This window comes from Balaenoptera musculus, chromosome 17 (assembly GCF_009873245.2).
Source record: "Balaenoptera musculus isolate JJ_BM4_2016_0621 chromosome 17, mBalMus1.pri.v3, whole genome shotgun sequence".
Lineage (NCBI taxonomy): Eukaryota > Metazoa > Chordata > Mammalia > Artiodactyla > Balaenopteridae > Balaenoptera > Balaenoptera musculus.
Window position 1 is genome coordinate 51,499,729 of NC_045801.1, and position 72,089 is coordinate 51,571,817.

General features: G+C 39.2%; 1 protein-coding gene across 2 annotated transcripts; it reads right to left on the reverse strand.

Annotated features, from left to right (window-relative positions):
- Positions 1-6,812: 6,812 nt before the first annotated feature.
- On the reverse strand, positions 6,813-53,472 carry ATP6V0D2 (ATPase H+ transporting V0 subunit d2). 2 transcript variants are annotated; one of them, XM_036829802.1, is made up of 8 exons: positions 52,897-53,472; positions 40,892-41,063; positions 19,350-19,528; positions 18,072-18,151; positions 16,530-16,607; positions 10,488-10,664; positions 9,210-9,287; positions 6,813-7,586 (listed from the first exon to the last, which is right to left on the reverse strand). In XM_036829802.1, the coding sequence occupies exons 1-8, from the start codon at positions 53,024-53,026 to the stop codon at positions 7,425-7,427; spliced, it is 1,056 nt and encodes a 351-aa protein (XP_036685697.1). In that variant the 5' UTR covers positions 53,027-53,472; the 3' UTR covers positions 6,813-7,424. The 2 variants fall into 2 exon arrangements, with proteins under 2 accessions (XP_036685697.1, XP_036685698.1); XM_036829803.1 differs by lacking the exon at positions 16,530-16,607 and having other exon boundaries at positions 6,816-7,586; positions 52,897-53,184.
- Positions 53,473-72,089: the final 18,617 nt, after the last annotated feature.

Genomic DNA, 72,089 nt, shown 5'->3' on the forward strand with positions numbered 1-72,089 from the left:
AGTAGAATAACAAAAATTATAATTTCAAACGTTTATGTGAAATGCCTTGGCAGGTCAGTTGCTGTCAAATCCAGAACATTTGTTGCTATTGGACTAGAGGAACAGTTTCCGCTAGGCTGGGTAGCTGGTGCAATGTGACCCAGGGCTGCTGCTGGTCACCTCTGACCCCACATGGGGAAGAGAGAGAAACAATTTTTAATGAAGTCTTTGAAGCCCTGGGTCCAGTTCCATGAGCTCTTCAAATTCCCAAAGGCATGAGATGGTAAGTTTCCTTTTTGTATTTTAAGCTAGTTTGACAGGATTTCTGTCATTTTTCACAGAACATATTTGGACCAAACAGGAACCTCAGTCTTAAACTGGAGGCTGTAACTTAAAGAGAAAATAAAAAATGAAACCACCATGAAGAAATACATATATATTTATATTAAAAATATATTTATAAGATGGAAGAGACAGGACACTTGAGACCTAGTTTTGGCTCCTCTACTCTTAGCTCTTCTGACTACAGTTTCCTTACCTGGAAAACTAGTGTCCATTCTAGTTCAGTTGACTATACTTATAGGTCAGTAATTATTTTCAACCAACCTGCAGAGTTTTCACCTACTTTACTTGCAAAAACCCCAGTAGCATTATTTAATGTATTTGATGGATATGAACATCAATAGTTTTAAGTAGGGTTAGATGCTTTAGCCTATAATGAGAGCAAACTGACTGTGACCCCTGTCCCTCCGTCATCTCCACGATTGCCTTGACTGAACTTGCTGGCCAAGAGGGGAGCCCTTTCCACCACAGCACCAGTTTCCATCCCAAAGTTACTTGCTCAGCTGAACAAGATGCCCTTCTAAGAGATGAGAGGTGTACATGAGTATCTATATTTTATTCATCTAATTAAAATCCTTTCCCATCTATTACTTTCTAACCTGTCATTTTCATTCCTCAGCCTATGCAATGGAGGTTTCTAATCTGAGTTTATAGACTTCTAGGTTGCTCATGAGTGAATTTTACAGGATCCATAGTCTTTTCATATACTATGCAAATTTTTAGGTGAATGTGTAATGTCTATTATTCTAATGGAAGGTATCCACAGTGTTCATCAGATTCTTAAAGGGTTATTTGAACCCAAATGATTAAAGCCACTGTTAACAACTCATGTTAAATTCAGTGGCTCAGATAATCCTGGTGTTTCACAGAATTACCTCCAGCACAGGGAACAGCTGAACTGTGAACTGCTAATTCCTTATGATATGATTTATGTTTATTTATTTGTATGTGTGGATCTTGCATGACTTTCCTCTGATCTTTCTACTGAAAAGCCTTTCAGGCTCTGAAAGATTTATTCAATATAAACCACTTATCACACCACCAGGGTGAATCCTTGCACACAACAATGTGATCTGGACCCTGGGAGCTGGAATTGATGGTCACCCACCCTTCCATGCCTCCACACATCTTAAGAAATATATTATTTTTTAATAGATCTTTATTGGAGTATAATTGCTTCACAATACTGTGTTAGTTTCTGTTGTACACCAAAGTGAATCAGCCATATGCATACATATGTCCCCATATCCCCTTCCTCTTGAGCCTCCTTCCCATCCTCCCTATCCCACCCCTCTAGGTGGTCACAAAGCACCGAGCTGATCTCCCTGTGCTATGCTGCTGCTTCCCACTAGCTAACTATTTTACATTCAGTAGTGTATATGTCGATGCTACTCTCACTTCGCCCTAGCTTCCCCCTGCCACCCCTTGTCTTCAAGTCCATTCTCTATGTCTATGTCTTTATTCCTGCCCTGCAACTAGGTTCATCAGTACCATTTTTTAAAATATCTAATCATGAAGATCACTAAAATATTAGCCATACATTTCCTTTTAATTTTCACTTACATTTGGAATCTAAAGAAAAAAAAAGTCAATCTCATTAGAAGCAGAGAGTAGAAAGTGATTACCAAGTGCAGGGAGTGGTACAAATAGGGAGAGGTTGGTAAAAAGATACAAACCGTCAGCTGTAAGATGAATAAGGTCTTAGAATCTAATGCATTACATGGTGGATATAGTTGATAACACTGTATTGTATAACTGAAGTTTGCTAAGAGAGTAAAACTTAAATGTTCTCGCACACACAAGAAAAATGGTGTTAACCTGATGGGGGAGAATCCTTTCACAATGTCTATGTCTATGTATGTCAAATCATCATATTGTACACTTTAAATATCTTATAATTTTATTTGTTATTTATACCTAAAGGAAGCTGAAAAAATAAAAATTCCTGATGTTGCAGAAATAAACTGTAATATATTACTATTTCACTCATATTTAAATAAAAACCAGAAAATTAAAAATAAAGCCCAAACTGAAACAAAGCAAAAATTTTAAAATGGTGAACATCTTACACAATGAAATATGCATCTCAGCATTAAGAGTTAAACAGAGAATGAACTGCTTTAATTTAAAAAAATCCTACAAAAGAAGAATGTATAAACGATTTAAAATCTAAAACTGCTGTTTGTTCAAAAAACGACAAATGTTATAATGGTGTCACCTCTGAAGAGCTAGATTCAGTGTCAGTGAACCTATTGCTGCCAAATCTTATTGGAAAACAAGATGCCACATTGTCACCTGGAGTTGCCTTTTCATATCTGGCCCTGAGGATGTCATTTCTGTCTCCGAATGGCATAGAGGTAGTCCCTCCAGGCCAGAGTCAAGACTCATTTGTAAGTGATATGTGCAGAAAACCACACCTGCCCTGACCACCTGCAAAGATGGCTGGAGAGTGGATGACTTAGGCAGGCCTTAGAAAGGACTTCAGAGAGGCCACAAAACCCTGTAGGACACATGCAATGGATGACCGCTGAGCACCATTGTTCCATTTGTACTACTGCATGAAAGTATCCCAAACTCAGTGGTTCAAAACAACTCTTTTATCAAGCTCAAGGATTCCATGGGTCAGTAATTAAGAAGGACTTGTCTAGATAGTTCTCACCTGGGATTTCTCATGCAGTTGTGGTCAGGTATTGGGCTTGGGCTTTAGTATCTGAAGGATTGACTGGGCCAGACATGGCTGCTAGTTGATACTATTGGTTGGAGCTCTCCTGGGACTGTCATATTTGTCTATACCTGGCCTCTCCATGTGGTTTGAGTGTCTAAACTTGGCCTCTCTATGTGGCTTGGCTTCCTCACAGAATGGGAGCCTCAGGGAAGCTGGACTACTTACGTTGTAGCTCAGGACTCCAAAATCCAGTAAGCAAAGGAAACTGCATTGCCTTGGAAGTCATACAGCACTGCTTTTCTGGATTTGGTTGGTTGTGAGTTAAGTCACTAAGGCCAGTTCACATTCAAGGAGGAGGGACAAAGACCCCATCTCTTGGTGGGGGAGTTTTAAAGAATGTGTAGACGTGTAAAGCCACTGCAACCAGTCTCAATGATAGCCCTCTCTATTGATTGGGAGCCTAGTTCTTGCTACCTGAAATGGAGACCTAATACTTTCTTATTTCTTTATTTAGTTATTTATTTTAAAAACTTGTTTCCAACTTTGTCAATAAAGGAGCCACACTGGCTGGAATGTTAACAAAATTCCCAGGGATATCAGAAGTCTGCAGAGAGCTACTGATATACTTTTACAGCCTGTCAATGATCCTAGTCTTTAAATGACATTTTGTGGATCTGGTCAGAGTGATAATTCTCTGGGGACAATTCCTTTCTAATACATTGATTGACACTAGTTTCAATGTGCATCTTCTTAACGTATCTCTTTTCTTTCCAAAGAGAATTCCAACTTGACCAGCTGGATTTCAATTAGTGATCAAGCTGGTGGTGGAAGCAGAAAATTGCAGCACAAAGTGACTGAGGAGAAAGTGGGAGGAGGGTGGAAAAGTAATTGATGGGAGGCTAGATAGAATAATGAAGATGTAAAAGAGGAAAAACAGGATGGGAAATTGCTCAGGGCAGGTGGTTTGGCCTTTATGATAGTTTCTGCATCCTATTTTCATATTTATAAAGCTTATAGATTTTGTGACTATGCAGCAATCCAAAATGTCATCAAAACTCCTAACATCAGCTCTTGTGAGACATAAGGGATGAAATCACTAAGAATGATATGGTCTGCGGAACCAGCACCTCAGGATGAGTAAGGGAGCAAACTGCAGAGCCCATGTCTGCACTGGCCTAGGCCTGGGGTTTCAAGAGGGTATTTGGGTCCATTAACAGCAGATTCAGGCAAACTAAAAGAGAGAAACTCAACACTACTACAGCCAACGCTTTCCTCCCCAAGTTCCCCACTACATCCGCTGGTGTGAGTACCAGTGAAATTTTTAATTTGCACCATTTAGCAAGATGTGGACTTCGCAGGAATGAAGCCCCTTCTCTTGTTTACCTAGGAACGATGGGCAGGAGAGGAATATTATCTTGTCAGAGTTATTTTTAGGGATTTTGAATGACCTATCAATGATGTATGAAATTTCATATTTTTAATGAGGACTTCATGGGGCAAAGGAGAGGAAGGAAATATAACAAATGAGAGAATTTCATCAGGACATTGAGGATATGTCGGTCTCTGATTTTCTATGAAATTTTATTTCACGTTGATACACTGTTCTGATTTTGACATGGAATAAGATATCAATATTAATTTTGTACTTATTATTCTTATCTATCAAAATATTAATAAAGTTAGGAATTGGTTAATTTAAAAAAAAAAGAATGATATGGTCTGATAATGTCACATATATTCCTCAGCAATTCTATTCCCCACATATTAGTATTAATGCCTCCATTTGTGGAAGGGAAGAGAAAATGACCCAAAATGACTGAAATGAATCAAACAATAAGGAGAATTTTGTCTGCTGCTGAAACTAAGACAAAACAAGGTGAAACTGCAGTCGTATCCTTCTCATATAGCTACGTCTTACCTGTGAGATCTGACATTGACAGCATTTTTCAAGTGGTAGGCTAAAAGTTACTACTAATGAAACCCCTCAAATCTGATCATCACCAAGTCTTTCTTCACTCCAAAGATGTATTTCCCTTTCTCAATGTCTTATTACATTGCTGCCATGCCAATGGTTAACTCAACTCCTCCACTATCCAGCAAGTTAGGCTTAGTCCAAACTCACCCAGATTCAAAATGGTCATTTCCACTTACTCTCAGCGTTCCTAAAGCATTGCAACAAATAAAAGGACGGCATTTTTTTTTCTCAGATATTCGCCAAATATCCTGAGAACTGCAATTGCTAATTTTGAATCCCCTAGCACAGCAAATTCTCCCGACTGCAAAACTTTCTTAGAGATTTAACGGGTTCCTGCCCACGGAGAGACTGATAAAGTACTTTCGAACCTTTGAGAATGAAGCTAAAGGGAGCTGGGTGAAGGGGAGGGCGTGGCCGGAAGTCGGCACCAGCGCACAGGCAGGATTGGCTGCAGACTGACAGCAATTTTGGGTATAGAATTCACTGGAATACAATGTTCCAAGACCAACTGCAGAAAATTATACAGGTGGAAATAGGACAGATTGATGAAATACTGCTGGGAGGAGGGTGGGAAAGGGATGGTAAGGAGCCTCAACTTCGATCACTTAGAAAAAGAAATACATTTTTGTCTCATTGTTTTCTATGTTGCTTTATGTACCTGATTTGTTGGCCTCGTTTTCTAGCATATGTAATGTTTTTCAAATGTCCATATTCTCCAGTGTGGACCAGTTGCCTGAGGTAAGACAGAGAAGTCAGATCTCAGCAACACTTAAAAGCTGTAAGTTCAAGGCAAGTTCTTCAAATTGCAGAGCGTGTATCCCCTTCTCTAATAGGGGCACATTCTACAGTATTTGCCTCATGAGGTTATAGGAAATTCGTCTCTATTCACACAATGGTTAGACTTGGTGGCTAGGGAAAGGGTTTGGGGGATTGGCAGCTTCATTACGTATATGGAGGGAACAAGAGAAGTATCATCAGCCTGTGGCCTTGTGGCACATGAAGAGCCCCCACGCATGTCATGCAGAGGTGGGTGGGAAGGGCTTAGTCTGAGAATCAACTTTCTCTAAGCTGCCTCTTTCCTGTCAACATCTTTGCTCTCAGCCCTTAAAGAAGCCCAGGATTTTACCCCCATACTCACCCACCCCCACTGTAGACACCATGGGTGAAAATGTAAAATGTAGATGTCTCCCGGCATCCAGGCCTCAGAGTGGAAGACAGCAGCTGCATGCAGGGGCAGGAACAAGTTAGGGAGGATGCTTTCCAGACCAGAGGCTGTACATGGGAAGCAGGCTCCCTGGGTCCAGCTGATGGATCTGCACCGGAGCCCTGCGCCAGCTGTGGCCTCCCCGCCATCAGAACTGGGGTGTGGCCTAGGCTTCTCGCACAGCTGAGAGGCTAGGCACTTGGCTTTCTGGCGGTATGAGCCGCTGTTTTTCCTTATGCTTAAACATTCTTATCACTAAAATTATGAAAATGTTCTACAAAAAAATTTCTGAAATTTTTCAGAAAAATTGATTTACTTCTTGGTCTTTGTGCCTCATTCTAGTTACCAGTATATGTATATTCTCTGTAAATATTCTCACTTGAAGAACTTTCAAATATGTATATATGTTTAATTTTTAAACTATAGCAAATACAGATTTTTCTCTTTAGGAATTTTTTATTTTTGAAGAAAGCACTAGAGCAGTGTTTGTCACTTTTTCTTTTTCTGGGTTGCTCTCTGCACCAGTTCTACTGAAGTTTTATAGAGAATCCATATCCTGTAAACCGAACCTGTGATTTATGCTTCTGAATGAATAAAATACAACTAATGGAGTTACTTTCTTCTCAGGCAAAGTATGAAGAAACTGCAAGAAAGAGAGGTATACCTTTTATTTAAAGAAAGTTGTGAGAAAATTAGTTGTAAGTGGTAGCCTTAATAACAAATTTAACACTACCTGCATCTATGGAATATGATTTGGAATTATGTAGCTTTCCCAAGCCTACCAGGTCAAAGTGTATTAGAAAAAAATAAGGTATTTTCCACCATATGTGGTCCATGTTGGCTACGTACAGCTTTGGATTTTTGTGGACCTAGGGAAGGGATGGACAGTTAAAAAATAAAGCAGACACTCAGTATTTGGGCCTGTGGAGAATCATGGGAAAGCAAAACACTTTTAAAAGATCTGATTTTTAAAAGAACAAAAATAAGAATAGGAAAAGTACCATAGGGTTAATTAAAATTAATGTCTAAGGCAAGGTGAAGAATGAGACATAAATGTGGAAGCAAGATTTAAGGCTTCTGGAAGAAAAAGAAATGCTTTGTTTCAGGGTTGGCTTGCTGCATTTCCGGTCGGTCTGCAATTCATGAAGTGCAGTGTGGCTTAGTTTTGTGTGATCTAGATAATATAACACGACTCCTATTTCCCTCAGTAACTTCCTCTTAGCATTTATGATTTTCTGCATTTCAGGCCCCTCACCGGGTTATAAGATTGGAATGTAACTGTTAATTTTAGTTCGATGTCTTTGTGAAATGCATTCGGCTATCCACACGACATTTCTCATTTCTTGTTCCTTCAGCTTGGTGTACGCATAAAACACACCATAGTGGAATTGCCGGTTGAATGCCAGCACGTTCATCTGTACCTGGGGAAGGAAAAAAAAAACATGGACCATCAACTCTTCTGGAACATACTACTTTAATGAAATAATATTAAGCTACAGACTGATTTGTGCTTGTGTAGTGCTTATCTGTATTTAAATAGACAATTTCTAAATTGTGTCAAAGAAAGGAAAACAGTAGGAAATTCAGCAAGTCTAAAGGGAGAGCGTCACTCTGCAGAGAAAGGCAGACAACAGTAGTTTAAAAAGTAAGTTTGTAAAATCATAAGACAAGCTCCAAATCTCAGCAGCACTGCTAGCACCAAGATTCCTAGGAGGACTTTGGAGTGTGTGTGTGTGTGTGTGTGTGTGTGTGTGAACTTTGTAGTGATATTTATTTGGCTTCTAGCTAGTAGGCTTGTCTCATGTAGATGAAATATTTTTCCTTGGCCACAATTTTTAAAATTTTAAGGTGGTTTTTAGGCTATTGAACTGCCTTTCAGGGTAATGTCACAGGCCTCTGGAATTTGGACCAGGTGATATTATGAGTTTCCTTAGGATGCTCTGCAGCAACTTGACATACAGTTGAATAGTTTTTTTCTGCAGAAGGCAGATCAGTAAAAGAAAATTTTCAAAAACATTTTTTTAACTGGGGTGCAGTCTGAAATGGAACAATTCCTTTATTCTTTTCCATTTAGAAGAAAGGAGAAGAGGTACTGAGTCCCACATGTAATTCTGAAAACCTCAAGCAAAGCAGTCAGGAAGGGGAGGCCCCTGGCTCTTAGAAACAGGCACACATTTTTCCTGCCAAGGGCAGCTCCTTTAACAGCCATCTTTGCAGCAGAAGGGCAATAGTGTGGAATTTTAAAACATCCCTAATATATGGGAATACTTGCATTGTTTTTACTTCTTTCTAGAGAATCGTTGGAAAATGTCTAGAGTAGGACTTACAGGAAGACCCCCCATACTGCTTTCCCAAGCCAGTCTAATCCTAAAGTGTGGGTGAATTTCAGGGTTCTCTGTTAGTTCCAATCAGACTGACATGGAAGGACCAGTGGTTTTAGGGAAATGAATAAAGTACACTAGAAAAAAGTCTCCAGATTTGGGGGACTTTACCTGGCTACCCTCCCACAAAGTCCTCTTGTTGCACACTTCAGTAGCTCAGGAATTGGCTATAAATGGATCAAGTATTCTTCTGCCTTTTCAGGGAAAGAGAATAATCTAGATGGGATGGATTTCCATGCAAATAATTCCTAAATGTTCTAATTGTGCACAGGAGTGATAAATCCTTCTTGAAAAAGGGATGGATTTGAGTGGGATGCACTTAACAGGGTGTGCCCCCTGGGGACAGTCAATATGTGATCATGAGAACATCCTAGCTTTGTTTCTCTAGATACTTACAGAATGGCTGCCTTACTTCCAGAGCTTTGCTATGTGCACATCTGTCTGGATATGACAATCCCACAAGAAGCCATCATATGTGAACCACAGTGCCTTGACTCTCCAAGGCAGAGATACTAACTAATACACATTCAAACTATGAATGTACATGATCAATTGGCCTGATCAACTGTAAAAAGAAAGCCCAAGTAAAAAAAAGGAAATACTAAGACCCAGAGTATGTGAAAAAGAGCATATAAGCTAGCAGCATTTCCATTTACATCATACCTCACGCTCATAAAATACATCCTCCAATGTCTTTCCCCCACTGCCATCACCTACAGCCTCAAACAAAGGCTTGTATACCTGAAAAACAAAGACAAGAAATTTTTTAAACAAATTTTCACTTTTTATAAATATAAAAACTATATTTTTCCAGCAATATAGAAACTGTGTACCCATCTTAGAAAATCTATCCAGAAGGCCTGGATTTTTTTTGTAGGATCTTTGGCTTCTTGAGGAAATACCAAAAAATCCAAACAACAAGAGTATAGATGGCATTCCATCCTATTGGCTTGTTCAGGCCTACAAGGTAAGAGGCAAAAGCAGTTCTACTTTCAGTGTACACTGAGCTGATTTCCACATTTGATTCTTAGGGCTAGTTAGACACATTATAGAAGCTAAATGAGTGCTTGTGGTTTAATTAGTATGGCTTCATGGGTTCTTTGAGATGACAACTGATTAAAATTCATTATGGAATTTTAAATGAGGAAGGGGTGGAAATTGGGGAGAAACTCAAATTTTAATATTATGCTAAAGAACCTGTTGCAGTGACACAAGAGATGTCACAAATGTTCACGCATTGTTTGCTGGCATATCTTTCCTGGAGGGTTTCGGAAATCCATAGGCAAAGATAAGAGGAGTGTCATTCCAGTTCTGGAAAAGCTACCTGGAGGGTCTGTATGTTACTGTCTGCAGGTCAGAAGGAACGGTACCAGGGGATGAGGTTATAACCTTGAGCTGAGAAGCTTCAGGCTCTCTAAGAGCAGTTGGGTGCTGGAGTGGGAGAGGACAGAGCAGTCCTCTTTCCTTTCCCGAATCCTGGCCACTGAGCAAAGGGAGTGGTATAAACAGTATGTCCATATTTTCCCCTGTCCTTCAAGTAGACAGTCTTTACCTAACACTGTTTGCCCAATGGGCACTTGAAAGGATGGCTGGATCAGGCTCTTTTACATAACTGTGGCATGAGCTCACATTTCCAGAACACTGCACCAGTCCCTTGGGGAACTTGCTTTATCAAGCACTTCAAAAAAAAGGGCTCAAATGACCGTTCCTTGGAGATTTAAACAAGTAGTTGCTTGGCAGGAACCTTAAAAAACACCAATAGCTTGGGTTAGAAACTCAGCGTATTTCTTTGGGAGAGACATTACAGCAAGAGATACTGCTTTCTATCGCACAAACATTATAAATGTTTTAGATAAGAAGTGTAAATGTGATGTGCGGACTTCTAAAATACATGTGATGAAATCACACAAGACTTTTCAGGAACCTGGGATAAACACATACTCCATAATGGTCTGCTACTCTCTTCATTTGCTCGAAGTCCTCTGCTTGGGCCAGCAGGCGCAGTCCCTCGGGATAGAGCTTGCCACAGGTCGGGTAGAGGGTCTCGCGGTCCTCTTTGCTCAACTCGGTGCCAAAGGAGTTAAGAGTGATGATAAAAGCACGTCTGTCTGCCTCAAACTGAATTTGCAAGACATAAAATCAGTAAAACTGAACCATCTATTAAATGCTCTAGACAAATTCATTTCCAAAATGATTTGCTTTCCTTTCCTGATCTATGTCTAATTATAATACAGACATGTGTTATTAATGTTCCCATAATCTCTTCCTGTAACAGAGTAACTCTGCTTGCCAGAGAAGGATCACACAGCAGTGACAACAGCCCAGGAGCCCAGGACCTCCCACTAAACTTCAGTTCCCAGGCTCTCTGTTATTAGTTACTCATGTGTCTCTCTCATGTAGGCCACTAGAGTCTCAAATGTGTCTTCCATAATAATTGGAATAATACCTACTTGCTGGGGTCGATTCAGAGATAGAACAAGGTAATGTAAATAGAAGGGCCTAGCAGAGTGTTTAGCACAAAATGTGCGTGTCATACATGTTAAACATCCCTTTCTGCTTGATGTCAGTAGGATTTTTTACATAATGAAACTGTGCTACTTACCATTTGTTTGTACTTCCCTGGTTTTGTTTTTCTTCTTTAAAGTTCTAGGTTAGATATCAATAAATTTAAGTCTGTAGCTAAGGATTACAGGGCTCGGGACAAGTGATCTTCCTCTCAGGGCCTCAGTTTCCTTATTTGTAAATGGTGGGGTTTGGCTACACGATCTCTCAAGTGGGTCACATGTGCTCCCGGCTTGTCTTCTCTGTGTTGAGCACCACTAGGCACCTGACCTCCCAGTCCCACGTCAGGCCTCTCTGTCTTATCTAACCACGGAGTCCTTCTTGAAATTGCCTTCTCTTCCTTTGGACTTCTCTTAGTTTTCCTTCTACCTACTCTGACCATTTCATCTCAGTCTGTCCTCCATGGGCACCTCCTCTGCCCACCATGGGAGTTTGCCATGATGTCCTTGGGCTAAGAAAGCCTTCTCCATCCACCCAAAGCAACCTGCACTTACCACATTATTTTAAAATCTGTGCATGTGTCTTTCACCCCACCACACTCTAAAATCTTTGAGAGATCATGTCTCTCTTGTTGATTGTTCATTTTTGAATATCCAGTGCCTGACACAGGAAGATCTTAACTGTTTACTAAATCCAATGGAATGGTCCACGGTGCTACTATGTTTCTACTATTTAAAAAATTCTCTAATATTCTCTACAATGTTGCTATCCAAGGTGTGTTTCAAGGATTAGTAGCTTTGACATCACCTGGAAGCTCCTTAGAAGTTCAGAATCTTAGACCGTAGTCCAGACCTAGTAAACCAGAATCTGCATTTTAACAAGATTCTAAGCTTATTCATATGCACATGAAAGTTGAAATGAACTGCTCTACAATACTATGTTTGACTAATTAATAACAAATCCAGACTTGCAACAGATTTTACTGGAACTCTTTTGTTAGAACAGGTGTTTCCTATCAGCACAGTGAGAGTTGGTTCCTTCTGATACTTTTGATTGCTCTCATGGAAATTATGGGTGCGCCAGAAGCGAGGAGTGGGCTTATCTGGAAGCAAAGGCAGCTGCCTCTGGCTACTGGATATAACCAGTCCTTCCAGTAATTTCAGACTTTCCAGGGATAAAAGAAGAAATGCAAGAGGGAGATTTCATGGCAATAAAAAAACCTTGAAATAACAAATAGGGCAGGAGGAGCAACAATGGAGTTAATTGTCCTAGATGATCTTCAACGTCCTTCCTAGTTCTAGAATGTTAGAATAATAAGGAGAGAAATAGGGCCAGGTAGGCAGCACTGCAGGCATGCAAGGCAGAGGAGGAAGCTGCATGGAGTAGAGCATGACATTTTGGAGGAATGGCCATAGCTCCAACCCTGGGGAAGCAGCTGGAGAGGCAGGATTGACAGGTAGCTGGGGAGAGAATAGGAGAGGCTTCACAAGCCATGCCAAGAAGAGAGGACTTTGACTGATGCGGCCGGTTATCTGAACACGCCACACACTTTCCAACTTCTTGTCCTGGTTAATACTTGTTCCCTTTGCCTGCAGAGCACATACTCCATCCCATAACTCTTCAGGTTGAAATCCTACCTGCATTTGAGGGTTCCATCCAATGCAATCTTTTTCATAAGAAGCCCTTCTCTTTCCTCTCTAATTGGATATGATTTCCTTTGACTCCTTATTATACTTTAATTGCCCTTTTATTATAACTATCTACTTTACTACTTCTAGCTGAGAGGCTGTGTGTGTGTGTGTGTGTGTGTGTGTGTATGTGTATTCTCTTAGTGAAAAGAACTATGATTTTTGAATTGTAAAGGAGCTATTCTGTCTTTGACCATCCCTAAGCAGACAGTTTGCTATGACATCTGATTATGGAGGAGAGTAGATGGGGTGGTACTAGTTTCCTGTAAGCCCCGTATCATTTTCAGAGGGCAGCCAGCCTGTGTGGTACAGTGTACGTCAGATGTCTTTCCTTTCACTCTACCCTTCAAACACTTATGCATTTTAAAACCATAACTTATTTTTTGTTGTTGTTGCAAAAGATAACCATGCAGTGTTGATGTATTCAAAACCATTATCCGTTGCTCATGATGGAGTTGGGCTCATTGAGTCAAAAATTCTGGCCAGTTCCTTACAGGAGGAAGGGTCTCCCTGGTGGGAGCAGTGGATAGAGGGGTCGATGGCAGTGGAAGAGAGTGAAGTGAACTGGGACCAAACCCAGCCTTATTAGCATGTGTACTGACCGAGGGAGATGAAACAAACATATTCTGTGCTTATTTTTCACTGCTTCATTAACCTTACAGACTGTCAGAAGAGCAGGAATAAGAGGCAAACAGTATACTGCAGCACATTTGTCTGGAACGTAAGTCAATTTCTTTTTTTAAATATGAAGCTACAGTCTTGTGATTAGGTCACATTTTAACCTGCAAGCCTAGGTTAATGACCTCTTCCACTGTATTCAGTCTTTTAAAGTCTCCTGTCAAATGAGATCAAATGAGAATATGGAAGAACTTCAGAAACTCTAAGTGCTCTATAGTTGCACAAATAAAAGGGGAAGTAATTACATGATCTGGTGTATTTATATAAAACTGACAAGCCTCTTCCAATCATATCATTAGAAATGTTATAACTGCATAACATACATAACTGATATTTTTATATAAATGTACAAAGATAGTTAAATGGATTTTTATTTTTAACACAGCTTGAAAAAAATCTAATCTAATAAGGTAGTATCATGGGTATAGGAAAGGGACAAAGAGAACACAGGGTATATAGTACTTTGACCAAATCCTCCTGGTGATAAGTATTCTGCTAATACCGTGCTATCCTTTTTACATTTACAAAGACATAATTCTTATTTACTTCTGATTTTTGTAGCACATGCAGTATGATCTTGCTTAAGAATTAGCACAGAAGAGCAGTTTTTATACAAAAGGACTGTGCAGGTGAATTTGATGTAGATGTAATTTAACATAGATAAACATATAAGAACTGGAGCCAGACTACTTGTATTCAAATCCTGACACTACCACTTACTAGCTGTTTGACATCAGGCAACTTACTAGCCTTCTCTGTGCCTCAGTTGTCCCTTCTGAAAATGAGGTACTAAACTACCCATCTCATTGTGCTATTTTGAAGTTCAAGTGAATTTGTGTATATAAAGCATTTAGGATAGTATCTGGTATATAATAAATGTTAGCTATTAATAGTGCCATTGTATACCTCTGTAAGGTTATTATTATTTTTTCTTTTTTTTATTGAATGAAAGATTCTTTAAATACTAAGTTCTTTACAATTTTGAAGTTTCACATTTCATATAATCCCAGAATAACCCTTTTTTCCCCCCTACCCCTATATTACCCCTCCCCCCCTCCCTCTCCCCACTGGTAACCACTAGTTTGTTCTCTATATCTGTGAGTCTGCTTTTTGTTTGTTTGTTTGTTTTATTCACTGGTTTGTTGTATTTTTTAGATTCCACATGTAAGTGATATCATACAATATTTGTCTTTCTCTGTCTTATTTCACTTAGCATAATGCCCTCCAATTCCATCCATGTTGCTGGAAATGGCAAAATTACATCCTTTTTTATGGCCAAGTAGTATTCCATTGTATATGTGTACCACATCTTCTTCACCCATTCATCTGTTGATGAACACTTAGGTTGCTTCCATACCTTGGCAATTGTAAGTAATATTGCTATGCACATTAGGGTGCATGTATCTTTTCAAATTAGTATTTTTGTTTCTTTTGGCTATATACCCAGTAGTGGAATTGCTGGTTTATATTGCTGGTTCTATTTTCAGTTTTTTGAGAAACCTCCATACTATTTTCCACAGTGGCTGCACGAATTTACACTCCCAACAACAGTGTATCAGGGTTCCCTTTTCTCCACATCCTTGCCAACATTTGTTATTTGTATTCCTTTTGGTGATAGCCATTCTGACAGGTGTGAAGGTTATTAATTTTAACGTTAATCTTTTCCTACATATTTTGTAGGTATAAACTACATGAACCATTTCTAAACCACAGGAATTATGCCATGTAGAAACTACATTTTTGAGCCAGAGATAATGTGGCTTTTTATAGTTTGGCTAGTAGTTAAATTTATGAAAAGAAAAGGAGGAGCTTCATAGAGTCACTATGTTGCTTGTGTTATGTTATCAGCATGTCTGGAAGAGACTAACTCACTTTCTGACAATTAGCATGCCATGAAGAAAATGTTATTTATCGATGCCCACTCTCTGTATAATATAGATAAAGACAAAAAATATTTTTTGGAGTTCTCCAAGGAGTTCTTACTTCAAGGACTGCTTTGACCTTAAAGTTTTAACAGTATCTTTAACTGTAAAATGTTAATAATTAGATATTTGAGGGGAGCTAATTTTATCAAATGCAGTTTCAGAACATTTGGTTGAAATATATGCAGATGAGGTTATTTCAGGTTTTTTTCTCTTCTTACCCAAAGGGTAGTTCTTATCAGGCTTTTCTTGAAATCAGAAGTCACTGAACAGCTTAAATATCTACCCACCAGTGTAGAAGCCACTGTAACAGATAACCTAATGGTTAAAGATATTCTTTAGACAAAACTTTGTTTCACAGGGCAAAGCAAGAGATTTTTAAGCCCAGAATCGTTTTTTTTTGTTTTTTTTGTTTTTTTTTTTAAGATCCAAGTGAAATAGGAAGCCAGCAAGAGCAATCTATGTCAAATACTCAGTGCAAACTATGCCCAGAATTCCCCTCAGATCATTCTGATCTCTGGCCTGAGTCCCTCATGCATGTGCAGATTGGCATTGCAAGCAAGAGGGCCTGTGGGCACAGATGAAATCTGTGATGATAAAGAGGAATTAAAGAGAATATAACATCAATTAGAGAGGTTGGAACCAATGGTGGCATCTGACACATTGTGAGGTTTAAGTGGGCATGGCAACTGTGAATCACTACCCATAGAATCTTCTTGCCAAGAGCGGGGATGCTCAACGGTTGTTTGGGGCAACCTTTATTTTAGGATTTATATAAGGAACCATGCCCACAGTAGACTTTGTTGCCAAGTTGTGGGGGTCCCCAGCTGCCCAATTTTGGGAGGGAAGTTGGTGATTATTATAAGAGTACCTATAGTGCACCAATTGTCCAAAGCATGCTAAATTTTTAACTAATTATAATCTACTTTCTTCATACTACATCAAAGTGAATCATGATCAAACTTCTATCAAAAGCATTCTTTTCTAATTCAAAAATAACTCTTCTATGTAGAAAACTAAGAAAATACCTCTTTTAACTGAAGACATCAAATGATATATGTATAATAAAATATACTGCTATTTTATTTCTAAATAAAAGAACTTCTAAGATTTAAAAAATTGGTAGGATTATATAAATGGAAAGTGTATAAGCACATTATTTGACATAAAAAAATTCAAGGACTCTTTCTTACCTCAAGAATGGGACACATAATTTCTGCTGTGACATCACCATGATTCTTACAGAATTTATAGAATGACTCGATGTAAGACTTAAAAAGAAGAAAGATCATAAGGCAAGAAAATGAATATATTTTTCTTTTGGAAATTTCTAGATCAGCTTTTCATGGGTTATTAAACTCTTTAATGGAAATTGAGTTACTTCTCCCCTAGGGAGATATTTTATAATAAATTTGGTGCAAACTTTCACCTTGAAGCACATTGCACAGCCTAAAAAAGGAACTCCATAAAAGAACAAAATTGTACTTATCATAGCTTATAATTACTCAACAAGCACTTTTTTGCATGCCTCTTGGATTATTTCACACTGTTGATTCTTGCTATTCTAACAAGAGTGCCAAACTCTCTTATGAACTCTGCAAATAAGTCTAGATTTGGTCCTATGCTGATATTTAATGTCTCCTAGTGTTCAGGAGACACATTTGGGATGGCATTGAGCATGGAAGATACACTGGAAAGGCAGAGTCTAGGCTGTAGAGGCAGCCTGTGTTTGAATCCCAAATCTGTTACTTACTAGCTAACTGACTTCTGCCAAGTAAATTTACCTCTCCATGCTTCAGTTTTCTCATCTGAGAAATGCGGATGGCACATAGTTTTGCTGGGTGGATTAAGTGATCTAATGCCTATAAATGCTTAAAACAGTGCCTTCTGTTAGCTATATCTCAGGGATGCTTCCTCTAAGCCCGTAAGTCTTTATATAAAAAGGAAAACTGCTGCAATGCAATGCTTTTGAGAGGCCCACATGTTTCAGCATAAGAAGCTAGATATACAGCATGGCAATGTATACATATATGAATATATATATATGAATATATATATATATATATATATATTCATTCAGGTACTCTATGAGAGTGCCCAAAGATGCTGTAGTGGTGTGAGTGAAAATGGATAGATTTTGCTCAGCCCTTATTACACAGAGTGACTCAAATGGCGGCAGCATAGTCCAGACAGACAGCTGGTCAGGTTATACAAAGTGGTGCCTATGATGTTGTGTCCACAGATGGTCATCTTGGTATGCTGCACACTGTCAGTAGATTAAAATTGTGTGGACAGGTTAACTGTGAAATTCAGGGACTCTGTTAACAGGATTGAGGACAGAGATGGACACTACATAACACAAGGTTCACTATGTATGCTGCTTCTTTTGAAATGGATTCATATGGTTCACCGCACTCATCTATCCACCCACCCATCATCCATCCATCCATCCATCCATCCATCCATCCAGTTGACACCTTTTATGTTCCAGGCACCATGTAAAGAGTTAAGGATACAGAGAAGCATGGGATCCTCTCAAGGATCTTGCTGGCTGGGAGAAGTTGACATACATGTATTTAACTAGAAGACAGGCCAGGACTAAAAGAACTTTGTCCCCAGTATGCCTAGCTTCATAATTCAGCAGCTGGCTAACAAGCAAGTAACATTTAATAAAGAACTCTGGTTATGATGTATTATGTAATAAAGAAGAACATAATATTGGGGGAAACAGTTACCTTGTACAGTTTATTGCGCAGTATTTCAATATTCAGTTCGTCTAGAGTATTTTCGGACATACAGTCTTGAAAGAACGGAGCTGAAAGCAGAAATTATTGTACAAAATAAATTAATCAAAACATGATTATAAACTGTAGAAAATGTCTCCTGAACGCACCACCCTCTGCCCACCCCTAACTAGGAGACTGTGCAGTGGCAATCCACAGACTCGGTGAGGCTAACAGTGATGGTGACAAGAAGGGTGATGACTTAGGAAGCATTTGCTCTGTGCAAGCCGTCACCAAACACTGGATATACTTGAACTTATTTAATCCTCACAACCTGGAACTACTCATCTTATGGTTTACTTTTTGAAGCCCCCCTGACTCCCGCCTTTAGATAACAGTAATATTTACCATTTGCAACCTTACTATGTGCCAAGCATTGAGTTGTATTAAAACCGTCTTAGTTTTCAAAACTCTGTTATAGTAAGATATTATTGTTTTTAAAATGAGCAAACTGGAGTGAAATGAATTGTTACAAGTCACCTGGTTGGTGGTGGGCAGAGCCTGTCATGCTTAGGGATATCTGCTTTCAGACTCACCCTCTTTCTGCCATGCTATGCTCCATTAGCACTGGACACTTAATAATGATGTAATTTTTTTCTTTTTAAAATTTGTTTTAAACAGCAACTATTTTGATGAATGATTAACAGTGAATAACTATAATCCAGGTTTCCTGACAATAACTGTATAAAATTATCCCATTAGTATTTTAAATGCTCCAACTGTTGTCAGTGCCAAATTATAATGAAATTATTACTTATTTCATCATTGCTTCAGGTCATTAGACAGACACTCCTGAGCATCTCAGAAAAATGGCATTCTTAAATTTCCTAAAACAAAATGTTTCCTATATGCAGCCTTATTAAGACAGAAATTTAAAATGAAAAGGAACTAAACATATAAAACCCAGCTAGAAAATTAATTTTTTGAAAAATTACAAGTTCTATCATTTATTTGCTATGGTGAGGAACAAAGTACAGGGGTTTGGAGGTTGGGAGATGAGCCCTAGCTCCTTCTCAGCTACAAATGGTTTGCATGTGATCTGGTATACTTCATTGTCTTGATCTGAAAAATAAGGGAGCTGGACCAGATGATTCTTTAATGTCCATTTCACTTCTAGGAATCCGTATAGTATGACACTATATTCATGGAGAAAATTATGAATTGAAAGTGCATTTTCTAATACTGTGATAACATACACAAGCAGCTGTGCAATTATTTATGCATTCATACCTAATGGTGTTTCAACCAGAATGGCATTAAAGAGATCAGAAGGTGTCTCTGCAATGTTGACTGCTTCCATTTCTGTGAAACGGCCCAACGGGTGGCACTTCACCAGAATTTCTTTCACAGATTTTTTTTGCAATGCACCGTTCATCAGTAGAATCACATTGTCTATCATGTAACTGCACCTGGTGTAGAAGAGGGCTCAATCATTAGGAAAACAGTTGCATGAGAATAAGAAGCATCCCTCAGGTAAAAAACAAAAAACAAAACAAAACAAAACCTCCACATTTCAGGCACACACACTTTCATTAAGGAAATATATCTCTCCTTTTATTTTAAACTCTGGGTTTTGAGAGATGTAGGTGAGGTAAAATATCTGACTCTCAGAGGGTACCATAGTTTGAAAAACCATGTTCACAGTTATAATACCTGACTGGCGGGACCACACAGAAGATGACCCTTACACAGTAATGGCCAAATGTGGTGGGTGGGGCAGAGAGTAATGAGGGTGTTAAATTGTTTTGTTTCTCATAATGGACTATGGGCTTAAAAAGTTGAGAAACACAGACCTAAAGGGTTTCATTCTACTTCAAAAACTGACTATTTAAATCTTTGATGAAGCCCATCGTTGAGTATTCAAAGTTTTAAATATTTAAAAATAAATAAAAATAAAATAAAAATATTAATTTTAATATTAAAATGTTTTATGTATTAAAAATTAAAATATTCTGGTTTTTTTTCCTCCTATGAGAGCAGATAGTCAACTTTCTAGCCTTTTCCCCTCCCAGAACCCCAAGAGTCCATAGGTTGACACTTTACGTGATTTCTCTATTCAATATAAGCTCTACCCAGGATATTCCAAGCAATGAGGTCAAGAAGTAAGAGAGACACAGTCGCTTCCTTCACAGAAAATACAGTTTAAGGGAGGTACTGGTACATTGCAATGCAGCATACAGGCTGCATAAAGGAGATTACAGGGTGGTGTGGGGATTCAGAGCTGGGCACTAAACCAGTCTGGGATCAGACTTCCTAGGGAGTGACCTTCAGGCTGCAACTTGCAGAATGAGAAGGAGTTGTCCAGGCAAAAGCGGTGGCTGGGAAAGAGTGCTTCCAGGCAGAAGGGAAAGCATGTGAAAAGCCCCAGAGACAAGAGGGCCAGGAACAAGGATGTTCTTTTGCCTGCTGAGCATTGGAGGTGGGGCCCAGGCTGAACGTGCAGGGTCCTGAAAGGCAAGATGAGGAATTTGGATTGAGGGCAATGGGAGACGCTGAATACTTCAAGGACACGGGGAATTATGATCTATGTAGATAGAATATGCATTAAAACAGGATAAGAGGTAAGCCAACACTTAAATAGTAAAGTGCTTTACAAAAGTTATTTTATTTAATCATGATAATTACACTGTGATGATGATAGGTACTATTATTACCTCCGTTTTACAGATGAGGAACTGGAGGCCCAGACAGGTAAAAATCTCACCCATAACGACACAGCTAACAAATGAAGAGGGCTGAGAATCAAACTCAGACAGTCTGCTTCTGAAACTTTTCTCTTAACGCTCAGATTATGCTGTGTTTAGTTGTCAAGGATGACACATAGGTTTCTAGGTTTAACAGTTAGAAGCTGGAGCCATTTATTGAGATGAGAGCACTGGAGGAAGAACGGGTTGTAGTGGGAGCTGATGTTTTGGACCGAATGAGTTTAGATGCCCAGGAGGAGATGCCAAATAGGCCTCGGACATCTAAGTCCTGAAGAGACAGCTGTGGACCAGAGACATTTAGGGAGCAGGGGCAGGGGGTGCTAGTTTAAAGGTGGAAGCAGATGTCTTGGCAATGCTTGAGACCACATTCTAGAGTGTATGTCAAGAGTCCTGTCCTGAGAACTCTGGGGAACCCCACCATTTAAGGACCTTGATAGAACCTGAGAAGGAATGACCAGATGGTAGGAAGAAAACCAGGGAAGAGAATTCTAGGAAGAAGGGGTTAAAGGCCACAGGAAAGTCAAGGTGGACATTGAAACAAGGTGTTCTCAGGATGCAGCCACTAAGAGGTCATCTGGCATCACAAAACATGTTCAGTGGAGTTTGCTTGTGGAAGGGAAAGGGGAGAAGCCAGAAACCTGACCACTGTGTGTTTAAAATGAATGGGAAGTACAGAGGTTTTTGGTTTAATTGTTTTGTTTTTTAAAAGAGTTTAAACTATAAAGCAGGGGAAGGTAACTGTATGGAGACCCGGGGGCCAGAGGAGCTTTGGACTTTCAGTTTTGGTGTTTTTTTTGTCTTTTTGTTGTTTTTTAAGATGGGAGAGAAGAGAACACATTTAAGAGCTGAGGGGAAAGAGGCGGCCAAGAGGCTGAGGTGGCGGCTCAGAAGACGGAAGGGACAGCCAAGCGATGAGACAAGGTCCTCCACGTTTGGCAGTGATGGGACTCAACCACTGCACAATTTAGGCTTGAAAAGAACACCTTTCACTGGATGAAAATGAACCTGGCCACTTAGAAGCACTGTCACTGGAGTCTGGCTGCAAGGGTTACTGACTTCCTGTGCAAGAATGCATTTCCAGCAGGATAAGAGTCTCCTGCATCGCAATTGAGCTTCTGCAATGTACCCCAATAAAATTTTTAGCTAAAGAAGTTTAGAAGAAGGCAATTATCCCTTTATAAAAAGCACATGCCTATAAAGTTTCTTCACTCCCCCAAACAGCAGTACCAAATTTGGACATTATGGAATTTTAGAACCCTTTTTATCTCTTGAAAATTATATTAAAATGGAAGTGCTTATTTAACTGTCCCCTTATGGCTCAAAAGCTATTACCTGAGAGGGGAATTGCCAGCACTTAATAATCCTTAGCAGACTCCAGATGTTTAATTGTTCCCCCACAGCACCCCGGTAATGTAACAGCATATGAGCCGCCAACATTCCCAATGTGCAGAGGACTATGAGACCAGCGCTGACGGGGGCAACCAAAGTCAATGTTGTGAGAATTTAGCCCACACGTAACACTCAAGCCTATGCTTGTACAGTGTGTGTGGGGATGTGCACATGTGTATGTGTGCACATGTGTGTCTGGAGTGCTCTTTTTTTTTTAATGTTAATAGAGAGTCTAGGCCCTCTATTGCAAAGAGCAAGGGCTATGGAGATTGAATTATTTTATTTCAACTCATTTAAGTGGCCTTGTTTCTAAGATGGGACAACAGTAGCAGTTCTCACAGTTTTGTTCAGAAAATGAAGTGAGACTCAGGATTTGGCCCATGGCAGGGGAGAGGGGTATCTTTCCTGTCCCTCCGTCATCTCTGTCACATAGGCACCAGGTATATAATTATTATTGGCTGTTTGGAATGGCGGGGGGATAATGTGCCCAGAAGACAGCTTGCTCTTTCCAGAGTATGATCTTGATAGACCTCTAGGGCCCTGCCTCCAGTGGTTAGGGAGGAAATCTCTACTGGCGTTGCTTGAGTAACATTTGAGTTTAAAGACATCTGGGTGCTAACCTAGCTCAAACTCCTCATGTTTTAAATAATTGTGCTTATCAGTAGCAACAGAGCCAAAACTAGTGCCCACTCTGTTGGGTTAATTTTTCTCCCACTCATGGTCTAGACAAACATCTTCACTTCTAGCCCCTTCTAAATATTTTCTTCTGTAACTTTGATATTGGCACCTGTGAAAATCATGAAGTCACCTGAAATTGTAAGAGTAAATGACTCTATTTCAAAAATTTTAGGTTGTAAAAATAATAATTTTTTAAAATGCCAACGCTTCTTGAGGTTGTTGCTATGTGCCAGGCATTACATGCATTACACTACATTATATTACATACATGCAATACATTATATGCATTACATGCATGTTCCCATTCAAGCCTCTCCACAAGTCAGTGCTCTAAGGACCATTTTTACCACCACTTTACACATAAGAAACTGAGGCTTTGAGGGGTTCCATGCCTCATCCAAGGTCACACTCCTGGAAAGGGGCAGGGCTGGGACCCCACAGCCAAAGCCCCAGCTCCATGTTGCATTCAGATAAAGCAGCTCCAGCCAGAAGATGTTTTAACATTTCCTTTTGGAGTTAGCACTGACCTTTTTCCTTTTGCTCCCAAACTTATTTAAGGATCTTGAAGCTAACTAAATTACATTTCTTATTTGATAACTACCACATTCTGGGCTAATATAACAGTTGCTAAATGGTCAGATAATGTAGAGACATAATTTGGTGAGTTAGAGGAACTGTTCTATGGATAAAAATTTTAAGTACTTAAGTGTCATTAGCAACAGCTGAGAAACGACTGTCATTCCCTGAGCACTTTGGCACGATATAGTTAGACAAAGAGAGAGAGGTCTTCTGAGAACACAGGTGATGTTAAGTGCAGAAGAAAGGTGTCAGGTCCTTTCTGAAGACACAGCTACAAAGATAGTGGGCACAGGTAAAAGCCAGAGAATTTTACAAATCCTTTTAGGATTCTCTCGTCAGATTTTGGGCTGAGCATATACCTGCACTATTTGACCCTCCCCAAACCATATTAATATTCAAGGTATATGAAAAGGAAAACATTCATCAATACGGTGACATAAGGGAAACAGATTTCAATAAATTTCTAGAAGATCTCAAACAAATAGAATCTTACTGATGGATTAGAGCAAAAGAAGTCACTGATCAGAATGTACATGTGATAAAGCAGCGCAGAGCTGGGAAGTTATCAAGAAAAGTGTCAAGGTTGGATTGGTTCAGGAACAGAGATAAGGATTGGGCTAAATGCAAGGAGTCAGGGTAATTAACTACAATGACTTTCTAGGGAAGTGACCTCCCAGGTGGGGTAAGGCAGCAAGTTTGAAGAGCATTGCCCTGGAACAACATAAAACAATTGTTGAAGCTATGCACTAACTCATTTAAGTTGATATATAAAAACTTTTATTATAAGTTTAAATACTGCAAAAATATTTCTGGTATATTGTGAATGTCAGTATTTAAAATGAACCTGTTAAATCAGTCAAATTAAATTATCCAATGAAGTATCTGAATACCCACTTGCTAAAGACAGATTTTTGTCCCCCTAAAATTCATGTTGAAGCCCTAACCCCCAATGTGATGGTATAAGGAGATGGGGCCTTTGGGGTTATTAATTAGGTTTAAGTGAGGCCATGAAGCACGGGGCCTACATGATGGGATTAGTGTCCTTATAGGAATAGACACCAGAGAGCTTGCTCTCTCTCCGTCTGCTACGTGAGGACATAATGAGAAGGCAGGTGTCTACACATGAGGAAGAGAGCCTTCACCGGGGAACCAAATTGGATGGCACCCTGATTTTGGACTTCCATGCCTCCAAAACTGTAAGAAATCAATTCCTGTTGTTCAAGCCACCCAGTCTATACCATTTTGTTACAGAAACCCGAGCTCACTAAGACACTACCACTATTCAATTACAAATACATAAACAGAAGGAAATTATGTTGTTCCTTATTTTTTTTTCTGGAAATGTTATTTCTATTCCAATTCTCTGAGGAAATTTTACCCTAATATAGCATTTATGTCTTTATGTTGAAAGTCTTTTATGGCTCTCTATAACTCTATGTACATATAATAGAATATTAATTTTTCATTTCTTGTGATCACAGGCTTCAAATGTTAGAAGAAATTTTATGAGTTATTATTACAATTACTACTACGTGGGCACACGTAGCATGGTATAAATTTTTAAAGCTTTTTATCTTGAAATAATTAGATTGACAGGAAGTTGCAAAAATAATACAGAGAGTTCCTATGTACTCTTCACCCAGTTTCCACCAGGGGTTACATCTATATAGCTGTAGTGAAACATTAGAATTAGACAAGTGACATTGGTACTGTGTGTGTGTGTAGTTCTGTGTTAGTTTATCCCATGTGCCTATTTGTGTAACCACCACAACAGTCAAGGTAAAGAACTATCGTATCATCCAAAGATCTCCAGTGTGCTACCCCTTCACAGTCACACCCTTCTCTTCCCACCCACCATCCCCTAACCTCTGGCAAATACTAATCTGTTCTTCCTGTAACTTTGCCATTTTGTGAATAATATTTAACAGGAATTGTATATTATGTGACATTTTGAGACTGGCTGTTTTAATTCAGCTTAATTCCCTTGAGACACATGTAATACATACAAGTTGTTGCATGTAAATAATTTGTCCCTTTATTGGTGAGTAGTATTCCACAGTATGTGTATACTTGTTTGTTTAACCACTCACCTATTTAAGGCATTTGGTTTTGGGGTTTTTTTCCCCCAGTTTTTGGCTATTATAAATAAAAACTGTTATGGAAACTTGTGTCAGTTTTTACATGGAAATAAATTTTAATTTATCTGGGATAAATGCCTAGAAGTGCAATTTGAGTTGCATGGTAAGGGTATGTTTAGTTTTTTAAGAAACTGGCAAACTATTTTCCCGAGTGGCTGTACAACTTTTAGAGAAGTGTATAAACCTTACCTCTCTTAAAATCTCCTTACCTTCCCTATTTATGATATAATTGTCTTAAATATTTCCTCTGCATACAGAAAGGACCACATCAGACAAGTATTAATTTTTGCTTCAACTGTCAAATATAATTTACAAAATCAAGAGGAGAAAGTCTATTGTATTTACCCATATTTTCCTCCTTTTTTATTGTTCTTTTCCTGTTGTTTCAGACTCCTTTTATCATTTCTTTTCTGTTTCAAGAACTTTGTTCAGCCATTATTTTAGGGTAGGTCTATGGGTCACAAATTCTTAGTTTTCATTCATCTGAGACTGTTTTGAATTGCCCTTCATTCTTGAAAAATATCTTCATTGTATATAGAATTCGGAGTGGACATCTCTTTCCTTTTAGCATTAAAAAAATGTTACACCCCTTCTTTCTGAACGCCATGGTTTCTAATGAGAAATCCACCATTGTTCACATTGCTTTTCCCCCACAAGTGTCACAGCTTTCAGACATTTTTGTCTTTGTCTTTCAGAAGTTTGACTATGATGTGTCTTGGCTTGGATTTCATTGGGTTGTTCTTGTTTGGGGTTCACTCAGCTTCTTGAATCAGTAGGTTTGTGTTTTGCCAAATTTAGAAAAATTTTAATTACTGTTTCTTTGAATACATTTTCAGCCTTTCCCCTTTTCTCCTCTCCTCCTGGGACTCATTGCTGCTGTGTATTTTGAGTCCCAGGAGTGAGGGAGAGAATGGAGTTGGAGGAGTCTTAATCTTAAAGGATGTAGAGGGAAGAACTGGAAGCTTGAGATCCAGAAGCTTGGAGAAGGGCTCTGTGCCCACCTCACCCCCCCCACCCACCCAGTCACCCCTGCAGACTACTTCTGCACTTCCACAAGCTAAGCAGAAGGAGCCACTTGCATCCCATCATATCAAAGGTACATACTATTAGCATAGTTTATGACTGTGCTGATCTTGATCACCTGGCTGAGGCAATGTTTGCCAGATTTCTCCACACTGAGAAGGTACTGCCCCCTCTTCCCATATTGTACTCTTTGGAAGAAGTCACTATGTACAGCCTACCCTTAAGAAGTAGGGAATATGGTTCCCCTCCTTGAGGATGGAGCATCTACACAAATTATTCTACGAGGGAGATTTGTCTCTTCTCCCTCATTTATTAAGTTATCCAATCATTTATTTAGACCAGGATGGTCTCATAAATATTTACTTTACATTTATTTTATATTTGGGGTGATAATTCAGTACAACTTCCTTTATTTTGTTGCTCAAATTGTTCCAGCTTTAGCCACTAAGGGCTCTTGCAGTTGGCTCCTGTGTGCTCCTTTAACATACCCAACCATTGCAGGTTTTTTGTTTTGTTTGTTTCGTTTTTCATGTCCTCATATTCTGGCATTACAAGACAGTTTAAGCTCATCTTGTATATTTCTTGCCCCAGTCCTAGAATTAGCTTTTTCTCCAAGGAACGCTGATTCTCTTTATGGGAGAATGGTATTAGAAACCAAGATCTGGGCATTAGGTGGGGTATTTACTAGTGTGGTTTTTATTGTAGGCATTCTCAGCTAAGAGCAAAGAAATATACACACACCTACTAAGCAAGGATTCCATCAGAGTATTATTCTCACTCAGTAGGTCCCACTTCAAAAACCTTATCCATGGCCACACTTCCTTCTACCACGTAGAAGCAGACTATTTGCAAATCTTCAGCTCCAGGCAAAACCTCTTTCGCCAGCCTCAGATCCATATTCTTTCACTTCCTTTCTGTGAATATGACTACCTGATTTTCTCATAGGCACCTCAGTCACACTATCTCAAAAATCTTATTGCCCCTAATCTTTCTCCTTCTTCTGGAATCTCTATCTTTATCAGCAACCTCACTACTCTTATTCCTAAAAATCTCTCAATGGCTTCCTTCTGCCTTTAGAATGAAACACAAGTTTATCATCATCGTATGCAAGGCCCTTCATTCGTTGGTTTCTGATTACTTCTCTGGCTATTGATATGAATGATATCATTAAAAAGAAAGTATATATTTTAGAAGAGAGAATAGAACAGACCCCAAAAAACTTTTAAAGGGTGGAAGAAGACTTTGCAAGAAGAATGAGGAAAGGCCAGGATGGTAAAAGGAGCCCAAAGAGAAAGTGTCATCACAGAATGCACAGGATGAGGACATCTACTGTGAATACTGTGGTGAGTTATGAAAAAGCTGAAAATATATCCATTAGACTTAGCAACTAGAGTGGTTTCGAGGGCCTGGTGGGGTAGAAAATAAGACTGGAGTGGGTTGAGTAAATAAGTGAGAATATAGGAGTAGAGACTATCCTTTTTAAGAAGCTTGGCATCAAGGAGTGGGAAAGGGTAGAATACCATTATCTTCACGTGGTTGCTGTGTAAATTAAATCAAATCACACATATGAAAACAGTTTGGAAATCATAAATTGTCACAGTAAAAGGAGCCCAATCTTTGAAACAGATAAGCCTAATTCTAAGCCCAGCTCTGTTACTTAAAAACCAGTTTAACAAGAGCTTCATTTCCTCATCTTAAATGGAAATAATTATTCAACTTGAATGGTTGGCACCAGGATTAGTCATACATATGAAAGCATTACTGCAGTGCCTCCTGCAAAGAAGGAGGGTCATACATCCTTAGAGGAAGTTAATTCTCTATAAACCGGACCTTGGAGGAAGAGGAGGAGAAAATTATAAGCCACATACATAATCTTTAGAGTAAAAAATTTGCAATGTTCATACTCTTTCATCAAGTCTGAGATTTCTACATCTCTGTACTTTTACACTTAGTTCTAGTTAACAGAATCCTTTCTAAATTTACCTATTGCTCTTAGAAGATAAGGATTTAACCCCTGGTATGGCATGGAGACAAGAAGCTGAGTGGTACAGTCATTTGGAAGACAGAACATCCACAAGACCGTAAATCATAATACCTGTTGGGATACTCACCCTCAGGTCTGATTTATACCTTTCATAAAATCTGTCACCATCCTGTTCTACATCTTATAACCCTAGAATTATCCTTGTGTGGTCATTATTTTATATGATGTTTCCTTTATGATAGCTGAACTTCAAAATATTTAATGTTTTCTCTTTGGAAATATAATAATTAATCTCAAAACAAGGCTGGTTAACTCATCATAAATGATAGCTGCTTTTATGTATAAAAAGGTCTGAACCCCTTTGTTAAGATGGAAGCTCTTCATGACTCAATCTGAATTCTCCTTTCGGGCACGACTGGATAGGAAATAACTTGGCGAATTTGGAGACGACAAGAGATTCATCATCTCCAAGCATTGTGACTAAGGTCTGGCTTCATCACGTGAGCCACACCCTGATGTCAGGACTGGTTCCTTCTACCTAAGTGGCTGGATCAGCATCCTTTCACCTGCAACACATAACACAGTGTTCTCAGTGATAACGATGCTGTCTTAGGTGAGCAGGACTGTGATATGATTCTAGGTCACACTTGTACATATGGAAAATACAAGATCAGGGACATAAAATGCACGATCAAGAGTAATTGTTCATGGAAAGTATAGGGGCGTGTGTGAAATACATTAGGTGTACTTAAGTTATTTCATTCCTGAATGAAACTCCTCAATGAAAGGTGCCGATCCACCCTTAACAAGCCCACCAGTTATTTACTGTCACATGGACAACAGGGCCATGTTTTTATTCCCATTTTTTAAATAGAGGAAGTGAAAATTAAAACCATTTTTAAAAGCAATTAATTTTGCTGTCGCACTCATTTTTTTTTTCCTTCCTGGAAAATAAAACACTGAGAAACTACTAAGAAGTCAGCATTGCTGTAATAGCACATTTAGAACAAAAATGCTTATCACTATGCATTTCCCAAACCCTTAGTAGCTCTGGAATCTTTAGAAAACTCTTTTCTCTGGTACTTAAGATTCTCTACAATCTTGGTCTAACCCATTTGTTTGGATTAAAAATTCTTCAAACTTATTTGTCCTTTTCTCTATCAGTGTCTTTGTTCCTACTCTTCTCTATATGGATAAAGCATCCCTTCCCCACCAATTGCTAAAAGCTGAGATCTTTCCCATCCTTTAAGGCCAATATTCAAATATTCATTTTAAGCTTTTAAAATGTCTTTAGCTAGAAGTAGTATCTTTTTTTCTCTCTCTAAATTTCTGTGTTCATATTTATCTTGGTGTGAAATTAATTTTCAATATACATTGGCAGTAGCAATGGTGAACATGAGCAACAGTTAGCGCATTCATTCACAAACAGTTATTATATATCTAAAGAGCCAAGACCTGGATTCCTGCACTAATTTTGCCACTAATCAATTGTTCTTGGGTAAGTGATTTTACATGTTCAAGTGTAATTATTTACAGACAATTCCTACTTATCTTTATTACTTATAATATCCTTAAAGATAAGGACTTTGTTCAGTACATTTTTTGTACTGAGGCCTGAACCATACTTGCACAGAACAGGGACACACACTGATGATTTTTTTCAATTGATGAATAAATTTTTCTCTATGTTCAGACAAATATGTTAATTCTGATATTCCCTGAGTAAACAGAATCAAGAAGATAACTGGCATTTTTTCTAGGGGTCATAGCTGCTTATTCCTTGCTTTCTCTGTACTTTTCTACTGAGGAGAATAACATTAGTGAGATTGCTCCAGTGTTGTCCCTTCTCTAGCACTGTATGTAAATATTACAGAAATTCATAGGAACACAAATGGAGTGATACTTCTTGCTCATTAGGCAGTTAAACATGCTGTGTCTATAATAGCCTGTTCTCCACCTAGTCAAGAACAGTGACTGGTAAATCTCACCTTTATTATATTCAAAACACCAGTCACAATAAATTTTGGAGAATCTTAATTCTTCCAATGAGGAAAGAAAAAAGAAACAGCTGAGAGGACAGGGAGAGGAACAAAATTTTCATACATTGTTGGAGCATGAGAGAGCAACCTGCTAATATCTATCAAAATCTAGAACCTGCACAGCTGTTGACAAAGCAATTTCACTTCTGGGAATCCAACGTAAGGAAATTCTGGCATGAGGAAGCAAATATATATGTACAATGATGTCTGTTGTAGCATTACTTGAAATAGCAAAGAAATAAACTATATGGACAAAAGGGGGATGATTAAATTATGGTACATCCAACACAATGCGATACAATATATGCTTTAAAATAATATAGATCTATATATACTTATGTAGAAAAATCTTAATAGATTACATAAAAATGACAAATTCTAGGCAATACATAGTATAATCTCACTGTTCCAAGAAAAATAAAACCAACTATGTGTATTTATATTTATTGGTTTAGATATAAACGTATGCATATATATAAAACTTTTTTCACATAGAAAGAAATTTGGAATGGCATGCATAAAACTTATGAGTGTTTGCCTCTGGGCTTTGGGAAATGGGTACTGGAATATACTCTTTGCTTAGAAAATCTCTGTTCCGTATTTCTAAAAAGCCATCTCATAGGATTGTTGTGAGAATTAAACAAATTTAATACATGTAAAGTGATTATAAAATTACTGGCTTGTAGTAAGCACTAAATAAATTTTTTAATAAAAACTCTTTAAAAAAATATGCACACGTGCCTCATTTTCAATTTAAAAAAAACAAAATAAATGAGACAAAATAAAAGACAACTAAGGCAGTGGTTATCTGGATAAGTAACACAGTGGATTTCAATCTCTCCAGGTTATGGGACAGCCTTAAGTCTTTTACTAAACAATTGCTGGGGAAGGAGCAATACTCTGGAAAAGAGGTTGCTGGGATCAATCATGCCCCCTGGTGGTTGATTGCTGCCTAGCCAGAAAGTTGGCAAAGCAAAGGAAAGAACCTGTCCACCTTGGCCCTGATGTATCAATATTATATGTTCTGTGGCATCCATTACCTTAACATCGTTAACCCTCAGACACCACTTTTGCTGATGTCAAGTGGCATTGGCAACCCAACAGCCATACTGGTTAAGCCTGTGCTTCTGCTCTCTCTGCTGGATTTGCCTCCTGCTCATGTACAAACAGGGTCATTCTTCAGGCCTCAGTCTGAGCATCACCTCCTTTATGCAACCTTTTCTCACTTTCACAGGTGACTAGACCCCAATGCATAAAGTTAGCCACATTTTTTGAGTATATGTGGATATGCTGTATGTGTGGATTTATTTGTGTATTATATATGTGTATATTTTTCAATCAGCCAGTTTCGTGGATGTGAGATTTGTATAGTCATACAGGATTCCACACTTAGTAGGGCCCTGTGCTTGGTTTAATTCTCTGCTGTTGTTCTCCTGAAATTACTAAACATTTAAAAAAAAAACAACAAAAAAAAACTAAACATTTTTTAACAAGGGCCCTGTATTTCATTTCACTGGGCCTCACAAAATAATGTTCTATTTTCAATTAAACTCACAACTCTAAATTTAATATAATAATTATTATTTTAGAGGAGGAAACCAAGGTTTAGAGTGATTCAGGAACTCTTTTCAGGGTCTCACAACTGGTGTATTGTAGACAGAGAACTTACCTACTGGCTGTAAGAATTTCTCACGTGCATCAGGGTCACCTGAATGAAAGGCTCATTGAAAGTGCAGATTCCTAGTTCACAGTCCAGAACCTACTAAAACATAATTTTTAGAGGAATGGTCTTGGAATCTGCACCTTAAGTAACTCTTCTACTGGCTTAGAGAACAAAGTCTATATTCAATTCATCTCTAATCTTAGAACCTAGCATAGGCCTTCACTCATAGCAGTAACTTAATAAACATTACGCTGATTAAGTATCATTCAGTTACAGATCGACCAAGCATCACTTTTGCAGAAGAGCACCAGTGTTTTTCCATTCAAGTGCTTGAGAGTTTTATACGAGGAAGGCTTTATCAGCAGCTAGAGTTGAGATATTTTGGCCCTGCACTTGTTCCCCATTGAACATTCACATGGATAGAAAGCCTTTAAGTTGGTGCAATCTTTATATTTCAGAACTTTTCTGGCCAAAGAGTCAGAATCACAAATGCATAGTGCTGTCAAATAGTCAGTCTCATAATATTATTGGGAATTTGATTCTTGAAATCAGAATTTAACAAATTAAATACTATGCAGACTTGGAGGTAAGGAAGACACAAAACATCTAGAATGTTCATGACCAGATGGAAGGCTATATAAACATTTAAAAATATTAGCGGGGGAAGGGGGTGAGGCGAGGAGAGGAGGAGGAGGAGGAGGAGGCTTGGACTCGCGCTGCTGAAGTCCACTCACTCACTGGCCACCTCCTGACAAGTGGAAGGGATCCGCTGCGGACCAAGGAAAGTGGAGGAGCCTGGTGGCAGCCACTCCCTATTCTGCACTTCCCTGCACTCTCGTCTCTCTCGGCCTTGGCCTCTGACACGAGAAAGAGATGCTGGTTGCAAGTTTTGGAGATCCCTGTTTTTTATGGAACACCGTTCTGTAAAATTTTCATAAGATTCCTTGGCAATAACATACACTTGTGATGGACCCTAAAAATACTGCTATGGTAGGATTGGGTTCTGATTCTGAAGGATTTTTCAAGAAAGAGCCCCTCTGCCATCAGTACTGGCACACTGGTCAGCAAGAGAGAAGTAGAGCTAGAGAACAACACAAAGGAAGAAGAGGACCTTCACAAGTGGAATCGGGAAAGAAACATCGAAGCAGGGAAAGATGATGGTTTGACTGATGTACAGCAACAGTTTTCAGTGAAAGAAACAAATTTTACAGAGGGAAATTTAAAATTGGAAACTGGTCTTCAGGCTAAAAGAACTAAAAAACCTCCAAGGAACTTAGAGAACTATGTATGTCGACCTGCCATAAAAACAGCTATCAAGCACCCAAGAAAAGCACTTAAAAATGGGAAGATGACAGATGAAAAGAATGAACATTGTCCTTTAAGTGGTGTCCTCTGATGCAAAAACTTTTTCAATTTTGATGAACTCCAATTTGTCTATTTTTTCTTCTATTGCCTGTGCTTTGGTGTCATAGCCAAGATATTACTGGCAAATCTAACATCATGAAGATTTTCCCCTATGTTTTCTTCTAAGGGTTTACAGTTCTGGCTCTTAAGTTTAGGTCTTTGAGAGATTTTCAGGTATCCATCTCACCCTGAACTTGCTCCCTGAATTCAGAAACTGATTAAGATAGCAAGGCATACTTTGGACATGGGAAACTGTTATAAAAAATGTAATGTATAAGCTATGGGTATTGGACTAGCAACTATTATTTTGATTAGGTAATACACTGCTATGATTCAGAATTTAAAAGATAAAAAAGGAAACAATAAAACATTGTTACCATCATTACCCTTCTCTCCCCTGAGTACTCAAATCCATTTCGGAATCTCCTTTTAGGCAATCATGTGATAACCCCCTACTAACTATGATAGCTAGTTAAGCAGAACAACAACAACGATTTCTCAACCAAAATGAAGAAAAGTGTTCTGTATATTGAAATTGTCTTACTTGGAAAATAAATAGAAACAAATTGTTTGGAACCAAAATTGGTGCAAAGAAACTTCCAGGAGCGTAACTCCATCAGTGCCTTTGATATCTCCCACAAATATATATATATATATATATATATATATATATATATATATATATATATATATATATACAAGCAAATACATGCAAAACCCCCCCATTTAAAAATATAAATGGTACCATACTGTACAAAAAAATTAGAAAAACTTTTGACTTGAAAAAAATGCTGATAATAGATATTTTAAACTAATTAAATTATTTTTACATGATTTTCTTTTAAAATATATAGAAAGAGTATAAAAATATGTCAAATCATGGTGAGATTAAGAATGACTAATTTATTCATATAATTTTATCTAACTTAAATGGGCTTATTCTTTTTGATTAGAAATAACAAAATCCTTTTTCTGACTTGCAAATTCTTTCTTCCCTTAGCTTAGAATTCCCAGGAATCATTGACTGTTTTCTCTCATTCGTCATAAATCAAGATACTAAATTCTGTTGTCTACCTCTCAGATGCATCTAACCACTGTCCCCTCCTTCCTAATTCTACTATCAGTATTTCCACTCTAAACTTTAAAAATAGCTTCCTCTATGGTTTCTCTGCTTCAAGCCTCATTTCTTCAACACATCTTTCACAATACCAACAGAATCATTTTCCTAAAATAAGTATCAGATCATTAACCCTCACTTTTCAAGGCAAGAAGAGTTGAAAAGTAAAAACAAACAAAAGAGTAAAAGTAGCACCTTTGAAATGTTATTTGGAGAGCCCTGATGTCGCATCTTAGCATCTCTACTACTTCCTAGCTACAAGGACTTGGGCACTTGAAGCATGAAATGGTAGCACCCTTTCTGAAAAGCCTTCCTTGATTGTTACTTATAGAGACTTAGGCCAGAGCCCTAAATCAGGCCAGGCTCTTGACTCTCATTCCCCAGTCCATGCTCTTGCTCTTGTGTGGGCTCCAGCCACACCTGAGATGACTTATCTCCAGATACACAATCTTATCATGCCTCACTGATGTACATGTATTCCTTTAATCAGATGCCCACTGAAATACTGGTTGAAATTCTACTTTCTCTGCAAAATCTTTTAAAACCAGATTTAGTTATTTCATCCTCCAGACTCCTCTAATTGAATGTTCGAGTCTCTATTATAGCTGTTGCTTGATTCTGTCATCTTTTCATCCTTTGTGGACACATGTGCCTGCTCCATTAGAATGTAAGTTCTTAGTGACTCAGAATTATGTTATTTATGTTTTGACTAACAAGTGATGGGGTAACCAACTCATCCAGTTTGCTGAGGTTTTCCCTGGTTTGAGCATCAAAAGACCTCATCCTGAGAAAACCTTTAGGGCAAACCAAGGTATACAGCCTCCTAATGTACAGCACAGTTCAGAGCCTACAGAAGGGTTATAAACTGTCACTGGAATAGTCAAGAACTTTTGTTATCTTTCATAAATGAATCTTTCTTCACTGTGTGGTCCTTAACCTACAATTCTTGGTCGATGTTACTGTGAAGTATTGAATATTATATTTCCTTGGTCATCCTATATTGAGAAAATTTGATTATTTAAAGAGATTAAAACAATCTTAAAATAAAATTAGTATTTTGAATATTAAAATGTTATTCTAGTCAGATGGTTAATCTCAAAAGATAGGAGAAATTGAAATGCTGCTGGAAAGTGTTGAGTAGGAGGGAAGAAAAATAAAACAATCCAAGCCTATATTACATAGTCTCTTCATTAAAGTGTTATTGGATTCATTCCTTTGTTTCACATCACTGTGTATAATTATAGTACATAAAACCTCCAGATCTTCCTGCTGTTAGGCATTTAAAAATATCCATTCCAGATTTTCAAAACAAGTTTTACTATACAGTAATTATATCACATGCATGTGCAATGCTTAGATTATATTTATCATACCACCTTAAATTTAGACCATCTCTATTAGGGTTGACTTAATCATTTTCATAATGATGCCCTGGGCATTTCCTAATAGGGCAGGAAGTAATCCTTTTTGATGGGAGTTCACAGGCGCTAGACAGACACTTGACTTTGCAACATGTTCTAAAAGAGAAATAAGAAAAATAGTTTCAGAACTATTGGACACCAGTCCTGCACACATAACTTTGTTACCTTTTGTTATGGTAACACATCTTTAGGCTCTGCAGAGCACAGCTGGATGCTGCCAGTGTTGGCAAGTCACACGACATGGTGGAACAAACCACGGATTGAGATTCAGAAGACCTAGGTTTCAGTGCAGTTGAGCTCTCTGGTCTCTGACAAGGAGATAATCCTATCCATGTAATTAACTGTGGTGAAAAACTCATAAGAATAATTGTGAAAGTGACTTCCAAGTCATAAAGTTGAGGCACCATAATGGGACATTTTTAATTAGGGGTGCACATCAGAATAACCTGCATGCCTTCCAAAATACAGGTGGGCCCCACTCCAAGGCCAACTGGATCAGAATCTCCTGGGATAGGGATCAGAAATATACTTATTTTTTAAAAGCCCACAGATATTTCTGATTTACTTGCCTTTTTATAAACTATTGGGACAGTACAAGATCATTAGTTTTCTAGAATGATGGACCTGAAATCAAATCCCTTCCAAATCTCTTAATAATGTTGTGACTTTGAAATATACATTAATATGTTGAGCATCAGTTTCTCTAGTCTGAAAACTGGAGATATAAACACTTCTTTGTGTAGAGATGTAGGTAAAACATCTAGGTCAGATGTCTGATAAGTAACTAAATACCTGAAGATCATAAGACAAAAGGGAGTGTTGGCGACTGTGGCTAATTGGAGAATGCAAGCCTTAATTAAACATATTTTAAAAAATTACTGTAAAGACTGACCTGGTCACACAAAATGTATCTGCAGGCATGACATTTGGTTTTTTCTCCTAACATACTGGCCAGTAAATAACCAATTCTCAAGTACTATATAAAATATAAAATCCTGAACTGTCTGAAAGTATGTTTCTATATGTATGTGTAAGATACTGCTAAATACAGGATTATATATTGATTCAGCAAGTATTCAGTGCCCATTATGTACTTGTAAGTCCAGATAGAGATACTAAAAGAACTAATTCAAAGAGTTTACAGCTGAGAGACAGAGAGACAGAGAGAGGCAGAAGATAAATTAAAACATGTCCATTACTAACAATACTGATACTACCAAAACTACATTTCCACATCTTATTTTTTATTAACATTCTACCCAGGTATTTGTGACTGTCTGAATTCTTATATACAGTTTTTAAACATCGCTAATGACTAGAAATATTTGGAATTTTAAGTAATTGTTTTTAGAAACAGAGTATATTTTAACTAGATTGGCATGGTAGTTTGTTGTGAAATAAGAAGGCTAATTAATGCTAAGGCTCCTTCCAGTTTTAAGATTCTATAATTAGGAAGCAATAAATCGTGGAATCATCATGTAAGAGGAACCACTGACCAAATGACTCAGAGTCATTCTTAGAGCTGGAGCATCTCTTCACGTATTTGGGGAAAATTTTCATCATGTGAGATCGTCTTGCAACCTAAAATGTACAAAGCCTGGCAGCTTTCTCATTCAGTTAAAATTGGACTGTCCCCTGTCATCATCACAGGTCAGATTTTCCAAACTCAACTAAAGTCTGAGCAAAATAATTTTACAAAGCCTACTGCTAACATTTATTTCAAATCATGACTCCTCCACTTTTTAGATCTGTGACTTAGGCAAGTTAACTGCACTTAAGTTTTCATTTCCTCATCCTTAAAATGGTGATGATCAGAACTGAATAAGACTTGTCATGAGGGTTAAATGAGACAATGTTTGTAAAGCACTTAGCAGAGCCTTGGCATATAGTAATAGTTCATAAATGGTGTCTAGCATTTGGATTATCATTTTTACTGTTACACAACTATGGCCATGTTGTCTTAAAGCTTAGGAATTTTTGATGTCTTCATAATTACCCATGCCAGACATTTTTGCAGGAGGCTTCCCTGCTTGCAAATCCTCTCTCACAGGTGGCCATTCAAGATTAGATATAAACTCGGATCTGACTCAGTCCAAAGCTCAAGTGCATTCTACTTCACCCCAACTGTTATGGAGAGGAATAAATCTTGGGAACAAACCTGGCCTTTTCGTTTGTCTCTCCTACATTTGGGGTTTCTGCTAAAGATTTTATTTTTAAGGAAAGGTCTTGCAGATACCAACAAAACACACGCACACACACATACACACACACACACACACACACACACACGAAAAATACTCTGATGTGATAAAGGCCAACTTCATTAGCCTGCCACTGAAGACTCCATAATCTGGTTGGAATTTACTACTCTAGCCTCCCTTCCCCATTTCTCTCCTTCCCTTTTTGCACAGCCTACTCCAGCCAAAACTGACCAGTTATTCCTCATGCAGGCAGAATCCTTCCCTCTTCATGCGTCAACCCCAGATGTTCAGCCTTTTCCCTAATCTCCAAATTCTACTCCATTTCCAGGCTTGGCAACAATGTCAGCCCTTCCAGAATTCTCAAAAAAACTGCTTGGGCTTTAGACTGAGTCAGACCCGAGTTCATATCTGATCTTCATCCCTGACTAGTTGTATATTGGTGGAGTCTTTAAAAATGTCAGCATCTGTGTCTTGACTATAAATAAAATTCTATACTACAGTGCTGATAGGAGGATTGACTGCACAAACAAGGAACATAGGCACTAACAACATGTCTCAGGGACATCAGTGGTTACTTCCTGCCTGGAATTATGATCATTTCTTCTACTTGCTTATTTACAGAAATGGTACAGAACAACTGGATCACTATGTGGGAAGAACAATTTGAGCTGGATCTCTAGTCTCATTCCTTACACCAAGATAAATTTTATATGAATCAAAGTTTTAAATGTAAAAAATGAAACAACAACAGCAAAAAAATGGAAGAAAAGACAGGTGAGTTTATTGATGAGTTGGAGTGGAGAAGGCCTTTCTAAGCAGGACACAATAATCAAAAGATTGTACAATGAAAAGACTGCTGATTATAGCTAATTAAAATTTTTCAATGTTCCTACAGCAAACAAACAATATAAAAATAAAAATAAAATTATATCAAACTGAGAAAATAAATTTTCAACCCATATGATGAAAGGTTAACTTTCTTAATTTAAAAAGAGCTTTTATATATAAACAAAAAATGCTGAATACCCCAATTAAAAAAAAATAGACAAAGTATTTGGTCAGGTAGCAAATAAAAGTATTTGATCGGGTAGCAAATACACATGACTAGTTAAGTGTGAAAAGATGTTCCCTTTTGCTAATAAAAAATATAAATTAAAGCAAAGAGATATGGTTTTTAACCTATTGGAAGAGCAAAACTTAAAAAGGTAGTATGTGATGTTGGTAATGGTTAGGGCCGCAGGCCTTCTCATGCGCTGTTGTGGGGATGGTTCAACTTAGCAAATTTTGTTAAGATAAAAACAGGACAATCCTTTGACTCACTACTCACTCTGCTAGAAATTTAGCTTAGAAATAAATTCAAGACCTACACAGTAATAAGCTAGCTGCAAAACATTTTGTAATTAAAAAAAAGTTAGTTAGTTGTTAATAGATGCCTGATAAATGGAGTCATGATACGTACCAAACACGGACTTCCACGCAGTTATTTAAAAAAGTATGACATTGACGAGGATTATTTCTAACAAATGTTAAGTGGGAAAAAACTGATTCCGTTTGTATAAATTGAAAATGTGGGGGTAGGGTGGGTTGAGTGTGCATCAATATACATACACAATGTACATTTTTTTTAGAAAAATAATAAGACACTGAGAAGTACCTACTTTTAGGGAGCGGAACTGAGTGGGGAAGGAGGGGACATGTGGAATAAAAGGATATTTTTATTTTATGCCTTTCTCAACCAGTCAAGGGCCTGGATCTAGTAATCATAACTTTGTATATTACATCTAAATTGTATATACATGATAAACATCTCATCTATTGCGGGCGTTTGTTCCCAGTTTGTCAGCTAAGACAACTAGAGAGGCCCAAAGTTTTGAGCACTGGATATAATTTATTAACTGAATTAAGAAATACAATCTGCTATTGTGTAGAAGTTCAAACATTTTTTAAAAAGAAGGGCCTTCACACTGAAAGACTGGAACCACTGGTGACGGAGAGGGATAAAAATAAAACACATATATCTGTGATGGGAACTCCTTATGCTGTTGAAGAGGAATCAGGAAAGGGTAGGTGTGGCTTTAAGAATGATCTGTGATATTTCAACCCCACCCTGACAAGCGATCCGAAAATGTCGCATAATATCTACCTTCACGCATCAGCAGTACTTATTTTTTAGAATGAAAACTGAAAACAGTGCTTTACACGGAGGCCATAGCCACCTATCTAATCATGTTTATAAATAAATGAAATCTATATTTTAACAGTGAAAATGCAGCTCTGTGAGCTTATCAGTTGCTCAGATTTGAATGTATTCAAACTTTCAAACAGTAGAAGGTCTTAAGCCTCATGTCAGCCTAACACCCCACCTGTTAACTGTTCGGGGTTGTTTGCACAATCACACTGGGGAGGAGTAGGGCCTCCTGCTATCACTTACGTCATGTATGTGAAAAAGGTGCTCAGGGGCTCCAGGGAATGATTCCGGAAATACTCAAATTCTCTGCATAGCTTTTTTCTCATCTCCGTGTCAATAATGGAAACAGTAAGAGGATTTGTTTGGTTAGCCAAGAAGTTGCCATAATCAGTGGTCTGGAGATGAATTTTCAGATCTGAAATTAAATGGAACCCCAAATCAGGTTAAATTTTGAACATGCATGAATAACCTTTACAACATTAATTGAAATTTTGGTAACTTTATGACAAATGCATATTTAATTATTATCTTATTAGACCTTAACATAAGGTCTACATATGATTTAGATTTCAGCATCAATCTCTAAAGCAATAAAAAATTCATGTTAACACAGATAGTCTAGTACGATATAACAATTTTTAATTACCTAAAAAATCTAGAATTATTTAGCACAGCTCAAAAGAACATAAAAAATCACCTAGTCCAGAGATTACAAATTGGTTTTACCTGAGCCAACTTAGTCATTTGAAAATAGTGCTAGGAAAACTGTTTGAGGATACTAAGCCTCCATCTCAGCTTGATGGAAAAGAAAAGTTTATTACTAATATTTACCACGGGTATGGGAGGGCAGCCACCAATATCCTTTGACTACAGATGAAGAAGTTGAGTTTCAGCAGGTCTAAATGGGAGTTATATAGTAGTGGAGCTTAAACTAAGAGATGGGTCTCCTTACTCTTGAATTCCAACATCGTTTCCATGGGACCATGCTAGATGTCCTTTAAATGGCAATGTTTTTGGTTGTCAGATAATTTAATTGATTTCCAACTTCATTTACTGTCACTTCATCCTGAACAAACCATTTGTTTTCCAGCCCTACGCTTCTGTTAATACTGATCCCATCTAACTCTATAGAATTGGCCCACTCCCCTTTTCAGATTGCTCATTATAATGTATCCTTCAACATTAAAATAATAGTTACCAGTGATTGAGCGTTTATTGCGTATCAGGCATTGTATCAAGTGTGTATTATCTCATTTACTACTCATGACAACCCTGTGAGTTAGGAATGATTTTTAGCCCCTTTTACAGATAAGAACCCTGAAGCTCAGAGAGCTTAATAGCTTGCTCAAAATCACGTTGATAAATGGACTCAAAGCCAGTCTCATATCTTAAAAATCTGTAATTTATTGCCAATCAGTTAAATCAGATTATCAGTTGTTCTGTAAAGCCTTACTTCTGTCTGGCAGAATTATTCAATCTCACGCTGAATTTCAAAGTACTTGGATAATATTTCTAGCACAGCTCCTGTCCCAGGATATTATGGTCTTAATATGTTAACTCCAAAAATGCAGTTCTGCTTTCTTAGTTATATCTTTTATCTTTTGGTTCCTTGTGTAGTATCCAACATATAAGTGTTCTTAAATATCTGAATATCAAAAATGTCTTTGGCACCATCTAGCACACAAGCGAAGACAATATAGCATCCTGGAGCTTACTGTATTTTTCATTCAAACATTTATTAAGCATCTGTTATGTGCTGTTACCACAGGAGGCCCAAAATGGACAAGACATATTCCTCATCTTCAAGGAAACTCACAATCTGGTGGAGGTAGAGGCACGACAAAGAGATGATGCAAACAACTAAGTTCAGTGATAAAGATAAGAACATTGATTTATGGGAACATAAGAGCAAGATGCATAGGGATGAGAGCAAAAAACCTAGGGGAGTTTCCAGAAGAAGGTTAAGCCAGAGGTGAGCCTTAAGGTGCTATGTAAGAGTGCAAGGAAGGCATTCCATGAATTAGTATGGGTATGGTGGGTGCAAGAAACTCAAAACAGTTCAGTGTGGTTTGAAGCACTGAATGGGAGAGAAGGAGGGGTAAGAAGTGAAGCCAGAGAAATAAGCAGGGGCTGTCCTCAGGAAGGCTTGGTGTGACTTCCTTGATCCTGAGGATAACAGGGAGCCCCTGTGGGCTATGAACTAATTGCTCTGGAAGCTGGGGGGAGGGTGGATTTGCAGTTAGGCACTCAAGTGGTTCTTGAGTCTCTGAGATTCAGCAGACAGGCATTCTTCCTCAGTGTCTGGAGTAGATCATGCACCAGAAATGCTCTTCATCAGATTGACTGCAGAATTTATTTGCTCAATTACCTATTTAATTAACTTAATTTAAAAAAATCATACTCTTTTGCCATGTCTTCTTTGGCTTTTATTTTGACAGTCAGATTTTTATACAATTTGACAGTTTGCATTCTCAGCACTGAGGAATATTTGCCAACAGAAGTGACACAAATGGTATTTCTTCCAGAACCATGGTATATTGCTCATGTGACATATGTTTCTTTTAAGCAAAATAACTTCCAAACCTTTCAGCTGCCAGTGAGATTCTGAAATTAAATGTCTCAGGTGTTTCAGGGCTTCCCTGGTGGCGCAGTGGTTAAGAATCCGCCTGCCAATGCAGAGGACACGGGTTCAATCCCTCGTCCAGGAAGATCCCACGTGCTGCAGAGCAACTAAGCCCGTGTGCCACAACTACTGAGCCTGCGCTCTAGAGCCCGAGAGCCACAACTACTCAGCCCGCGTGCCACAACTACTGAAGCCCGCGTGCCTAGAGCCCGTGCTCCACAACAGAGTAGCCCCCACTCCCTGCAACTAGAGAAAGCCCGCGCGCAGCAATGAAGACCCAATGCAGCCAAAAATAAATAAATAAAATAAATAAATTTATTAAAAAAAAAAGTCTCAAGTGTTTCAGACCCTGTAAGCAATCTTGTAATACTGTGCTTGGTGGAGAGACAGTTGAGATAGAAGGAGCCCTGTCTCACCAGCGCCAAGATGATCCAAGGGACACTTGCAATCAGATCCTAAGAAAATCTTAAGACCTGAAATATTTGCTGAGATAATATCATTATCTGTCAGTAATGACAATAATGCTTATAGTTTTTAAAATAGGATCACATATTTTTCCTTGCATTTCCCTAAATGCTTATCTAAATAGGTATGTGATGCATAGAGCTTTGTGGTCAAATACGTTTGGAATAAACAGGCTTCTTAACTGTAGAAAGTGAAAGCCTTTAATACATTAATTTGAATGATTTCTTTGGAACGAGTATGGTACAGAACCTCCCAAGCCACCAGAAATCAACGGAGCCACCCACAGAGCACACTTTGAAAAATTACACTCTTTTTTTATCCAGAGTAGTGTGTCAAGTGGCATTTTTTCTTTTTTTATTCAAATGAGGAACTGTGAGATCACTACCAACTAAATCAATTTTATAGGTCCCAGATGTAATAACATAAAGGGAACAGATTGAGCTATTATAACAAATATCTGAGTATATCACCCAGAGTAGTGTATATGCAATGTGCCCGCATGTGTGTACACAGGGTCATAAAGTAAAAATGCATCTTCTGTGTGTTGCAGTCACTGGGTTCAGGGAATTATCTGAGATCTCTTGGCCAGTGAGGCAGGACAACCATCTGGTTGTTATCTCTTCTTTATTAATTTGTTGGATAGATCTTTTTTTTTTTCTGTGCAGCTTCCTGTTGATACTCTATAAAAATGAATGTCCAGACCTTTCACACTCCAGGTAGGTTATGCCAAGGAAGCACCTTCAGAGGTACCTGTGAAGGGTGCTATCTTTGAGCAGCCCCCCGCCTCTTCACCACACTCTGCCGGCGCTGAACTTATGAAAGTTATTTGACCTTTCTGAACTCAGTTTCCTCATCTACAAAATAGGTATAGAAACCATGCTTTTGGGTTGTTGTGGGGATTTAAAAAGATGATGTAGGTGAAGAGCTTTTTTTCCCCTCACTTGTACCCATCTACTTCCAAAGTAATTTGCTTTAGTTGGCTAAGACTTTGATTTTTATTCTCTAAACCAGAATTTTCTTAAATAATATATTGGAATCTACCATCATATAATTACTCAGATTTTAATAAATATATCAGGATCTATAAAACCAGACGCTTCTTCCTCCGTTTTTGCTAATGTACTGCCATTCTCATGGTGATAAAACTTCAAGTCCTCTTTGATGCTTTATTAACTCTAAATCCCCTGCATTGTTCCTTAATATCTTCCTGGATTTCCTCTCCTTATATCCCCCGTTTAGAATGACCATATCATAAACCTAGCTCACCGTGGCAATCTCTTAATAGATTCTCCCAGGCTTGTTTCTCTTCATGTACTCCATGCCTCAAAAAATATTTCCTAAGAAATATTTTGATCTTATAATGATCCTATAAGTAGCTTGGAACTACTGAGTTTTAGGCAGATTAAAAGCAACTTGCATAATATTGGCAGAGTATTTTACCACTGACAATGATTTTAATATACATTATCTCTCAACCTTAACAATAATCCCCATTTCATAGATGAAGAAACCGATGCTCAGAGAAATAACTTGTTCATGTTTTCTATGCTTACAAGTATTTGACTGAAGATTCAAACGTACCTCCTCCTCCAATATTTTGAAGCTCCATAATTAGACTTTCAAGGGCCTGCAAAAAATTTCCCAACCTAAATTAAATTCTTGCCTTATTCTCCAAGTATGCTAGTATTGCAGCCAAACTGCTTTACTCCTCACCCATATGCTTTTATTGTTTTCTATCTATAGTTCACTAATTCTCCCCAAGAACCTAGAATGTCTTGCCATATCAACTCCCCTCCACCCACCTCCTATTCCTTATCTCACTGGCATTTTCCCAACCTACTGTCTTTCAAGATTTGGTTCACTTTCAAATATATTTTCTATCTATAGGTTTAAACTCTTCTTATATTTTTAATTGTTTTGTTTATTTATAGAATGAATATTTCCAAAACAAACCAGTGCTTTTGAAGGCAAATAGAATCAGCTACTTAGAATCATACACCAAACACAATTAACCATAACCAAGAAATGGAAGGATTATTTTAGGAATTCAAAAGTCCAGCAGAAGAGGGTAAATTAATTCTTGTTGTATATACACTGCAGTTCAGGGGGTGTTCTTTACGACTTCCCAGGAATTCTTATGGTTTACAGTTTACAAAACATCTTCAGAAATTTCTAATTCCCCTGGTAACTGGAAGTTAGGCCAGGGAGATACCATCTAAGTATCAGATAAGAAAGCACCATGACTAAAAGTTAAGCAGCTGACTTAACATCCCAGAGCCAGAAAGTAGAAGAGCCAGGACTTAAACTCAAACATGCAGACATTTCTAATGTGTATTTTCAGATTCTTACTATGTGCAAAACATAGCCTTGGGCTAGAGAAGCTAGGAGACAAAAAAGTATAAGGTGTGGTTTCTACCCTTAAAAAAAAAGTCTTTTTTTAAAAAAATTCAGTTTTATTGAAATATAACCAACAAATAAAATGGTAAGATATTTAAAGTGTACATTGTGGTGATCTGATATACATTTACATTGTGAAAGGATTCTCCCACCTAGTTAATTAACACCTTTATCACCAGACATATTTATAGTTTCTGCCCTTAAGGCTTAAATTTAGGAGGGGATAGATTCATTTATTCATTCAGGAGGTAAGCCCTTAACTGATAATTCAGGGGACTAGATAGATAAATGAGACAAATGTCCTGCCCCAGGGTGACATACTTACGCAAATATCACAGATGCTACACAGAATTAGGTCCATTACAAGGTACAATATAGCACAAAATTGAGATTAGTCAATTCTGTCCCAATAGGGATACAGTAGAAAAGGTTTTATAGAGAAATTCACTCTGAAGTGTAGACTTTAAAGAGGAATGAGTGTTCTCCAGGCAAGCAGGATGGAGAATGGAATTTGTGGCTGAAGGAATAACTGTAGAAGGGCAAAGGGTTCTGAGGAAATGCTTACCAGGTAGAGATAGGACAGACTGCTCCAGCTTTTAAACTGAGTGAGGCAGCTTTTAAACTGCCTGATGAAAGTATTTTTGAACAGAGAAGTGATGGTATTTTATATGCATTTTTAATACAAGGCAGAGAAAATAAGTAGTATAATTAGAGGTACTCATTAATTAGAGGTACTTATTAAATAATGTCTAAAGGAGCTTGGTGAAAGCCCTTTGAAATAAGAGTCTTCCTTCTATATGAAGTTTTTAATTTAAAAATAGGTAGCAGGGGGCTTCCCTGGTGGCACAGTGGTTGAGAATCTGGCTGCCAATGCGGGGGACACGGGTTTGAGCCCTGGTCTGGGAAGATCCCACATGCCGTGGCGCGACTAGGCCCGTGAGCCACAATTGCTGAGCCTGCGCGTCTGCAGCCTGTGCTCCGCAACAAGAGAGGCCGCGATAGTGAGAGGCCTGCACACCGCGATGAAGATTGGCCCCCACTTGCCGCAACTAGAGAAAGCCCTCGCACAGAAATGAAGACCCAACACAGCCATAAATAAATACAATTAAAAAAAAATAGGTAGCAGGTATAAATACAGGTAAACAATGAAAGGTCTCCTACTTGTCACCTACCTATCCACCACCCCCACCACTCACTACTAGCCCCAGTAAATAACGAGTTTTAGTTTCATTTGAATCCTTTCACAGTTTCTTTGTATGGAAACAATCATATAGAAAATATATTTTAAATGTATCTGCCTTTTTCAGTAAACAGTATCCGTATGCTACACAGTTCTTCCCCTTGCTTTCCTCATTTAATACATCTCAGCTATCTTTCCATATCAGTCCTCTTAAAGTGTGTGTGTGTCCTCATGCTTTTTTCTTTTCTTTCTTTCTTTTTTTTTTTCTTTTCTTTCTTTCTTTTTTTCTTTTCTTTCTTTTTGTAGCCGAAGAATATCCCATTACGTGACTGTTCCATAATTTATCTAACCAGTTCCCTGTCAATGGACATTTGATTTGTTTTTCATTTTCTGCTATTCCCAACAATGCTACATGAAGTACCAGGTCAAATGTACATGCATTTGGAATTTTGAGGCCCAATTGCTCTCATTAAGGGGTTCTTATTTTTTCAATATTTTTATTCTCTAGAGTTGGAGCCCTTCTAGGGCAGGGACTATTTCTTTTCCATCTTTACTTCCTCAGCTCTAATGAGAAAGTGCTTAATATATGAATTAATTCCCATGTGAAGGCACAGTTGGAAAGTAATGAATGACATGTCCCTTGAAAAGGAAGTAATTGTTCATGAGCTATAATCACCTCCTCTCATCCCCTTCCCATAAATGATGGCAAAGAGGATGAGGTAAAGGCTGGGTCCAGAGCGCTCTTACCACACCCTGAGAGCCAGAGATCACTTTCACCATATATTTTAGAAAAGGCTATTTCTTACTAAATTCTAAAGCTCTGAAGTATTCATTTTACCACTTTGTCCTTTTTTTGAAGAGGAAAGAATACTTACAAAAGTCTTGTTTGTAATTAAAAAAAAAAATCTGATGAAAATAGCAGTGTTGCCATGAAAAGACATGGAGGGGCTTCAAATGTATGTTACTAAGTGAAAGAAGCCAGTCTGGAAAGGCTACATACTTACTGTATGATTACAATTATGTGACATTCTGGAAAAGGCCAAACTAGGGAAGCAGTAAAGTGATCAGTGGTTGCTGGGCTGGGGGTCAGGGAGGGGGAGAATAGAGGAGTTTTAGGGCAGTGAAAATACTCTGTATAATACAATAGTGGTGGATACACGTTATACATTTGTCCAAACCCATAGAATGTACAACACCAAGAGTGACTGAAATGTCAACTCTGGACTCTGGGTGATTACCATGTATCAGTGTAGGTTCACTGATTATAACAAATGCACCACTCTGGTGTGGGATGTTGATAAGGGGGAGGCTATGCACATGTGGGAGTAGGGGTTATATAGGAAATCTGTCTTTCCTCCTTAATTTTGTTGTGAACCTACAACTGCTCTAAAAAAAGTTTTAATTAAAAAAATTAGCAGTGTTAATTCTTCTAAAGACTATTTTATGTCCCTTTAACATTATTATTTTGGTTCAAGTTAATTTTAAAGAACTTGTTTTAAAAGTTACCTTTTAAGAATTTTCTATGTGAATATAGCCTCCAAGCAGTACCAGAGGCACAGGCCATGTGAACTGGCTTCCTCTCCTGTCCCCTGGAAGGACTGAGTCACAGAGGGTCCTAGTGACTGGTTCGGGTCACTGTTAGTCAGGGTCAGGCCTTGGAGTGGATGAGTATTTCTGACCACACTCACACAATCATAAATACTAGGATTTTTCAAAGCTTTTCTGAACAATTTTCATATTTCTCTCTTCCAAATTTACCTGAAACCTTATATGTTCCTGGTAAGTGGTTCTAAAACAACTTGTTGGTATCAGGACACTTTTCTTTTAAAGACTAGAGGATTTCAAAAGACTAAAGGCAAATATAAGCTTTGCCAAGTTAGCTTTCCTTTACAGAAAATGCCTGATTCAACACATAGTGCTATCCTGACACTGTTTTACCTACTCTTCTTTACCCATAATTTGTATGGTGCATATTATGTGAGAAAGTAAACAAATCCTAAAATCCTTAACTTCTGTCCCAATGAGTGTCCTCGAGTTCTTCTCTTCATGTCTTAAGCCAGCCCGGAAGGTGGCTGGGTTTCTCTCAGTACATTCACAGATGCAACAGTTGCACTGCTTTTCACAGTGATTTATTTTTTATTTTTTTTAAAATTTTATTTATTTATGTATATATGTATGTATGTATGTATGTATTGGCTGTGTCGGGTCTTCCTTGCTGTGCATGGGCTTTCTCTAGTTGCGGCGAGCGGGGGCTACTCTTCGTTGTGGTGCGGTGGCTTCTTTTGTTGCGGACACTGGCTCTAGGCGCACGGGCTTCAGTAATTGTGGCTCGTGGGCTCTAGAGCGCAGGCTCAGTAGTTGTGGCACACGAGCTTAGTTGCTCCGCAGCGTGTGGGATCTTCCTGGACCAGGGCTCGAACCCGTGTCTCCTGCATTGGCAGGCGGATTCTTAACCACTGCGCCATCAGGGAAGCCCCACAAGTGATTTATTTCCCAACATCTTATAAAATAAACAGGCAGGGCAGACATTATTTTCTATATCAAAATGGAGCTGAGAACAACATGGACCTATTCATGTATCTTCCATTCATGCTCAGGAGGCAGACATTTTAGTGGAAAAGCAGATGCAGATGTCTGCATACCCCACCCCTGACAAGGTGGTTAGATTAGTCACAGCCACTCTAAGCCTCAGAGTCCTCAACTGTTAACTGAGGACATGAAACCCTTACTTTATTTAGATTGATTTTCTCATGCATCATTATAACCTATAGTTTGATGGCTCATATTTGATATTCCTAAGAGTCTCCAACAGATTGGCAACAGATTCAAACACAGTTGTAAAACGAATGGTTGAAAAAATATACATATTAATGGGAGGAAAGAAAGGTAGAAACCATGAGATACAATGACAATAAAGCAATGGTGTATATAAGAGGGTTTCTTACTCGGGGTGCAGGATGACTTCAGGTGGTCCATGACCGCCTGATGTTATATGGAAAATTCTATATGTATGCACCTGTGTGTATTTTTCTAAGAATTTCATTCTTCGGGTCTTCAAAAAGGGTCTGAAACCTTTCCTTCTCCCCCAAAGTGAAGCTGAGGGTCGTTTCTCTCTGAATTCTTTAGTGAGCTGGCTAAACCTTGCTTTGTATCATGAAGACTTTTCATGTATTGTTTATGTTTAAATTTGCATTCCTCAGCCCATTTAAAAGCTTGACTGAAAACTACTGAGAATTCATTCAAATGGCTTCTCTCAGAAGCAATCACTATGCTCTGTGTTCACTAATTTTTTCTACCTTAATTTATGCTGATTTTATATATATATGATTAACATTCTCCGGACACCAAACTCCTAATTAAATATGCTGAAGTGATTTAGGATTTGGGATTATATTGTAATTATTTGTAGCCAACAGAATTAGTTATCATCTAGCTGTTTCCATTGCTAATGAAAGGAGAGGGTCTCCCTCAACTTGGGCAGTTCTGCCTTAACTCTGACTCTAACTGGTCAGAACCATAAAGTGACCTCAGGACCATCAGCCCTACTTGAGAAGCCTGCAAAGTCACCTCCGAGTTTTTGTTTTATTTTGCCTTCTAATACTCTTCCTGGCAGTCTTGATCCTTATTGCTTTCTTGCTTTTTCTAGAATAATCTAGAAGTTTTAAAGCACCCTATTATTGACATTATTATATTAATTTTATAAGCATGTTTCAAAGTAAACAAATGTAGTGTTTTTAATAATAAAAATACTATATATTTAAATGTGAAATCTTTGGTAAGCCTTTGAAAATACTGTAGCTTAAAGATAATTTCCAGGAACTTTCCTGGTATTCCAGTGGTTGAGAATCCATCTTGCAATGCAGGGGACGCTTGTTCAATCCCTGGTTGGGGAACTAAGGTCCCACATGCAGCGGGGCAACTAAGCCTTTGTGCTGCAACTACTGAGCCCATGTGCTCTGGAGTCTGTGCACCACAACTATAGAGAAACCCACGTACCGCAACTAAGACCCCACACAACCAAAAAAATAATAAATAAATAAATATTTAAAATAAATAAATTTTTTTAAGAAAAAGATAATTTCCAGAGAGGAGGGGGAAATGGGGAGAAGGGTACGAAGTGTTGATTATACAAGATGAATAAGTCCTAGAGATCTACTGTAGAGCATAGAGCCTATAGTTTACACACACACACACACACACACATATAGTAATAACAGAGGGCAGGAGGAAACCTTTGGAGGTGATGGATTGGTTTATGGCATAGATTGTGGTGATTTCCCAGGTGTATACCTATCTCTAAACTCATCAAGTTGTATGCATTAAATACGCACAGCTTTTTGCATGTCAATCATACCTCATAAAGTGGTTAAAAAAAAGAGATAATTTCCATTTGTAGAGTGCTTCACAGTTCTTAACACATTCTCTCATGTACTGCCTTATTTATTTCTCCAAACAACTCAGCAAAGCAGGCGTTACCATCAAGTTTTACAAATAAGGAATCAGGCTCAGAGGCTTTCAGCCCAAAGTCACCTACCTATTCCTGGCAGAGGTCAAAGTCAGGACTTTTGAATCTAGGATGGCCTCACCACATACCATGTCTCTTGATTTTTTTTCTTAAGCTCCATTAAAGACAAACCTCAAATATACATACTCTCGTGTTAATAGATACTGGTAAGTAGAATAGAATAAAATTCTCTAGACCAAGGTTTAGGGTATTTTATTTTTTTTTGGCCATGGATCCCTAGACAGTTTGGTGATATCCTTCTCCAAATAATATTTATAAATATGTAGAACGAGGGACTTCCCTGGTGGTGCAGTGGCTGGGAATCTGCCTGCCATGTAGGTAACATGGGTTTGAGCCCTTGTCCGGGATGATCCCACATGCCGTGGAGCAACTAAGCCCGTGAGCCACAACTACTGAGCCCACGTGCCACAACTACTGAAGCCCATGCGCCTAGAGCTGGGGCTCTGCAACAAGAGAAGCCACCACAATAAGAAGCCCGCGCACAGCACCCAAGAGTAGCCCCCACTCGCCGCAGCTAGAGAAAGCCTACACGCAGCAACGAAGACCCAAGGCAGCCAAAAATAAGTAAGTAAGTAAATAAATAAATAAATAAATAAGTAGAACGAAAATACATAGTATTACAAAGGAAACCAAGTATTTTAAAATATAGCTATTATTTTAAAATGTGTAATAACGTGATTCTTTATTAAGACATTAAATATCAAGGATGAGTGCAATATCTAGTATAATTTTGAAATAGTGAAAACATAAATGATATCTCAATGTATCTGCAAGAACAGTATGAGGATATGAAAACACTGAATTTCTGTTGGTGACAAAGTACTAACCGCCGTGATTTGTTGCCTGCATTCATAATGAAAGGAAATGCTACATTTTACTTAGAGAATACTGAAAATAGAGATGTAATTTTTTTTTCCTCGTCCAAGTTCATGGACCCCTGAAGTCTGGACCCTGGGCCTAAGAGCCCGCCCTGGACTCCCAGGTTCCTGGTCCATGCTTCCAGTGGGCAGCATCAATCCCTTTTTTCCTTTTTAAACTGCGAGAAGAGCGGCGCTTACCCTCCAGGGTCTCACACTGGACCAGGTTGATGTAGTCCTGCTGGGTCAGGAGGCCGGCTTTGCATCCTCGCACCAGGCCCTCCAGGTAGCCATGGTCCGCGTTGAAGTACAGCTCGGCGCCCTCAAGCATGGGGGAAGCGGTCGCGGCCGAGAGAGGCTGAAACAGCTCTGAGTCCCGGGCAGACCCCGAGGACGTGCACCGGTCTGGAACGAGTGCTAGCAGTTCTCCGGAGTTACCGGGAAGCGACCTCTCAGCTGATAGTCGGGGTTTCGTGACTAGTTTCCTCCGCTTTCAGTGGCTTTCAACATAGCCTGCCCAGCCCTGTTTTTACATCAACAGTGAATCAGCTAGATAACCCGAGTGCACCCGGGAGCAAACCCTTGCTGGGAGAGGAGGGTCATGAGAAGGGGGGGTCAGGGCTCTTTCCCTTCGAGAGCAACTGGCCCCTTCCCCGCTTTGCTATTGGAACCCTTGCTACAGCAGAATGTTGTGTAAACATTCCTTCCCCATCTGAGCTTCTGAGCTTTCAATTGTAAAGTACATTTGTCCTAAGTGTCCTGAGGACTATCAATAAGAAGAAAGAGAGGACTTTTTTTTTTTTTTAATTAACTTATACGTAAATAGAGCAAACGTGAGCAGGCAGTTTGGAGAACCCCGAGAAGCTCATTCAGCAGCACCGTGTGTGTAAAACCAACGACTAGTAATGCCTTAACCTGGTCAAAGGTTCGTAGCTGCTTCCCTCCCCGCGCCCAGTCTTTGGGCAGAGAACAGAAAACAATCCTGGGAGTTGATACACAGTGTTGTGATTCTTAATAATAAGCCACTACCTTTGCAAAATCTGACCCTTTACAAGGCGCTCTTCATTTTTTTTTTCCCATTTGGATCTCAGGATACTCAGGTGAGTATCTGGACTGATAGTATTACTACTCAAATCACAAATAAGGAACCAGCTCTCAGAAGTTGGGAGGCAGCTCAAAATGCACAGCTTAATTAAGCCAGGACGTAATTGTTGTTTCATGCTCCCAAAAGGAATGCTGGTTCTCCCTTACACTGAGCTCTAAAATTCTATCAAATACCCTGAACACTATTTTACATATGTAGTATTTCACTTTCATATATACTGTGTCAAATTCTTAATTGAAGTTAAGGTGCCAGAAATTCTCCAGTCTCTTCTCAGTATTTCCAAGACTGTGATCCACGTGGCAGAGCAGTTCTCCCGGGTTCCCTTACCATGCTACTCTCTGCACAGGTGCCGCTTCCCAATAAAATCTTTTGCTTTGTCAGTACGTGTGTCTCCTCAGACAATTCATTTCTGAGTATTAGACAAGAGCTCACTTTCTGGTCCTGGAAGGGGCCCATCCCCCTTCCTGTTACAGTTACATTGTGAATTGCAAAAAATTTGAAGAAATAGTCTTTCAGTATTCGAAAAACTGTTTTATTCAGCAAAGAAGCCACGCACATTATATATGACTTCATTGTTTCATTTTTGTCCTACTCATTAATGTAAATAAAAATATCAACCAACAGTCATTGGAACTATACTTGTTTGTCAGTTGCAACCATAGGTTGGCTACAGATTCTAGAGTTGAACAAAGATAAATGAAAGCATACTGTGAAAATCAATGGAGCATATGGGATTTGTAAGAAAGAGTATTATTTTATTGTTATTTGTAAATTGGGTAATATGCATCCTTTATATCATAAAATTTATGATAAACATATATACATATTTTGAGGGGAGAGCCAGTTGTTAAATATTTAGAGCACAACACAAAGTCTTCATAGTTTTGCTGAGAACTAGCCCTGAATGTCCACATGCTCAAAAAAGAATGGATTTTGTGTGAGTGTGTGCGAAAAACTTCAGTTTGCCATATTTTATATTTATAAGCAGACAAGTTCCAATGTTTCTTTAAAATGATAGGCATCTACTTTCTCCACTATTATGAAATTAGTGGATGAAGCAGGCAAAGTATTTCTTTTTCTTCACATTACTCTTCTAACCTAGCAAAAGCAAAAATGTCTCATTCCTGCTAAAGGTACTTATCAAAAATGAGATCAAACTCATGGGATATGAGAGGAAACCCAGCACAGTGACAATAATCTGGAGCTTCTTTGTAAATGGGTCCTTCTGGTGAAAATGTAATAAAAATGTTCATTTCAGGGCTTCCCTGGTGGCGCAGTGGTTGAGAATCTGCCTGCCAATGCAGGGGACACGGGTTCGAGCCCTGGTCTGGGAAGATCCCACATGCCACGGAGCAACTAAGCCCGCGTGCCACAACTACTGAGCCTGCACGTCTGGAGCCTGTGCTCTGCAACAAGAGAGGCCGCGACAGTGAGAGGCCCGCGCACCGCGATGAAGAGTGGCCCCCGCTCGCCGCAACTAGAGAAAGCCCTCGCACAGAAACGAAGACCCAACACAGCCAAAAATAAATAGATAAATAAATAAATTTATTTAAAAAAAAAGAAAAAAAGTTCATTTCAGTGTTTAAACTACCAATGATGTTTAGGAGAGTGGGCTTTGGAGTGTGACAGAGTATGAGTTTAAATGACTTCCTCTCTCTGAGTGCCAGTGTTTTCATGTGTAAAATGAAGATAATAACACTCACCTCAGTTTGCTGTAAATATTAAATGAGATACAATCCTTAATATGCTTAGCAGGTATGGGCTTGTGTGCTAAGAAGCTACTGCAATGGCTTCTCTTCTTCCTCCTGTTACTACAAACTGTAATCCTAATTCATTAACTACACTGAGTTCCTGAAAGCCAGGAAGAGTATCTTATCATCTTTCTGTCTCTCAAGTGCCTAGTAGCATGCCTTGAGGGTGAGCAGAGACTCAAATAGCTGTTTGCTGGATAAAATTGCTCTTACAGAGTCTTTAGTTCCACATTTCTCTAGGAGACATTATATTTGGTAATTGTATCCAAAGAATGAAGGTATTGCGGTTTTGTAGCATGCTAAACATATATATGTATATGTGTATGTATGCTTAACTATATAGAATATATAGGACTTATTACAAATTTCTGTCAGTTTTAAGAGCTCCCAAGAGTCATTAGCTTCATAGCCATTCTGAGCCAAACAGTCCCTCGGAGCGTCTTTAGAGGCAGTGTTGTGTAGGATACACCTTGGAGTGGGCCCAGGATGCCATCCTCAGTGACAAAGTCAAAGGCCAAGTCAAAGTCCTTTCCTAAAGCTATCTGCACTTCAAACAAACAAACAAACTTTAAACCTTTTTATTATGGGACATTTCAAACATATATAAATGGAAACAATACTTTATAATTAACCCCCATGTATCCATCACCCTGCTTCAATAATTATTCACTCATGGCCAATCTTAGTTCAGCTTTACCAGGGATCAGGAAGATTTTTCCCCATAGGGCCAAATAGTAAATATTTTAGCCTTTGTGGGCCATACAGTCTCTGTTGCGACTACTCAACTCTGCCTTTGTAGCAAGAAAGCAGTCATAGATCACATAAACAAATGAGCCTGTGTTCCAATAAAACTTTATTTACCAAAAACATGGGACTTCCCAGGTGGTCCAGTGGTTAAGAATCTGCCTTCCAATGCAGGGGACATGGGCTCGATCCCTGGCTGGGGATCTAAGATCCCACATGCTGCAGGGCAACTAAGACCACGCACTCTAGAGCCCTCCCGCCACAACTAGAGAGAAGCCCACGCGTCGCAGCTAAGACCGGATCAGCCCAATAAATAAATAAATATTTAAACAAACAAACAAACAAGCAAACAGGTGGTGGGCCAGATTTGGTCTGGGCCATCATTTTTGGCCCTGCTCTATAACATTGCCCACTTCCTCCCTAACCTTAATTATTTTCAAGTAAATCCAAGATATCATTTTTTATCTATAAATATTTCAGTTATCTCTAAAAGATAAAAATCCTTTAATAATAATATAATATTGTTATATATACTGTATTATATATTATAATATAATGACTCCATTGTACTTGAAGTTATTCCTTAATATTAAATATCCAGTTAATGTTCAAATTTTCTCAGCATAATTTTTTTTACACTTGGCTTGTTGGAATGAGGAGACATTATAATTGGGTTACATGTCTCTTAACTTTCTTTTAGGTACGCCTTCCCTCCCACTAGCCCTGCTTTTTGTTTAAGACACTTGGTCTCAGGTTCTGGAGAGTTTTTTACAGTTTGGAATTTGCTGATTACATCCTGAGGTGTCATTGAACCTGTTGGTCTATCTCCTGTTATTCCTATAAGTTGGTAGTTAAATCTGGCCACTAGATCACTTTCATGTTAGATTTTTTGCAAGAACACTTCACAGCAGTACTGAATGCTTCCATCAGGATGCATGTAACATATTTCTTTTCTTTTTTTTAATGTCAGATGCCATTTATGATTACCACTTAGGTCCATTTAGTCACAAAATGATTATATTTTAGTTTATCATTCCTTCTTCTTTTATTAGCTGGAGAACTATATAAAAAGAGACTTTTCAACAACAACTGTTGGTTACCCTAGTTTACATTTCATATAAGAAAGCAGGATAAATGCTTAACTCGTTCCATTTACTTACCAGTTTTCCAAATAACAAGTTGGCTCTTAGCATCCTCCAAAAGTGACCAATAAGGGTTATTTTTTTCAAAATAAAAAATATTATTATTAACATACGGATTTAAGCATAGTCATCCTGTTTTCTGATATAACCCCAGTAGTCTTTGACAAATTCCTTGTTTTCTGTAGACAGGCTGTTCCATGCTCATTTTGCTCAATTTTTACCCTGACCTGGAATCGGCTATTTCTCCAAGGAGCTCTGGTTTAACATTGTAGTTCTTAATGAGTTTTCGCAGAAAGGCAAAGTCTCTGCAGTGGAGTGGGCAGTTCAATAAGTGGTGTGACAGCCCCGCACTGCTCACTGGAAGCTAAGGTCAGTACATGCAGGTGGCTGATTTCTAAGAGCACATGTGCCCAGTAGAGACAGTGCCTTTGTAGATGGGTTTGTGGTTACCTCTCCTTAACTGTTTTCTCCAGTACTTAAGTTTTCTGATTAGAACATATCAAAACAGAACAAACCTCCCATATCAGTCCAAAAAAACACATTATGCTGAAAAATTGAGTTTTAAAGCCACATGAACTTAAATTCCGTGTACGTTCTTCAAGAATCCCAACTTGATTAAAGTGGGCTACAGTGAGAAAACCCAGCAAGCATGTGACTGAATTCAGGACAAGAACACTGCAGGCAAAGCAAGACTGCTCCCTTGACATTGATTCAAAACAGCTGTCACAGTGCTCAGCCAGAGTGTACTCCTGGTTAACTCCTTTCTTATAAGCCAGAGTATTGGCCAACTGTCATCAGCATCACTGACTTTCTGGGCCACTTTATGCTTTGTTGGTTTTGGATAATTTAAAGTTTTAAGGGTGTTTTAATATTGTCTTCTTTTTTAATTTTTAATTTTTTATTTATTTATGGCTGTGTTGGGTCTTCATTTCTGTGCGAGGGCTTTCTCTAGTTGCGGCAAGTGGGGGCCACTCTTCATCACGGTGCGCGGGCCTCTCACTATCGTGGCCTCTCTTGTTGCGGAGCGCAAGCTCCAGACGCGCAGGCTCAGTAATTGTGGCTCACGGGCCTAGTTGCTCCGCGGCATGTGGGATCTTCCCAGACTAGGGCTCGAACCCTTGTCCCCTGCATTGGCAGGCAGATTCTCAACCACTGTGCCACCAGGGAAACCCTAATATTGTCTTCTTGCTAAAGAGAATACTAAAAGTACTTCACATGTTGGCTGGTGATGAAATCTGTTTTGTCAGTGATTTGTAATGTGCTGTTTGCCTTAATGATTCAGCTTTTATACTTTATCAAAATTATATTTTTGCTTTTATATGTTAATTAAGCCTGGACCTGATACAGTATGTGTCTTCCTTCATAATAGCTTATTGTTCTTCAGTGACCCTATTTAATTTCTTATCACAAAATCTGTTCTAGGGCAAAAATTTTAATCTGATTAGAAAAGTACAAAAACCAATCATCACTCATAATACTTAGATAAAATATTTATGTAAGTATAACTCTAAAGCAAAGGTAAAAAGTTCAAAATCCTGTTTATTTAAAAAGATTAAGGGCATTAATTTACTTTAATCCAAATTCTATATTCTGGCTTGCAGAGAAATGAATATCTACCTGAGAAAGATGATTATTTTCCCTTATATTTTGTTTAGTCTTTATCGTTTTCTGCTCTGCTTACCAGGGCAATGCATACTTTTTGCAAAAATTTTAACTATTACAGGAATATATGAGATGAAAGTCCCTCTAAAACCACTCTGAAGAGATAACCACTGACAATAGTTTGGGGAACATTGAAAGAATGTTATTTAAACTCCAAGATATTTGCTGCTCATGGTGCCAGGATTAATTTTTCAAAGGGTCATTTTGGTTTTGAACCACAAGGGGTCATCATAACATTACAGCAAGCACCTTTTCACTTACTTTACCTGTCAAAGAACAATTCAACAGCGTAAATCTGAAGGTATAATTGGCTTTATTCAACAATTCATGAACCAGGAAGCATCCCATCTGGTAACTACAAGAGCGCTCCCAGGAGTGGTACAGGCAGAAGGCTTTTATAGAAAGAAGGGTCGGCGGGGGGAAGTCATTAGTAAAAGAAAAGAAAGGATTATTTTGGGCCAGGACAACTTATTTTTGGAGAGAAGAGACCCAGAGGGTTTTATCATGCAGACTGCGTCCTCTTCCTCTGGGATGGGGGGTGGGGGTGGGTTGGGGAAAAGGCCAACATGCTGACTAGAAAATTCCAACTGCGTGATTAAGATTACATTTCTGAGTCAGGTTGAAACTGCAGTTAGGTTAGCTATGAAATCTAGGTGGTATCATGGGCTTTAGCAAAAGTGATGCCATTTGGGGCCTGTGGTTTTTCTCTTTAACATACATTACCTATAAATTTTTCATTTAAAAAAGTCGCACTGCAGCTTACACAAGTGACTTCCTGTTGTATATGTTAGATGTTTTTGGACACCTCATTAAGCGTCAAGGTGTTCTCCTACTCCCTATCTCTTGATGGCTCACCAAACCATCACTGGTCTTCACCATAATGCAAGCCCTTCTTTTCTTCCTCCTAAATAGCATTTTTTTTTTTTTTTTATGTTTTCATCTGTTATTTCACAGTCTGGTTCCATTTACCCTACATGTTCACTGCAACTTATCTTGTTTTAAGGGTCTGTAAACAAAAAGAACAGAGTGTCTGTTATTTATCATCCAGTTACACAAAGGGATAAGTTGCAATCCACTGCAGTCACCCACCGACTGTACGCTCTGAATTCAGGGAATTCAAGATGGCAAAAACAGGATGAAGCATTCTGTGTTTTGGATTACCGTCCCTAGATAGTTAAGATGCATATCTAAGGAAGAATTTCAACGACCCCAGATTCTTGCACCTTCCCATACATAGAAAAGCGCTAAACTCATTGACGTGAGATATCTGCTTTTGTGATTAGCAATAATTTCTTACCAAGATGTACGCTTGATTACATGTATTCCCCAGCCCCAAATTCATATTTACACTGGCTCTTCCCCGACCTCTTCAGAGCAGTGCCTCAGAGCTATCTGAGAGGCTGTCTCCAGGCCATAGTCCTCAATAATGTTCCCAAATAAAATAAAACTGAGCTTTCTCCCCTGCTGCCCTTCGCACAGCTTCCCGCTGGACTCGGCAGTTCTTTAAACTGCACACGAACTTGCCCGCCAGCCGCGTGCCCGCGGGCCTGGAGAAGCGGCTGTGCGCGGTCACTGCCGCCACCCTGGGCAAGCCTGAGGACTTGCACATGGGCCGGGGAGCACAGGGTGGGAGGAGGTTGGCTGACCTGGGTCGGGCTCTGTCCCCGCCCCGGCTCCCCCACCGTAAGCCCGACCCTTCCGCGCCCGCCCGCCAAGTCTGACCTCCAGCTCTCTGTGACCCCGCGGCCCCGTCCCCCACATCCGCTCCGTGTCGCCTTGCCCAGTCAGGACCCCGACGTGACCTCCAGTAACCCCGGCCGGTGCCCCCAGCTCTAATCTCTTGGGGCCCCCGCATCTCCACCCCGCGCTCCCGCACTCCGCGCACCCCCGTTCTCAGCACGATCCCGGCCTACACCGGCTTCAGGTTAAGCTTTCGTGTCCCCGCAGCGCATGAACGTGACCAGTGCGGTCCGGCCTGGCCACAGCGGTGAACGACTTAGCGGATCCCGGCGCGCAGCCGCTCGTCTCCTCCATCGGTGTGATGGGCATCCTGCCTCTTCGAGTTCCTCACCAAGGAGCTGGAGCTGGCCCAGGACTGGTGCGTAGGGGCAGGCAGAGGACCCTCTTGGGACTGCTGTGCGGCCGGGAGCAGGGATCCCACCTCAGGCCCCTCCTAAGTTTGGGGAAAAAATAAATTTCTCACCCTGTGCAAGAAGGATCTGGTGCCCCAGGGCCCATTGACCCCTTGCTCCCACCCCCCCCCCCCCAACGTGGTGGAGCCACCTTGAGAGTGGTAGTGGAATTGAATGAATTCCTGGCTCTGCAGTGGTTCCTGTGACACCTGGGTAAGGTGTGGCCTCTTGGACCTCAGTGTTTCCATCTGTGAAGTGGGAAGGCTGTCCTTTAACCACTCCCTGGGGGCACTGCATGACATGGCACTATACCGTACCTGCCCTGGCACCTGGCAGGGTGGGATGTTGTTACCCTGACAAAACCAAAGCCACTTATCATCTGCCTTCAGACTTTTCCACATTTAGGAAAACAGGAGTAATTTTCTAGAACTTCTCCAAGCAGGTCAGGAGGAATTCTGGGTATGTTCTGAGGCTGGGACCTTTGGGTCCCAGGTAAGGTTCCCAGGAGGGCCACGGAGTAGTGGAAAGAGCATTGGCCTGAATGTCTGGAGACCTGGGTTCTGGGTCCCGAGCAGCTGGGGGATCCAGACAAACCTGGAAATGAACCATCTCTGGTTTGTAGCCTTCTCTTCTGTGACTAGAGAGGCATGGATTAAATGATTCCCAAGAACACCTACAGCTCCCAAACCTGGGATTCTGTGGCAAGGTTAACATTTCTTCCCGGGTGAAAAATATTCCTGAGACAAGTCCATGCCTATGAAGTATTAAGTGCATGAGAAGCTTGAAAGAACCTTCCAGAATGGAGCCTTCGTTAGTCCAGAAAGGCTGGTGAAGAATGGTCACTTCTGGGAGGTGCTCAGGCCTGGTCCTCAAGCTGGGGAGCGATAATAATTCTAACAATGATAAGTAATGCATAATTTACCGTGAGCCAGATACTCGATAGGTAACTCACATGCATGATTCCATTTGATCCTTAGAAGTTTTGTTCCCGTGTCCACACCCCTCATGTGGACATACCATCCCCATGAGGTAGATACCTCCATTATGCCTATTTACAGATGGGAAAACTGAGGTTGTCACATATACCTCCTTGGCCCCAGGCTATCCCAAGTATCCTGTTTCTTCACAAAGAACTTCCTGTCACTTCTGTGAGAGAGGCACACTCACTCCACAGACATTACGGGGGTGGGGGTGGGAGTGGGAGTCACCCTGTGCTTGGCCTTCTTGAGCCAGACTTTGCGAAAACAGGCGGCTGGAGCACTGCATATGTCCCCAGGGGGCCTGCAGTTTGGAAGAGAGAGGGTTCCCCTGTGAACCCACAGACAGCATACAGTGACCACGGAGGCTGCCGTGTTGAGAGTCTGTCCTGGGAGGGCAATGATGATGTGCAGTCACCATCCCATCCCTGACATGCCCACTGCCCTGTTGGGGGTTGGGGGGAGAGCATTAATGGGGTGAGGCAGGCTTGCAAAATGCCCGGGGGCTAAGGCAGGCTGGCCTGGGAGCCCATGATGGGAGTGCCTGTCTCGGGGTCTTGGAATGTGAGGCATTAGCCCAGGAGCTGATGACATCTTTTTCTCTGTTCCCTGAAGGATCATTATCCGCTTTCTTCCCCTGGATCCCAGGCAGATTGGCAAGAATGGGACAGTCGTGACTTTTTTGTGATTGGCATGGAGGGTGTCCAAGGCATCTGTGAGCTGGCCCCTTCCAGGGAGGCCTCCTGACAGAGTGAGGGCCTGGTGGATACTAGCTTCTGGCACCCCCATGTGCAGACATGCCTGTGACCTCACGGTCCTCTTCCCCATCCTCATGACAAATAAATGAAGAGAGCTTTGCCTCTCAAACATGAAAAAACTAAAAACTAAAATAAAATAAAACTGAAACTTACTGCTCTTAAGTTGTGTGTGTGTGTGTTTTCTTTTCAGTCGACAGTTTCATAAGAGATGTTCTGTGGGGGTAAAGAAAAGCTCTGTGAAAAAACAGGTTAGACAGTACATCCCACCCTGGACAAAGTGCATGTTAACATACTGAAGTCTCTGAGCAGTCCCTTGGTGATTAGAGCCACTTAACTTTAAAACAGCATTTTCCAAACAATTGATTGGACAATGACTCCCTTTGTTTGGGCAATTAATGTCTTTAACAACCTGAAGAAGTAATATTCTTTGGAATAGTATTTGAGAAATTCTAATTTATAACATTAATTTTAGAAAGTTATAAAACTCATATATCATACTATTGTATAAATATTCATGTTTCACTTGAATAAATTATATATTTTTGAATTCACATATATTTTAAAATGTAATAACCTTACAATGTTTTCTTCTGCCCTCCAAATGTTTCTCATTTTTATTTTTTTCTGTCTCTCTATCTATTTATTTATTCATTTTCGGCTGCGTTGGGTCTTCGTTGCTGCACGCAGGCTTTCTCTAGTTGCAGCAAGTGGGGGCTACTCTTCATTGCGGTGGGCGGGCTTCTCATTGAGGTGGCTTCTCTTGGAGCACGGGCTTTAGGCGTGCAGGCTTCAGTAGTTGTGGCACCCGGGCTCAGTAGTTGTGGCTCATGGGCTCTAGAGCACAGGCTCAGTAGTTGTGGTGCACGGGCTTAGTTGCTTGGCGGCATGTGGGATCTTCCCAGACCTAGGCTCGAACCCGTGTCCCCTACATTGGCAGGTGGATTCTTAACCACTGCACCACCAGGGAAGCCCTATTTTTTTCTATCTTGATGGCAGAGATCCCAGGACCTGTCTTGCTACAGCAGTAAGCTTGTATGGTAATTACATGAACTAATGATGGAAAATTCACCAGTGGGAATAATAAATGGCATTGTTATGCTGAGAACACTGTTTCTATTAGAAAATATGAACTAAGAAAAATGAGTTATTAGGTAGAAAGGTGATTTTACATTATTATAGAGGTCATTATTATACATTATGTTTACATTATTAAAGATGTCACAGAAGAAAGATTTGTAATCAGAGAGAGTTTTATACAAACAAACCTTATAATCTTAGAATAGGAAGGGATATTATCAGAGATAATTTGATAGAATGTCATACCAACTGAAGAAATAAGGAGGAATTCATGGCTTTTTGTGTCTAATCATTAAAGAATCTGAAAAAGAAATTTCTTGATTTAAGAGTTCTCCAAATGCTACATATAATAGAATTGTAAAACGTATTGAAAATTATAAAGAACTTAGGAACATCAAAAACAGCCTTCTTACCTCAAAGAAAGGGAGCCCCAACTTCAAAAAGTTAAGTAATTTTTTTTTTTTTTAAAGAAATTCACGTTCTTTTATTTATTTATTTATTTATTTATGACTGTGTTGGGTCTTAGTTTCTGTGTGAGGGCTTTCTCTAGTTGCGGCAAGTGGGGACCACTCTTCATCGCGGTGCGCGGGCCTCTCACCATCGCGGCCTCTCTTGTTGCGGAGCACAGGCTCCAGACGCGCAGGCTCAGTAATTGTGGCTCACGGGCCCAGTTGCTCCGCGGCACGTGGGATCCTCCCAGACCAGGGCTCGAACCCGTGTCCCCTGCATCGGCAGGCAGACTCTCAACCACTGCACCACCAGGGAAGCCCAGTAATTTTTTTTTAAAACAGACGTTACAAATCAGTAATTGCAGATCTGGAGATAAAACAAAGATATTCTGACTCTAGGTTTATTATTAATTCTACTGTTTAAAAAGTGATTTATAAACTATTCATATTCTTATACAAATATATGGAGTGACCTTAGAGCTGTATTCTGAAATGGGATTATTCTTTAGGGAGGAAATACCTGTACTTCTCCATTTCAACCACTAGATAGCAGGCTACTGAATAAAACACAATATGGGATTTCATAGGTCTAGAGTGGTAAATAGGGTCAATGAGAAGAAAGGCAAATTGCAAAGTCACAAAAGACAGGAAGTTATAAAGATTTGGATGAGTTGGGATTTACTTGAGGAGAATGAGGCCGTAACTTTCCCCTACTTCTAACGCAGTGAGAGCCAGGTCTAATGACTCTTGAACCCTGAGATATAAGTTGCTTTGGTGATCTCAAATCAGTGTGGTGGGTAGAAAATGAGAAACTGTTCAATCAAAAGTACAGAGGCTGATTACACAGTGCATTTCAACATCACAATGTATCCAATGTAGGAGTCCTTTCTGAGTTCAAGGCAAAAGGCAGAAACAATAAAGGAAAAAATTAAAAGACTTATCTCAAATATTTAAAATATCTATGTGTTGAAGGGGATGGTGGTGGCACATCCCATGTCCACCACACAGTGGGACTGAATATTCAATAACAAAAGAATATTTAATTAAATTGTGGAATATCTACACGATGGAATGCTGGTTAGCCACTTAAAATCATCTTTTAGATAATTTTTTTTGACATGGGAAATAAGGATACTGATCAGTGGAAAAAAAATTACATTGCATTATATATACCATGATATTTTTAAGAAATAACAATATACAAATATGAAAAATAAGGATATTTATATACATCCATAAATTAAAGTTATTATTAACAGTCAGCTTTCTTATAGTGTTTTCAGAAAGGTTGCGCTAATCATGTATTACCTCTTAAATTGGAAAACAACAAAACTAAACATTAACAGAAGGGTTGGTAAAGCAACTCCTTTGCTGTAATCAGTACCCGATGCTCCCCTGCTGTCCACTGTCCAAGCCATTCAGAGCTTGCCCAGCGCTCTTGCTCCCTCTCTCTCTCTCCCTTTCTCCTGGAGGTGGCTATCTCATATCTGTTTTCCCTGGAGGTGATGGCATTTGGGCGGGGTCTATGAATTTACTGTTTAGGTGCCCAGTTTTGCCATTTATGAGTAATAGCACTGTATATGGTTATGATTCTTTGATTTAAATTTTAATGACTTTTAGATTTGAATGTCTAAAACAATATTTTCAAATTGTGGTTTACAGACCACTTTACACTGGTTTGTTAAAAATGCAACTTCTTGGTCTTTTTCCCAGGCTCAATGAATCTAAAATTTTGGGAATAGTGTTCTGGAATTTACATTTTTAACTAGCTCCTTGAGTTTGCTTTTTTGTTTTTTTTGTGTTTTTAATTAACGTTTATTTATTTATTTATTTTTGGCTGTGTTGGGTCTTTGTTGCTGTGCGTAGGCTTTCTCTAGTTGCGGCGAGCAGGGGCTACTCCTCATTGCGGTGCACTGGCTTCTCATTGCGGTGGCTTCTCTCGCTGCGGAACATGGGCTCTAGGCGCATGGGCTTCAGTAGTTGTGGCTCGCGGGCTCTAGAGCTCAGGCTCAGTAGTTATGGCGCGTGGGCCCAGTTGCTCCGTGGCATGTGGGATCTTCCTGGACGAGGGCTCGAACCCGTGTCCCCTGCATTGGCAGGCGGATTCTTAACCACTGCGCCACCAGGGAAGTCCCCTGAGTTATTTTTATGCACACTAAAGTTTGAGAACCTTTGGTAATGGCTGAGATCAAGCGTGAGAAAAATGAGAGTAAAAATATCAAACTAGTGAACGCTTTTAAAGTCTGAATATTTATCAAACTCCTCATCTGAGCTATTTTTCTAGCAGATGCTTATGTATTCAATATTTTTAAAGGCACAAACATATAGGGACAAACTAATAATAATAATTTTAATAATCTAAGCACTCCCCCACCACCCATCAAAAATTTACTACTTCATGAAAGCACCCAGTATGTATGTGGCAATTGAAGTGAATAAACCAAGAAGCAATGTCTTAAAAAATAAAATGAAACAAAACAGCATTTCAGAAATAAAGCTTCACATAATGGAGGAATAAATCTGGATTTAAACATTCTCTGCTATTCCTGACGCCAAATGGCACCTGACAAATTTGGACACCAGAGGAGTTGATGACAGGATGAAGAGATTAAGTCTTGAAAGCTTTCACAGCTGGCTTTTCAGCTTGACCATGGGCTCTGAGACTAACATTTGGAAGGAAACTGTGACCTCCAATTTCAATCCATAGCAGGTTTCTCCAAAATGTTGGAGAGAGAAAATTGGTCACAGACTAACAGTCAGAGAGAAAAGCATTGCCAAGGATGTAGTTGATGGTGTCCTAGGAAGAGAAAGCTATTTCCCTGGAGAGAAAGGCTCGTATGGGAACAACGGATATAAGAGAAGTATCAGGTTGTGGAAATGCCCCGAAACCGCAAGTCAATCAAAAACCAAGGTTCTTTTCTCTGTTAACGTTTTTTAGAGTCTTGTTTGAATTAAACATGGTAGCAGGGAAATCCAGGGCATGTTTCAGTAAATTGTAAAAAATGCTGATTTATTTAGGTTAGAAATCAGTCTCTAAGCCACTGGTTTTTGAAATGTTTATGAAAACTGTGCAAATATTTTTGGAATAAAAGTTTTGATTTTTGTTTGTTAAAATGCTCATTAAAAACTAGTTCATCTAGCTATTCAAATATGGTTTTCTTTTCATAACAATTGTCTTGATACTTGATTATCTGTGGCAACCATGAGAATTGCACCTTGAGAACTTCCTACTAGAGGAAGCTGACTGACTGAGGGCCCAGCCAACTGTGTATTTTCGCAGAGGTAACCTCTCTGATGCCCAAGTGTGGTGGGCATACTCAGACCTATTATTGAGAGACAGGGGATGCTTCTCAGCTCACTTTGTTAAAGTTTGAAAGCTACTAAATTCAGGGGAGATTTGTTATAAAACAAAAGATAAGTAATACAACCCCTTAAAGCCATTTACTTATGTTAGTTTTTAAGTGAACTATGTAGTTATTATATATAATATATTACAATAATGATATTTATTGGGCATTTATAATGTTCCAAGTACTGTTCTAATTGCTTTACATGAATGGAGTTATTCACAGCAATCCTATGACATTTGTGTTATTATTATTTCAAATTCATAGATAAGAAAGCTGGAGTGATGGAGAGGCTAGGCAACTTTCCTAAGGTCACAGCACTGGTAAGTGGTGCTAACGGGACTTGAACTTGGAAGTCTACTTTCAGAGCCAAGCTCTCCTGAGGTGGCAGTCAAGCTGTCATCTGAGGCTGTAGTCATCTCGAGGCTCAGCTAGTGTTGGAGAATCTGTTCCCATGTTCAGTCACGTAGTTGTCAGCAAGTCTCTGTTCCTTGCTGTTTGATTTTTGGCCGGAGGCTTCCTTCCACACCATGGGAACTTATCTCATTAGTGAGATTACAAATGAGATCATACTATATAGAGTTTGGTTTTTTTACCCCACCCTGAAATATATTGTAAATATTTTTCCATGTAACTAAATCTATTTCTAATCATCATTTTTTTTTAAGGTTTGGATGCAAATTGTCAACTTGAAAAGGCAGATTTCTTTTAGGCAAATCAGCTAAAATATCATGGAAATACTCTCACTTTATCTTCTTTGATTTATGCACAATATCAGGGAAACTTCACTCATCAGTTGGCTGTAGACTTTGAGTCATTACTATTAAAAAAAGCAAAATTTGTGTTTTTACTTGACAGCAGAGACCTTACCTGTAATTTATTATTATATACTAACATTTACCTTCTTTTTTTGCAATTATAGGATAACTTATAAAACTTGAAATTCTACAAGAGCTAAATACTCTTGTTTTCAGTGCTAAATGTAGAACTATGCAAATTAACAGGAATGATTCACTGCTATAGTGGAGACAAAATATTTTCAGTAATTGAAAATTTCTTACTGACTTGTCTGAATTATTATGATTTTTTTAAAGGTGTTATGATAATGAAAAATAGTCTGCCAAGGGTAGCAGGAACGTTTCTCTCATCTCTGAATTTCACACAAAGGTATCCTACTTAGAGGTTCTTTATTATTGGTTTATGAGAAGAAAGCTCAGAGAAGAGCTTTGCACTGTTGGTTCCACACTTCACTTTGTATGTGAAATTGGCTTAAAAGAGCCCCATGCTAGTTGTCGTTACAAACACAAACCCTGCACTTTAGGGAAAAGGAAGTCAATAAGATGAACACCTACACCTTCAAACTGATGTTTCAGGCATGAGATCACTCTAGAGAAAATTAATCCCAGTAGGTGAGATCTAAAGAAAAGGAAAACTTGAAAAACAACAACAAAATTGCAGCTATTCCAAGAAGAACTCATTCCAAATGAAGCAAATTCTTCATTTTTATCTGTTAAATATGCCTTTTGGTTATATTTTTTTCTTCTTAATCTAAAGAAGAGAGTATAGAATTGTAGGGCTTCCCAGTGTATCACTCCTTGTGACCTCCCTAATTTCTTGCGTTGCTCTCTTTCTTTCACTAAGTGTACTAAATACTTACAATAGAATAGAATACAAAAATTCATAATATTTTTCTGTTTTCCACCAATATTATTCATGTAAGAGAGAAATGAGTTTTCCCTAAATGATCGCCTAAGTCTTTAATGAGTTTTAGATTTGGCATAATTCTGTAAATCCTTTCAGTGCAATATTCTTTAGGGACTGGATTATAATTTGTTGAGTATATCTTTCACACACCAAGTTACTTAGTTGACTCAATTTATGACATATAAGCCAGAGTGTTTTTCTAGGAAGTTCCTATGGGTTCAGAATCTCTATTGCCTAGGACTCAATGTGCCCTTCTAACTCTGTTTTTTAAAAACTGGGTATAGGAGGGAACCCAGCACTGAGTGATTGGAGCTATGCGCTACATATTGTTTTGAACATTATGGCTGACTATTTAATGAGAATTTGTGACTTTGGGATAATAAGTGGGAGCTGAGGATGAGGTAAGTTCTTTTTCTTTAGAAACTGGAGGTTCAATTTATTTAATACTCTTCAGAGAACACCACTAGAGTAAAGTTTAGCACAGAATCAGATGTTGAACACCATTTTCATTTCTTCAACTGGTGTGAGTGTTACAGTAAGCCATTTATAAGCATTAAACACAAGGACATAAAAATAAAAGTTCATTTAAAATGGGCCTTAAGTCTAAAACTTACTTGAACAATTTTATTACTTCAATTAGGATAAAATATATAATTTAAATAACTATAAATTATTAATGTGTAAATAGCATGTGGTCCCAAACAATGTTTGCGTGGTCTCCAAAACAATGAGGCAATTATGCACAATAAAGAGAAATACACACAGCAGACCCTGCAGTAGGATGCTATTCTGCACATTACTGATCCTTTTGGAGGGGTTAGTTGGGCTAAAAGAACACACTGAAGATGTGTGGTTAACATTTTAACATTTTAAAGCTTGGTGAAAACCCTTAAAAGTTTTGAATGCGTAAGTGAATTTTGTCTCCTGGAACGGAATTTATATTGTCTACAACACTTCCATTTAATAGTTGGTGCTTTCCAAAAGAGAACTAATCAGTGGTTTCTATTTACTGTTTTCATTTCTAAAGAGCTTAAAAACCAGTGATTGGGGCTTCCCTGGTGGCGCAGTGGTTGAGAGTCTGCCTGCTAATGCAGGGGACACGGGTTTGAGCCCTGGTCTGGGAAGATCCCACATGCCACGGAGCAGCTGGGCCCGTGAGCCACAACTACTGAGCCTGCGCGTCTGGAGCCTGTGCCCCGCAACGGGAGGGGCCGCGATAGTGAAAGGCCCGCGCACCGCGATGAAGAGCGGTCCCCGCACCGCGATGAAGAGTGGCCCCCACTTGCCGCAACTAGAGAAAGCCCTCGCACGAACCGAAGACCCAGCACAGCCAAAAATAAATAAATAAATAAAAATAAAAGTAGCTATAAAATTTAAAAAAAAAAACAAAAAACAAAAAAACCCCCAAAAAAACCAGTGATTGTATTAGCCAATTTTCAAGGAAAATTCAGGCTTAGCAGGAGGCTCTTGATAAAGCTCTCCCTGCTGGACGGCCAGCTGCATAGAGGGACTGCCTCGCGGGACTGAGGCAGGCCGTCACCGCTGCCCAGGGCCAGGACGCTTCCTATCTGCTGGGCCGCATGTATCCTCACAGCCCTGTGCTCCCTGAGCAGGAGAGCTTGCTCTTTGAGCAGCACCCGAACGTTTTACTTCTCTCCATCTCCTCCCCTTTCTTCTCTTTTCCATTCTGCTTATTTTGCCTATTCTGAAAATCAGTTAAAAACTTGAGACATAAAAGCACGAATTCTTCACCTGCTTACAACCAACTTTCTTTGTTTCCCAGTACCTGGCGAATCTTGAGGGTTCTTTTTCATGAAAAGTCTATTATTTGGCACTTAAGCTCCCTTTGCAGGATGGGCTCATTTTCTCTAAGCTAAACCCAAGTCGTATTTTAAATTTTCCTTCAAAATACAGTTCTTCTGGGCAAATCCATGACTAATTGACTCATCACAGATGGTCTCTGTTAAGCCAAACTAAACATTAAACAAAATTAGAGGCCTTCCCTGGTGGCGCAGTGGTTGAGAATCTGCCTGCCAATGCAGGGGACACGGGTTCGAGCCCTGGTCTGGGAAGATCCCACATGCCACGGAGCAACTGGGCCTGTGAGCCACAATTACTGAGCCTGCGCGTCTGGAGCCTGTGCTCCGCAACAAGAGAGGCCGCGATAGTGAGAGGCCCGCACACCGCGATGAAGAGTGGCCCCCGCTTGCCACAACTAGAGAAAGCCCTCGCACAGAAACGAAGACCCAACACAGCCATAAATAAATAAATAAATAAATAAATAAATAAAATCCCAATGCTCAGTCTAGGAAAAAAAAAAAAAAATAGAAAGGATATGACCATTGAAAGAGCACTAGACTGGGAGACTTGGACCTCACTTCTGGCTCCACAGCCTCTGAGGGGTACCTGATCTTGACGTGCCTGGCTGGTTTTGGCTGAATTTCACTCCCCACGCATCAATTATATAAAATTTATCAATGTAAATTATACATAATCAATATGTTGATATCTGACCAATACATAAAATATCATTTACTAAAACGATA

Coding starts and splice junctions, on each gene's coding strand:
- ATP6V0D2 (XM_036829802.1), bottom strand. CDS start 53,026: ATGCTTGAGGGCGCCGAGCTGTACTTCAACGCGGACCATGGCTACCTG. Junction 10,665..16,529: donor TTATGTGTCCCATTCTTGAG/GTAAGAAAGAGT, acceptor TTGCAAATTCAG/TTTGAGGCAGACAGACGTGC. Junction 7,587..9,209: donor ATGTATTTTATGAGCGTGAG/GTATGATGTAAA, acceptor TTCCTTCCCCAG/GTACAGATGAACGTGCTGGC.